Below are 72,089 nucleotides of genomic sequence, written 5' to 3'. Positions count from 1 at the left end.
GCCGCCTTGTCACTATAATACCATATTATCAATACGAGTACCGTGGGTTGTATGTAGCAAAGTTCAGCGCAATTTTTATAAAAATGCTGTTTACATTCTTTGCAGCCAAAGTGTCGCATTACCGCCACATTTGTGCGCTTGGAAACAAACACTTCCTCCGTGGACAAGCCCAACAGCAGCCAACTGGCCGACCGCCTTTCTCTTGCCGGCGCTCAGCCAGACGAACGCCAACTATGAGCCAAGCCATACAGCCGATAGTTGGGTTCACTGGCATTACTCGTAAGTCAAACATATGGCATTTGTCGTCTAGGCGGTTTCGATTTACTTCCCATCGCCTGTTCGGGTTCGCCTTTGAATTCCTTTTTTTTGGCATTGTATTACTTTAATTTATTTTGCTCAATATTTGTACATAGGTATTATATTTCGCCTTGCGTGGCGTGCGGCCATTGTCCATCGAGCGACTCATCGCTGCCCGCCAGTGTCTCAAGTGTCAATTGTCACTGTATCACTAACGGTGTTACTAGCAAATAGAGTAACTAACCACTTTTCTAACCTAAAGTAATGCTAGACGGGAACAGTTTAACTGGTTTCGTACAAGTCCCGATTTAAACACAGAGACATCTGGAAAATTCTCTTTTGATGTTTCATTCGCGGTCACTCGGGAAAAATTGTTTTCGGCAACATTCGTTGCTCTTGACGTTTATTTCTTTAAGTTGGGTCATACGAATAAGAAGCACCAGCATGTCGCAAGTACGACTGACAAAATCACTTCTCTCTTCCCCGCCCGTCCTCCTCTCACGAACAAAATACTTCCTGCCAAATGTTTCCCTGTGTAAATCGGGAGAAAATCGATCCCCGATAAGGATAGTATAGTAGATAGTATAGAATTGCATCAGACCTCTCATGATGTGCCCATTCCTGGCATACAGAGTTCTTATAAAGCCAATATGGACTAAATCTGCATAATGAGGAATTAAAGAGTATAAGGGCTTATAAATTCTGTCCTTTGACACCTTACAAACGGTAATATGGCAAAGATTTCGATATTATAATATATATGTAATTAATATGACTAGTAAGAATGGATTTTGCATCAAAAACAACTCCTAAGTCTAAACTCGGACGCCAATTTAAAATAAAATACGATGTCACTGAAAAATTCTTTGCCAAAATCGGCAGTGGCTGCAATTGACTTCCCGTTACCTTAAATGGAAAATTTGAACAAATAAGAACAAAGTTAATTCATAAATACAACATATTTATAAGCACATTAGGCCTCTTATTTTAGTCAAGCGTTAGCAAATAGCGAATAGATGAAGCAACTGGCATAAGGGGTTAGGGGTAGTCAGAATTTTCAAAAAATTAGATTCCGTTTTTGCATCTTCTTAAAGTATCATATCTTAAAAACATTGGGTGAAGATTTGAAGTGAATCCGACAAATACTTTTCGAGTTATTCAACAATTAGCAAAGGGCGCTAGGGCGCTCCGGATCCGTCTGAAGCCTTCTCTCTGTGTAGTCTGTGCCACCTGAACTCCTCTTTCCTATTGAGCTATGTCCAAAGGTTCTACAGTTAATACTCCAGCAGCCACTAACCTCCCCGCGGATTTCGTTGTCAGATTTTCCGCCATAAGGTGCCGAGGTTGTGGTTTTCATTGCTTCTGTTATGCACAGAGCAGCGAGTCGAGTGCTAAATCGTTAGCAAAAATTTAAATTCGTTTCTCACAAAACTATGTTTTTTGAACTGGTGATCACTGTAACTTAAAGACCGCTTGGTAGATTTTAATAAAATTTATACTGCTATTGAAAAACATAAAAAACTCGTGCCTGATCGAAGGATTTTTTTCTTTTCAAAAATTTCAATTTTTTTTTAACAATTATTTGTCGGTTTTTTTCTCGAAAATCCAATAAGCAGCCGCCCTTACGATTGGGTCGATGCGTGACTATCAATCAGAAGCGCCCAAGTTCGAATCTCCCGCCATCATCAGCAGTCGCCTCTCGGAAGGCATATTATGTATATACATATACATATGTACTAGGGTGTTCAATAAGTTTTGCAGTTCAATAAGAAAAATACAATTCTATGGTTTCACATACACTTTATTATTCAGTATAATAAGTAGGTACAAAAAAAAAGGAATTTATTCACGTTCTCGCTCTTAAAAAATAGAAAAATTGATTATAAAATTATAATTCTGCTACCCGCAAAAGCCATAGGTTTACTCAATAACATATTAAAAATTCAAATCAATCGGTTAAGTACTTTTTGAAAAATTACCAATGCCAACTCCGAAGAAATAGTTTCGAGAAAAACACAGTTAACGCGCTATACCTGGGCGTCGTACTCCAAACCGGTCTCGTTTTAAAGGACTGTAACGTCTAAACTACAACAAATTTATATATAAAAAATTGCAAGTTTATTTTATAAAGTATAAACTATGATAGCATGACAAAAAAATCGATTTTTTCGAAATTCTAGACCAGAAAGGTGCCTTAAATGGCTTGTAAACAAAGTATGAATTGACAGATTGAAATGAAACTTCACATACGTTCATATAAAGAGCGAACCAACATAAACAAAAATTGTTGACTAGTTGGAGCGCCTTCTCTTATCGGGCCGCAAAACTTAGTGAACAACCAATAAAAATGCGAGTTATTCAACTGGTTAAGTACGCATGCACTCAATATTGATGCCAATAGTGATTAAAATACTAAATAAATTTTGTGCGATATTATTGACAATTACAATGTATCATAAAATAACAGCCACTATCGATACTATCGGCGATCGTTTGACAGTTCAAATCTGCGAGACTAGTATGCTGACGCTAATAATAAAGTTAGTTTATCAGTGCTAGTGAAATGGCAGACGAGTGGTAATGCAGAGGACATGTTAACGTTAAATTCGCAGTTTGATTACAAGCAAAGTAGATTAGGACTAGTGACGAACTCTGAAGTTTAGTGAAATCGGTAATACATAACTAACTACGTTCACTGCAGGGTAGTTTGCGAAATTTCAATATATATATATATATATGTACATACATATGTATATATTTGAGCATATAGCAGACGTATCACTTATGACATTTAATCGGTTTCAGCTGGTCAAATGTGTATGTATGTACGGGTGCAAGCTGTTGAGCACAAGCCAGTGAACATATTGACCACCAACACCGCGGACAGCGCATGGTCAGACAGTCGGTCGGCCTCACTTTCATTTCTTACCTTTCACTCAAATAGTAATTATTTTGATTTATTTATACACTTTTAACGCTTACCAAAGACCAATAATTATGTAAACATGTATGTACATACATACATACATACAGACGAATGAATAGAATTCATTTTAAAATCATTTTCAGCTGTTGTGCGCTGGTGCAATATGAACTTCTCCGCGGACAGCTGAAAGTCAATAAGTCTTTTTTTTTTGTAATTTCTATTTTATGCTCTTTTTAACGATTTCAAATCGTTGCGGCTGTTTTGGTGGCGCACCTTTTCCTCTCGTTGCAATTACCCCAAGTCGTTGTTTTCAGCTGTTTTGTTTTAGTTGTTAACGCTGCTGACATCATTGCATGATCTTCAGCAGTTGACGTTGCTAGCCCACCGCTACTGACGCACGCCTAAACAAACATTTGCATACACCCAAACACACACACATACATACATATGTATATGCAGATGCATCTGTACTTGTACATCACAGCCTGTATGGCATTGTTGTTGTTGATGCACTGCTTTATTTTCCACACGTTCGCCGACATGTGGTGCAGATCTCGCCTTATGGCGCTGTTCATTTTCCGTTCGTATGTTAATAAATTAAACTGTGCATACATACATACATATCTACAAATGTGCATACGCACTCTCTCACATGTGCTTTGTATGAAAACACTTATCGTTTAATGTGGCATCCGTTTGTTTTCCTAACAGTTTCCTACTGCATTTCCCGTACGCGCACTCCCGCTTTGAATTCGCTATGTAAATACATCAAGTCATCTATGTGTATATGTACATACATATGTGCATAAAATATAAGCAATCAGATGTGTATATGTATGAAAAACAAAATTATATGCACCCCCTCAAATATATGGGCACACACCTAATCAGCAAGCACACATAGTATTATACGTATGTATGTGTGTATTTAATTATCTTCACGGATATTCTCGTATATGAATGCAGTTATGTGACCATAAAAAACTCTGCCATATTCATGGAATTGCTGCTATCTAATTTAAAAGCAAAAAATCAGCTGCACTTCAGAATGAGGATGTCATAGATGGCCCCTCCTAAAACTATCCCCAACATTGTTGCCTGCATTAGCGTACAGCTTCTGTCACTATACCGATCTATTTATTCTCCTCTAAGGAGGTAAAACACATCCACACATACATACATACATGCGCATGCATTCACAAAATAGTTTGTGGCAATAGTGGCATAAGTCAGTTTTCTTAGTTCATCATTATGGTATTCTAATTTTAGACTTCCCATGAAAATGCAGGGCCCTTAACTTGTGTGATACGAGCATCTCCCAACACACCTCTTGACTGCGTGAATACATACATATGTGATGGCTTGGGTGTCTGTTAGTCTGTTAGTTCTATTTACAAAATATAGAATGCACAGAAGGCATGATATGTGTTAGTGCAGTTTGAATAAATAACATTTTTTTATTACATAGGAGGGTTGAGGCACTGAAATACAGATCACGCCACCACACTGAATAGGTCTTATTCTATTTTCGGATGTCACAGTTAGATTAGTGACTACGGAAATATGTACAATACTTGCATTTTTTTATTGGGAGTTCAGCACAAATTTTGCAGCTAAACTAAATTTAAACGTCCAACTGTACATAGCAAAATAGGTGCATAATCATAGTCTAGGGTTAAAGCCAGATTAAGTTGGATACTGAATCTATCACACTCTAATAACATCAGACAGTTCTAGGTTTATATGCTTCCATTCAAATATCTATTTTGGGTTAAGTGTTTACTTTGAAAATTCGGAATTGCACAAGAGCAATAGGTGCACTTTTGGATCAAGTTAGTATGTTCACATTCTGTCAAAAAAGTAGCGGGAATTGTTTAATAAAACGCTAAATAATTGTTTAATCATCAAAATATATTTTGTCGCCTGCAAAATCGGATCCATTCGAAGCAATACACATATGCCAACGATTAGTCTAGTCATCCAAGCACCTTTTAAACGCATTTGAAGAGATCTTCTTCAGCTCCGCGGAGTGACAATTTAAATTTTGGGAAAAGGAAAAAGTCACAGGGGGCTAAATCCGGTGAATACGGTGGTTGTTCGATTATATTTAACAGCTATGGTATATTAGCAATATAGAGGTAAACATTAAAGCAAATCCCAAAATCTTCTGGAAATACATAAAATCTAGAAGGAGTAGTGCCAGTCTTCCCACTGGTATGTTTTTCGATAATAGCCAAGCGCGAAGCCCAACTGAAACGGCAAACTTGTTTGCTGAATTTTTTAAATCTAATTTTGTTGACGATGAACTTGATCGCCCATCCGACTTTTCTTCTGACTTAAATTATGCCCTGAACTTTGGAGGTCTTTGCCTCTCTTCTGAGGATATTAGTAACGCTTTAATTAAATTGAAATCATCCTCTCAAACTGATGCTGATGGACTTTCAGCAGTTTTGATAAAAAATTGTCCAGCCTTCGTCTATCCCCTGAAAATTATTTTCAACAAATCTTTATCGTCGGGGTGTTTCATTGACGCATGGAAACTCTCTTTCATTACGCCCTTCTTTAAGAGTGGCAATAAAAATGACGTTAGAAATTATAGGCCTATCTCTAAGCTGTCAACTATTTCCAAAATTTTTGAGCGCGCGGTCTATGCAAAGCTGAGTTTTGCCGTTAAATCTTTAATTTGCCCTAATCAGCATGGGTTTATTGCTAACAGATCTACAGTATCTAATCTGGATGTTTTTAGTGAATACTGCATTGATTCTTTCTCCGCTGGCTTCCAAGTCGACTGTATTTACATCGACTTTTCGAAAGCCTTCGACAAAGTTTCTCATAGAATCTTAGTTAAAAAGAAGAGGTTGTCTGTAAAGTCGGTTTACTGACGATAGTTTAACGTGACAACGTCGTAAGAAAATATTGATGGAATGGTTGCAATTTTCAAAACAAAATTTTAATTTTATTTGTTTGATAGATATTTTGTATGGATATAGAGGAGGAGGTACATGGAATTGCAATGGAATAGGTCAAGTTACATTTACACAAACGTGAAAAATGACGAAACACTTATCAAATTCATGAAAGATATCTTCAATTTCGATTGTGCATCAGACGTTAATAAGTCAACAACACTAAGAGGCACCATCATCGATTTGCCTTTTTCAAGACACTTTAAACTCGAAACACTCCCTTTCATTTCCTACTTTTTCTATCATCGTCCTATTCTCAATAGAGAAATGGTTCATTACTATGCACAAAGGAAGAAGGCATATGCAAATACAAGTATGTGAATTTATATACCTACATATGCGCATATACATACATATATATGCTCACTCAAGTAGGACAGAGCCAGATGTCGAACGTTGCCGAACGCGGGGGCCGATTGTGCTCTTTGTCGTTCGTTCCGCGCTCTCGCTTGCAGTTCAAGCACATTAGCTTACATTTGCTTGCGTACGAAATAGATTCGTATATTTGATATATCCATATGATTTGTATGCATCTTTACATATAGATTTGTTCTTTTTGAAAATTGCGCGAAATTGTATACATATGTATATGCATGTTTATATACATATATTAGTATACAACATATCTTATAAGGTATATGGTAAATATTACCATACATTTTTTCCTTCATATATAATAAAAAAATTAATAATAATAACATTAAAACAACAGGTATTATTAACAAACTTGGTTTTATTTTAAATTCTTCAAGTAAATCAAATTAATAATAATCAATAAGAAGGCATATGCAAGTACAAATACGTGAATTTATATATGTACATATGCGCATATACATACATATATACGCTCACTTAAGTAGGAGAGAGCAAGATGTCGAACGTTGCCGTTCGTTTGCTTTGTTCGTTCCGCGCTTTCGCTTGCAGTCCATTCAAGGTAACGGCAATGAGCAAGGTAACGACAAATGAGCAAGGTAACTACAAATAAGCAAGGTAACGACAAATGAGCAAGGTAACACTAATGAGCAAGGTAACGACACATTTTTTCGTGCGTGCAGCCGGCTAAATCGAATTATAAGACGTTATCACGTCAAAAATTAGCTAGTCTTGGCTTTCATTCTACATTTCTAGATTGGATAAAATCTTATTTGAGCAATAGACGTTGTGTTGTAACAATTGATGGTACATATTTCATCTACCTCCTTTGCTGCCACCTCAGGTGTTCCGCAAGGAAGTATCTTGGGACCGCTTTTATTTGTGTTATTTATTAATGACATCAAAAGTTTTTTCACATTTGCTAAATTTTTGCTTTATGCTGATGACCTTAAGATCTTCTCAGCGATCAAGACTCAAGAGGATGCCATTAAACTTCAAGCCGATATGAATAGGCTTTACTTGTGGTGCTAGAGTTCACGACTTTCGCTGAACTTATCTAAGTGCTTCCAAATATCTTACTCGAAAACATCTAACCTTTTGTGCACTAAGTACAGGATCTCGGCATGTGTCCTGCAGTGTCTTAGCGAGTTTAAGGACCTTGGCGTCATCTTCGATAACAAATTCTCTTTTAATAGCCATATAAATTATATTACTTCTAAATCTTTTTCGATGTTGGGCTTCGTCAGACGGAACGCCACTAAGTTCTCTGATCCGTATACCATTAAGTTACTCTATACATCTTTTGTTAAATCTCATTTAGAATATGCTGCTTTTATTTGGAGACCTTGTAGTCAGCAAGCTATCAATAGAATCGAACGTGTGCAAAAAATATTTCTCAAATATGCCCTTCGGTCCTTGAATTTTATTGACACAGTATAGACCTACGAATCTCTAAGGACTTATTACTTATAAGCATGAGACGAGCAGAATATGATGGCATGATATTCTGCTCGTCTCATGCTTATAAGTCATAAGTCCTTAGAGATTCGTAGGTCTATACTGTGTCTGTATTTTACTCATAATATTATTACTGGAGTAATCGATTGTCCCTACTTGTTGGAAAGGATTCGATTTAATGTTCCCCAACGATCTCTTAGGAACTTCTACCCTTATTATGGGGGAAACTTTAAAACTACGTATGCCAGTAATGCTCCCATTACTCGTGCTTTACAGGAATTAAATGCCGTTCATAATGATGATCTTCTCGCTTTCAAGAACAGCATTTTTAAATATTTTGAATTCTATATTATAGTTAGTTAGTAGCTAGTAAAGTTTTTAAATACATGTAATATATTTGTAGTTTAATCTAAGCAACTTTTGTATCATAGTCTGTAAGGATTGTAATTCATAGACTTAAATAAATAAATAAATAAATATTTGTCGAGTTTTTGGTCAAAAATGTGTTCACAATATGAGCCTTGTGAGACGGTGCGTTATCATGATGCAAAATCAATGGGTTTTCTTTCCACAAATTGGGCCCTTTCTTACGCATATTCTCTCTCAAACTTCTAATATTCTTTATTTACCGTAGAACCATTTAGAACGAATTCCGAGTGCACAACACCATGATAATCAAAGAAAAAAGAAATAGCAGGACTTTCACTTTTGACCGACTTCGACGTGGTTTTTTGGGTTTCGGCTCATGTGAATAGCTCCGTTTAGCCGCCTGTTGACTGTTAACTGGGTTGCATGTCAAACTCATATAACCACGTCTCATCACCTGTTATAATGCGCTGTATAAACGTTGGGTCCGAATTCACTTGCTCAGCCATGTCTTCAGGCACTTTCTTCCGATGAATTTTTTGAAAGAAATTCAACTCTCTTAAAATGAGTCGAGCAGCCACGCGTCTCATGCCCAATTGATGGTGTAAAATGTTGCAAATTGATTCGTGAGACACGCTAAGGTCACGAGCCACCTCCCTCAAACTTGAATGATGCTTTTTCAGTACCATTTCCTTGACTTTGTCGACGTTTTCATCCATTGAAGACGTTGATGGGCGACCAGATCGGGGCAAATCTTTCACGACTTCTCCGACCTCTGCAAAAGCCTTATACCACACGTAGAACCGTGTTTTTGATAAAGCACACTCACCTTAGGCTTTCTGCAACATTTTAACAATTCAATTTAGGACAAATTCTTTGTTCGATATTTTTATCCATAGTGAAAATCGCAGAGCACATATAATTAAATGCCAAAAACAGGCTAATTGACAGATCACGCTCAAACTCTGCGACAGTTGTACCAGCATTCCAACAAAAAAAAAATTAGACATATGTATGTGTAACGCGCGCTTTTTAAATGAACAATACCCGATACCTTTTACACAGAATGTATTTACATGCTTTATTAATTCTGTCATCCTCGAAATTACGAAATTGGTTCCTTCTTACTATAATTTTGGTTTGATCGTCCGATAAAACCTATATGTAATTTGCCAATCTAAATACAATAAAAACTAGTAAGAGGGTTATCTTTTGTGTCTTGCGTCCCATAATGAAAAGACAATAAAAAAATTATGAAAATAACTTTATTGTTTTTTCAAAATATTCTCCTTGGAAGTCCATACACTTCTGCATTCGCTTGAGCGAATTTTCAAAGCACTTTTACCACTCAGAAGTGGATACTTCTAAAATAAGTTGTTAAAAGGCTTCAAAAGCTAACTCAAGCATTGTCGCACCCATACTCTCGATTACTGTTTTCTTTCCAGTTCACATGTCCAGTTCACATGTCACGAAATGAGTCCAAGTACTCTTTTGAGCAATTGTCAAATTATGCGGTATCCAACGAAAACCATTATTCTTGAAGACCAACTGTTCATGCAATATTGAATGCATGTTGGTTCCTCTCTATCATCTCGCGATATGTCACGTGACGATCTTGACACATAGTTAATTCCTAATTCACTAGTTAATTCCTTCTTCTAGGTGAGAATAATTTTTCAACTCAGCAAGCTAAACTTTTTGATAAAAATATCGAATTACAGCTCATTCCACGTAGTGTTGCAAAGAGGCCAAATATAAAAGACAGCCCAGACAGACAAAGCGCAGAAGAATCCCACAAAGGAAGTTTTCAAACAAATCAGGTGTTCTGCACTGCATGTTGCCTACATAGCTGATGTACCGGACTTGCCGTATGACAAAAGTAGAGAGTTGGCTGACCTTTGTTTGTTGCAGTGAGACATGCGGCATGAATGTGACACCACCAATACATAGGTATACGATCTACGCGATCTATGTACGTTAGAATATGCTGCCTTTACTGTATTAATAGACTTGAACGAATTCAAAAGTATTTTCTTCATTTCGTTCCCAGATCGCTTAATTTTGTTGATCCAATTTCATTGCATGTACTTAATAAAATTAAAGTCGTCAAAAAATAGAAATGAAATGAATTATACAGACAAGTATGAACTTTTATCGTTAAGTTTTTTATTGTAGTCTGTAAGAAATTATGTATTTCTAGATTTAAAAAAATTTACGTGCATACAATCAACTCGGCTTTCAGTCAAATGAGGTGCCGCAAAGAACGCAACGGTCTCATTCTGACAAGGCTATTAGGCCACGTTTGACGCTCATTGAAGGATGTATGACTTGAAATATTCCAACAAATGGAGTTCCCTACAACATATGTAGGAATACATGTATACATGTATGTGTTGTTTATAAAATGTCACTAAAATCTTATGAAGGCGGCGAAGAGATGTTGAAAAATACTTAAGGAGTTAGAGGCCCGAAAAAAAGATGATTTTCAATCATTTTTTTTTGCTAGTCAATTAATTGCTTTATTTTACAAAAATAAAAACATAGCATTAAGACATCATGTTTCGACTTGACTTTAGCAAAATTAAAAAAAAAATTTATAATTATAAAAAAATTTATAAATATAATTATGTGGAGCCCGTTTCTCCAGAAGTCCCTTGCGGCGATCATTACAAGTCCTTGAAGACTCATCTAAAATCAAACGCACAAGAGAAATTAGTATTAATAGATAATCTTTTTTCCAAAATTAACAATATGGCGGTCTCTGGAAATATTTTTCAGATTTTCGAGAAAAAAAATGAAATTTTTGGAAAAAAATCCTTCAGTCAGGCCGGAGTTTTTTATATTTTTCAAAACCAGTATAAATTTTATTGAAATCTATCAAGCGAGTTTTAAGTAATGACCAGTTCAAAAAACATAGTTTTGAGAAAAACGCATTCAAAGTCTTGCCGTCGAGCGCCCGAGCGCCCTTTGTTAATTGTTGAATAACTCGAAAAGTATTTGTCGGATTCACTTCAAATTTTCACACAATATTTTTAAGATATTATACTTTAAGAAAATGTAAAAAATTAAATTTTTTGAAAATTCTGACTACCCCTAACCCCTTAAGAATGGTGCGTTGGCAACCAAATATGCACATATTTCATCGAGTACGGTGTCGTAACGGCACTTTTTGCGCTTCCGTATGTTTGCTGTGATTCTATTGTTTGAAATGCGTTCATTTATCTATTTCTCTTAAAGGGTTCGCATGCATTATTTATGTTTCACTAGAAGCACTGATATTTGTGTGATAAATATAAATTTGTGAATTATTTTCAGTTTTATATTAGAACTTGAAAGTAAATAAAAAATTAAGTATCTGGAGTATTTCTAAAGTATTCCTATTTCACTAATGTCGGAAGACAATAATTGCACCTCAGTTCTTCGAAAAGCAATCATAGAGTTGGTAAATAACGGATCATCCTTCAGTGATTTTTCAACACAATTAATCGTTTGAAAAACGATGGGGTTTAAAATAAAACAGTAAAAAACGTTCCCAGAAAAACGAAAGCGCGAAAGGCCTACTAGCCAGTTTGATACGATAATCGTTAGATTGTCGAAATGGGATCCCAGGAATAGTACTACTGACATCCATAGATACATTTTTGTTCAACCCGAAAGCCCAATAACGAAGAAAACAGTTGCGCTTCGATTGATAAAAGGAGGATTTCACGGTCGACTGGCACAAAAGAAGCCAATGGTAACATCATCGTAACGACCACTCCGAAATGTGTTTGCTCGAGAGCATATAGGTTGGGCTCAAAATCAGTGGCGTTATATTTCATACAGTGATGAACCGAAAATAAATAGAGTCGGCTCAGAGAGTAGGAAGTGCGTGCGATGTCCAAATCGTGCAGCATTCGACCCCAAGTTCGTGTCACCAATCATAAAGCACGGATGAGACTCAATAATAGTGTGGGACTAGTTTTCGTGGACTTCGCCAATTCAGCGTATTGGAGGTAATATGGATGCGGCCAAGTACGTCCGATACTTCAAAATGTAATTCTACCTTATGCGGAAGAGAATTTAGAGATGACTTGGAAATTTCAACTATTTGTGCTAGAATCCACAAGGTGCTCGCAAGGTTGGTCGTCCAAAAATATCTTGGAGGAGAACTGCCCAGAAGGAAGTTGAAACGTCAGGAAAAACTTGGAACGAAATCAAGCTTCCTGCAAGAAATAGAACCAGATGGAGGTGTTTTACTGAAGCCCCACGCTCCTGTGGCAGAAACGGGAACGGGTGATGATGATGGAAATTTCAACACGTCAATGATCCGAAGCACACGTCGCGTGTTGCAAAAAGGGTTTTGGAGGACAATTCGATCACTGTTCTGGATTGAGCGACTTCGAGTGCCGACTTAGACCCAATACGCACTCAGTACGCAGAATATCACAAATGTGGATCAGTTATTGGAAAAGGCCAAGGCAGCATGGGAATCCATTATTGTTGAATGTTGTAGAGGTTTAATAATGTCAATGCAAAGGCACGTGCGGCAACAATAAAGCAAAACGAATTTTCAACAAAATATTAATGTAAAATTTTTTTTTCTCCTGCATTTTTCGTTATTTGACTATTATTTTGCTCCGTTCTTAAGTATTTATTTCAAAAAATTTTCGAATTTTATTAACTTTTGTACATGAATTGAAAAAATGTCTATCTTTCTTAGATAAAAAGACTTATATCGATTGAAAACATTTTAAATTTATAAAATAAAAACTTATTTACAAATTTTAATTTATCAAAATATGCAAGTGATTTTATGGAAAAAACTCTCAAGTTGAGGGACCTGGGAATTGTCTTTAAGTATTTTTCAACGGCTACAGCTGATGGGAATAAAGAGGTTCGTTCCCGTGACACTCGCCGTTTCTTCTTCAGCAGGTTGAACTTGTTTCTGTGAAATGTAGCCGTATATGTTATTATTGTTATTGTAGCGGTAACTGTCGGCAAATGTCATATTTTATATGCGCAAACATGCAAAGTAAAATTTTTCGAGCATTTATTCTGCGCATTTTTGGGCAATAAAATATAAACACATACATACACATACAATGTATTTTGTATTATAAATATTTTTGATCAATTGGCTTGCCATATGGCACACGAGAATAGGTAGCAAACTCGTGAATACTAAAAAAAAATAAAATAAAAAAAAACGTTTACGCCGCCGCTTCCAGCACAAGCATTCATACCCCGTACTTGCATATAGCATCCAGTCACGTAAAACGGCTAAAATGTTAGAGCGCCGCTAACGAAGTTATATCAACGCCAGCGGCGGCATCTGTGCGCGCCGTCAGCAGCGTGAATCATTAGTGAAAACATTTCAATTAACGAAATGCTTCCGAAATGTAAATAAATAAAATAATTACAACACATAAACACGCCGCGAACAAAACGTGCAGACTGATAAGGAGCCACCAACAATACGAGTGATAAATGTTTATAAACAGAAGCGCTCACGCGTAGATAGCAACATATGGGCGGCATGCAAACAATTCTATTCATACACATACATATGAACGTATGTATGTATGTTCACATGCAAGTATATGTGTATTGTGCATCAGTCAATAAATATTTTGTATCTATGGTCTCACTTACATTTTTTTCTATATATATAATATATATATGGGTATGTATGTATAAATGTGTATACATATGTATGTGGCTGCACTACCCAAACGTAGCCTAATGCCATATGCTGTGAATGCGTTACTGTGAACAATTAACCATAACGCACGCAGCCGCAGAATCCATCAGCAGTTGAAAAGAACCTACGCTGGTTAAAATGCGCAGCAACGAAGATTCGAATATGCGTTGCATTTTGTGTTAGAAACTGTCTTTGTGTTTACAAACGCGCCAAATGTTTACTTAGAGCTTTGATTGTTGATATGAAAATTGACGCCTTTTCGAAGGTCAGTCACTTCTCATATCACTTCATAGATAAAAATCAATTGAGTTAGTTGTTTGTGGTTAATGCGATTTAATGAGTGAACGAATACAAATTTATACGCATACATACATAGCTAGGTATATTTAGGCGTACGTATGTGTGGATGTGCAAGGTGACGCAAAAATAACCCTTTGGGGACGGAGCCGCTCGACGGGCAAGTGTCGCTGAGGACGAGAGGTATTGGAGTACTCAGTAAAGAAAATAAATAAGTTGAACGTTATAAAAACTAAGACTTTATTTAGCACAAGAAAAATTTTTCATAAAATCAAAAAATAATTATAAACAAGCTGTAAGCTATCAGTGCTAATGTTGAAATGCCTGAGTGGATTCCGTATTGTACGGATTTCACTTGAAATACAGGGTGAACGATATGAAGTGTTACCTATTCAAAACACCATAACTTTTTTATGTGAAATTAGTTTTTATTGATTTTAAAGACAAAATTGTTCAAAAATGATTACAATTTTAACAATTGATTTTTTTTGACTATAGCCTTCAAACGGTCAAAAAATGAGTTGCACGCTGCACGAATGTGATCTTAAGGTATTTTGGCCCATTCTCGTATAATCGCGCATTCAGCGCATCCATACTGGCATATTTTTTAATTCTGATCTTGCTCTACAAAATGGACCAGATGGAATAGTTCATCGGATTTGCGTCTGGCGAATTCGAAAGCCATTGTGTGGACGAAATGAAGTGTAGAACATGATTCTTGGTTCACACGAGCTTTATGAGACTGTGCCGAGTCCTGTTGGAACGTCCATGGTCTACGATCGAAATGTTCGCGTGTCCACGGCTCTAAAGCAGCTTCTAAAACATTTTCCCGATAATAAATCGCATTATCTTTGACACCAGGCTCGATAAAAACGAGCCTTCACTTTCCGAACCATTTCTGGCGTTGTAGCATTGTAACGTTTTATAGTGCGATACAAAAACATTTTATTCACTTTGAGGTGACTGAGCTCACGAACAATGGCTGGTTGAGATTTTCCAGCCAAATATAACGCAACCACACTATTACGTTTGAATTCCATCACAGAAAAAAAAAAATTCAACAAAACTGAGACGCAAATGCTTGTGATTGCGTATAAACAATATATTGAATTTGACGTTGATGCCATGAGCTGTTTTGCAGATACAGGGTTTGATTGAAAAGTAATGAGCCTTCCCGCGCGGAGCGTCTGCTAAGCGATCAACCGAATCAGCTGGTGGGGGAAAATGATCGTTGGACCTTCCCCTTCCACTAGAAACCGGTCCCAGTTCGCTGGCAACAGTGGTGTAGTCAACATCGCTCCGCGCGTGAAAGCTGTTTTAAAAGTGTGTTAGGATTTTGAAGTGGCGAAAATGCAGCTGATCATCTTTTTCGACTCTCGAGGCATCGTCCACAAGGTGTTTGTACCTCCAGGAAGCACTGTAAACGCGGCATTTTACAAAGAAGTGCTCCTTCGGCTGAAAAATCGCGTCACCCGGGTTCGCCGGCGCACACCGCCTTCCTCTGCAACTCTGCATTGGCCAAGATGGGGGCTCCGGTGCTTCCCCACCCTCCCTACAGCCCAGACCTGTCCCCTCCGGAGTTATTTTTGTTCCCGCGCCTGAAAAGAAAGCTGAAGGGGAGGCGTTTCGACTCCATCAAGGCGATCCAAAAAACTGTGACAGCCGAATTGAACGCGATTGCGGCGGATGAGTCTAAAAATGTTTCCTGCAGTGGAAGGACCGCTACCAGCGGTGTATTGACGCTCAAGGGTTCTATTTTTAAGAATATTAGTTGTATAAGCCAAAAGGGTTAATAAAACTGCTTCAAAAAAGTAAGGCTCATTACTTTTCAATCAAACCCTGTACAAGCAACATGTATATAAAAAGCCTGCTGGTTCCTCTGGCAGTGCCACTAAGAGACTGAATCGAAGAACTGAAATTCGTTCTGATTCTGCTGTCGTCTCACATTGTAAGTTTACATTATAAGGAGGAGAAGACTTCATTGCTAATGGCCCTTATCGCTCAGATCGACAGACGTCGTGAGCCTTACAGATACGAAATAATTTGGGCGGCTAAATGCCGACACGCATCCGGAACGGTAAAACGGCTTGGGCGGCTATATGTCGACACTCGTTACAAAGAGTTCAGGGGCTTTAACAAAGTTTAAAAATGAAGGCCTTCTGAATTCGATGAAGAACAGGTAAAATCAGTCGTCGCAAAACCAGTCGTGAATTAGTGGAAAAAATGAACTGCGATTATAAAACGATTCTCTGAAAAATTGGGAGCCTGAGTGCCTCAAGAGCTCAATGAAAAAAAAAAGAAATTGTTTCTCAGCATCTCGCCCGCCATCAAGCAACACGCAGTGAGATGAGAAATTGTACCTATACATAAATATAAAGTAAAGAAAGGAGTGCGTGGCTCCAGGAGACATGCCAAAGCCGAGAGTAAACCTGGATCTTCATCCATCATCATGTCTTTGATGGGACTGTGAGGGCATGGTGCACTGGGAAATGTTCGAAAGGAATGCCACGGTCAACAAGGAGCTCTACATTACCCAGCTACACCGCATGAATGCGGCTATTCGACTGAAAAGACCTGATCGACATACTCCTTCACGACAACACAAGCCTCCACGTTGCACAAGTCGTCAAAGTCGCATTCCAAGAGCCGAATGGGAAGTCCTTCAGCATCCGCCGTATTTTCTAGATCCTGCACCGACCGATTACCAACTTTTCCGCTCAAAGCATACCTTCGATAATAAAGAGATCCTTAAAAACTGGCTCAACAACTCCTTTGACACCAGACCAGTGGATTTTTGGCAGAACAGTAACAACAAATTGGTCGAGAGGTGGGGAAAGGTTGCAAACAGCAACGGTAAATATATAATTGATTAATTTATTGATATAATTATTGGACTTATTCCCGAACTCAATACATAATTGCAAGCACGGGAGTTTCCGTGTGTGAACATGACGGGCAACACGAAAATAGAACTGCATGAACGCGATCTTACTAATGCTTATTAAGCGATTCATTTGATTTCCGTTATACTCTACCACGACCATTCGATGAACTTTATGACTTTGTGTGGTAGAAGTATTCAAATGTAAAAGTCCCCTTCCCTTAAGTACAAATTTAAATTTTCTTATATAATACATGTAATAAGTAGACGATTTTCTTTCTTGAAATACGTATTCTAATTGATAAGTAGCGGAGATGGTCCCGAGAAGAAGTTACCGTTCAGAAATATATATGTTACATATACATATGTACGAGTATATGTAAGTACATCTTCGCTAATTATCCACGGTAATATCGCAGGGGTACCGAATGCGGCTTGCATTGAGTACGGTGAGAATGCGGCTATCGGCCAACCCAACCAATTTAAGCGCTGCTGGAATCACTTTTCGATCATTTTCTTAAACAAGGAATTCAACAGTGCTTTTTGATAGTCAATGCTTGCAATATATCCAAGAGTGACTAGGTGGTTGAAATGGTAGATATTGAAAAGTAACAATTTGTTTGTTCTAATAGATGTCCTAATCAACTTTAATTAATTTTAATTTATAATCAGGTCTGATTGTAAGAAGGGAAATATATATGTATGTGCATATGTACATACCTCTACATATATACATATCTGCAGTAAGACAGACACCGAGGAGTGTATAGGGATGCTCAAATCAAAAATTCGGGTCAGTAGCTTAAAAGCATGCACGTACATATATGTAGATGTTCATGTGCTAATATTTGTGTATATCTATTTAGACCATATTTTAGATCTTAACATTTAATTGTTCAGATTTGATTGTAACTAAACCTCCAGTTTCGTTTATATTTACTTATTCATGCATTTACACATGCATTAATTACCAATAAATCCACAAAATTAATCTACCCGTTCACATATGGCAGATTACCTGCAAAATTGACAATCAGTTCTCAATACTGCTTTGAGAGGTTTTTCTGCATAGAAATTGCTTTGGTGGAATATTTTGGAGTTTTTGGTTTGTTTAATTATTATTAACGACATGAAGAAAAGACAAGGAGAAGGAATAGCTAATTTAATTGCGTAATTGGCTGCTAATAATAAACAGTTCGAGGAATCCCGTAAACAACGTTTACTGAGGTTGCAAAAAATTATGGCAGCAATACTCATTCGAAATTCGATATTACATTTAATAATAAGTGATAAGAGGACACACGCTGCCGCTATATGAATGCATAGTTAATAATACCTAACAAGCATTTTATTAGAATTATGTCTACAAACCTGTTTTCTTTGCCGACATCCATTTTATTTATGTAGTTCTTATTTTGACGTTTTTCTTTTCACGCGTAAAAATAATGATCTATTACACAAGAAACACAAAAAGTATGGTTATTATCTTGGAATTTTTTTATAATCTCAGATTTGGGAGAGAAATTTTGTATGGGAAATCTCGCTTTTTAATTACGGATTGGGAGTTAAGCACGAAAAAGTAGATCATCAAGTTATATGTGAACGTATTATAAATCTAGAAATACAACGCTTCTCACAGACTACATAGAACTAACAGTATTTAGAAGAATAATATACTCATATACATATGTACATAGATATTTCGCAACTATTTAAAAAAATTCACTGAGTGATAAATCAAAAGCCAAAGAACTTGAAATATGGTTAAACTCATTCAATGTCTAATCAAAAGTGCTTCCGAGACATAAACAGTTCTAGGAAGAATAAATCATTACTCCGAAAATTTTTTCGAGGGATCTGAAAATTAATGCGCTCTAAGAGTAAATATATATATAAGGTCCTCTAACTCTTAGTTGGAGCATAGGGCGTCAACAATTCCTCTTCGGCATCGATCGCGGTTTTGTGCAAGGGCTCTCAGTTCGTTCCAGGTCTTATTTAGAGACCTCATTTCCGCCGCCATTGAGCGGCGCCAGGTGGTTCATGATCTGCCTGCACTTCGTCTTGTCCGTTAGAAGGGGTTCCATCGCAGCACCTGTTTGGCGATGTTGTCGTCACTCTACATCAGGGTGTGGGGCCGATCGATTGCCATTTTCTTCTGCGGATTTCAGTCGCCACATTAGATTGATTAACTTTCCTCCGTAAATCGTTGTTGGATAAAGTTCAAGGCCGGGAAATTCGCATTATGCGGCGCAAGCAGCGGTGACCTTCCACATTGTACAGCCATATAGCAGAACGCACTTGACGCATGCGTTGAAAATTCGCAGGGTGGTGCAGGAGTGCCGAACGCCGCTTTGGCTTTGGTAAATCTGCTTTCAACGTCAGACTCACTTCCTCCATCTGCGGCGGTTATACATCCCAAGTAACAGAAATTGTCAGCGCTTTCAAGTACCTGCGCACCCTTTTTTAAAGAATCTGATGGGGGGCAAAACAAAACAGAGTGAAAGTATACAGTGAGTCAAAAAAGTATTGGCACACTCAAAAATCAAAGTTCTCAGTGCTGTAACTTTTCTTCTAATGAAAGTATAAAAAAATAGAAAACGGCATTTTCTAAATATATTTATTTATTACGTATCTGAACAAAAAAAAATTAATATCGACAAACTCGTCCTTGAAAGGTAAAATAAGGCAGAAATTCAAATCAAAAAAGTATTGGTATATTCTTGATGGAGATCTTTATTTTGACTTTTACGCCCTCCATTGTTTGTATGTTTCTATACTGCAGCTGTCTAATTCACAAGTGTCAAATATGATTAACATAGGACGCCATTTGCAAAAGCTATAGATCTGTAGGGGATACGAAAAAAATCAACGCAGCCACTACCCCAGTTACTCCGTTGCTGTCTGAACAGGGACTGATTAGAACAGGTTATGAATACAAAGATGATAGAATACAAGATTTGGTCATCTGAAGCAAAACTGTGACAGTAACCTTGGAAGTTACGTCACGGGGATTTTGTCAACAGGATTTTCCCGCTCAAACACCCAATGGCCACAAAGTACCCTTGATGTAGCAGTCAAAATTACAGTTGGCCCAATTTTGTAATTTGTAGTTATTGGCATTTTCCACTTAACTCATGCAAGTGCTCCCAATTATTCTCAAAAATCCTCTCTGATGGCGCAATCTTGTATTCTGTCATTCCTGCTTATAAAGCTGAACAATAAGAATTGTTTGTATATACTTGTATAGCCAGTAAGAACTGTTTCGATTCGAATGCGTGCCTCATAGCGAACACGCGCCTTATTGATTTCACTGCCACCTAAGTAATATATTTTAACATCAAAGATAGCATTAAGTCTAAAAATGGCTGATGAATTTTACTACACTCAGAAACTCAAACAACTTTGTTGTGATTCGTGTATGTATGTAGTATACACACAAAGTTTTTTATCATATTTTTATTTCATTTAGAAGATAATTCAATGTTATTAATGGGCTGTTTTATGATTTTTAAGATTGATAGAAGTTAAATGGCCTGCACGCTGAGACGCGTGTGTGGCATCTGAACACAAAACTGTTTATTACTACTTGCAGAGTTGAAGTGGAAATTGCTTCAATTATTGATAGAATTGATTGTTTGATGGTTTCGCTTTGTAAACGTCCTATCAGAAGTAATCAGACAAGAAAAGTGCAGATGCAGTCAAACTGGAAGCCGGGTGGGCCGACTTAAAACTACACAGATTTGAAAGAGACCATATATGTATACATTTACTATATTCTGGAAAAAAGTAATTTAATATAGTTATGATACAGTGCGACCATTTTCTTCAAGAAAGTATGACCCGACAATACAGTTTTATAAAATTGTATAGCATACAATAAATCGAGTTGGATAGAACTCTCATGGATAATTTCGTGGATAGGCTGGTTTACTATATTAGATGGATTTATTATATTATATTTGATAATTAAGTTTGGCATAAAAATGACAAAATTCTAACGGATCAGTACTTCTTTCGTCGAAACGATTAGCAGTAACTTTGAATTTAAATAAGGAACAACGGCAACGATCGTCAGTGAAGGTTTCAGATGGCTTAAGGCAGTGGTCGCCAACCCGTCGATCGCGAGCTACCGGTAGCTCGCAAAGGCAATTCTGGTAGCTCGCGCTGCTCACGTTGCAAAAAATCCAAAAGTCTGAAAATCATACCAGTATTAGCAAATTTCAGAAATATTCATAATAAATAGATAAACAGCGGCAACACTGCGGTAAGCGATTTCGCGTCGACAAACACGACGCGAAGTCGCGTCTCCGTTCTAGGATCGGCTGGAACCGATTAGCGTGTTCGAGAATTTTTTGGCTTTATATATACGCAATGCACGTCGACATTGCGCTCAGTTTAATACTGAACGGTATTATCAACGTTCTGCGTGCAGCGGTTGGGTTAGAGCTCGAAACATTATGGCAAGCAGTAGTAAGAAGGCGAAGACATACCATTTCCATTCGGAATGGGAAGGACAATACTTCTTCACAGAAGTTAAAGGCAAAAGTGTTTGTTTGTTATGTAATACATCTGTGTCAGTCCCTAAAAAAGAGATATTGAGAGGCATCATAAAACTGTACATTCGAATTTTGAGAAGGCATTACCGTTAAATTCTGCCACCAGAAAAGAAAAACTGAAACATTTAAAAATCCAGTTAATTGGACAACAGTCAATATTTTTGATAACAATCGACAAAAATAAGGCTGCAACTGAAGCATCTTATCGTGTTTCCCAGATAATTGCACAAAAGAAAAAACCTTATGAAGACGGGGAAATCATAAAACAAGCATTTTTGGAAGCTGCAGATTCTTTATTCGCCAACTTTAGAAATAAAGACGAAATAGTGTCTGCTATAAAATCTATGCAACTTTCTGCTAATACAGTGATGAGGCGAGTAAAAGTAATGAGCAATGATATTTTTTTACAGTTAAGAAGTGACTTAGATAACTGTATTTATTTTTCACTGCAACTGGATGAATCAACAGATGTAGTTGACTCCTCACAGATGGCCATATTTGTCAAGATGGCTTTTAGTGATTTTACAATTAAAGGAGATCTTTTGAAGTTTATTCCACTCAAAGGACATACTACTGGGCTAGAGCTGTTTTCTCATTTAAAAAATCTCATCTCTTCCATTTTCCTCGCAAACGACATTTTCTTTTAGTGCTGAGATGGTCACTTCGTTTGTTGCTTAGACTTCACTTTTGAGGTACCCCCTCAGAAAAAAACCCCATTTGGCTAAGGGGAAGTTTAGCGCACTAGACAGGGCTGGTTTACTGGGGCGGCAGTCCTTTTCCTTGGTCGGAAAAAACCTAAGTCATTCCGGTACATAAAGCTGGCTGACATGGGAACGATAGGGGTAGGGTCAGGCGGTCTGGGTAGCCAGGATATGTCACCGAAAGGGCTTATCAATTCGTTAGGGAAGAAATCACGCAGTATCGCCATGGTCTCTCTGGCCGCGTGCGGCGTGACGCCATCTTCCTGAAACCATGTGTGTGAACTGGAGGAGCGATATTCTCACATTGTTGCTTGCATCCGAAGAATTTCAAACTGTCACTTTGGGACTGTAAAGTGGCTGTTGATGTTTTAATAGTTGGTTCTGTATTTTAGATGATGAAAGTTTTGCTTATTAACACTTCCGTTTAAATGAAAACGGGCTTTATAACTCGCCCCAACATTGTCCCGCAGAAACTTTTACGCAAACTGTAATCATTAGGCTTAAGCGCTTGCACGATTTGATTTTTCAAGAGTCAAGTCTAAGATTATTCGCCAATATTTCATGCTCTCTTGTACACGGATTGACGCGGATTATCGTGAAAACTTGTAGTGACGAGTTTAATATTTTCATGTATTCTTGATGCCCCGGCTGGAGCCAAACTTGTGGTCGCAACATTCGCATCCATGAACGAATTACATTTTCACGTAAGCGTCCACTATTGTTCCGTGGATAAAATTTGCGCCGAGCAGTTGCACAGGAATTATTGGGCTTGAAAGACGTGTTCACTGTGAACGCACGACCACTGCGACACCGTTAGAATTTTTACAGTTGGAATTTTCAAAAAATTGATTTTTTTTAATTTTATTTTCTTAATGGACATATACATATTTAAGAATACACCCAGAAAATTTAATATAGTTCCGGTGAATATTTTCGAAGTTACACGCAAATTTGAAAATAAAATTTTATCCTATGTAAAGAGCTTTTCAACTTTAAACGCGTTTTTCTCAAAATGGTGTTTTCAAACTCGGGGACCAACATTACTCGAAAACGGTTAAGCCGGTTAGTCTCAAATTTTAACAGGAGCTTCTTAAATTTTTTTAGTAATTAATCGAAGATTGTTCCTCAACGAAACATATTTTTTTTATAATCAATTTAAGGCCGAAATTTTGGTAAAAAATCGATTTTTTTTGGAAACCGATATTTTGTCAAAAAATCTATTTTGCTTATTCCTTCGATTAATTGCTAGATTTAACATTGCTTTAACGAAATCTGTTTCGTTTTTAATTTCAGAGGATCCTGTTCAGAGTGGTCACCGCAAAACGTCTTTTTTGAAAGGAGTGCCCTTCTTTCCAAATAAATATTTTTACTACTAAAAAAAATAAATAATTGACGCGTACACTTCTGTTAGGTGTTTGGCCGAGCTCCTCCTCCTATTTGTGGTGTGCGTCTTGGTGTTGTTCCACAAATGACAGTTTCAAGCCGACTCCGAACGGCAGATATTTTTATGAGGAGCTTTTTCATGGCAGAAATACACTCGGAGGTTTGCCATTGCCTGCCGAGGGGCGACCGCTATTAGAAAAATGTTTTTATTATTGTAATTTTGCTTTCACCGAGATTCGAACCAACGACCTCTCAGTGAATTCCGAATGGTGATCACGCACCAACCCATTCGGCTACGGCGGTCGGCCTACTACTACTTAGTCTTAAAATACAGTTTAAAAATAACATAATATGTGTACAACTTTAAATTTAAAAGTTTTCTCAGAAAAAATTCTGGAAAATTCGCTTTTTTCGGCCTTCTAACTGTATATAACCCCCAAAGCAGGGAGGGTCGATCATCCACTCAGCGCTTATTGATTAACTTTAAATTTAAAACCTAATTATGCCACCGGTCACCCTGCACAAAGACCACACGACGACAAAATACTTACAAAAAGTGGCGCAAAATTAATCATCCTATCGAAAGATGTATAATATTTGCAATTGGTATCCCACTTCAATCATATTTGACGCTTGTCAACTAAACAGCTGCAGTCTTCAAAAAGCAAACAAGCAATGGAGCGCGTAAAGGTCGAAACAAAGATTTCCAATACTCAAAATCTTTTTTTCTTTAGTAAAAAAGTTATTCAAAAACCAATCTGGATGATTAATTTTGTGCCACTATTATATGTCTTTTATGCATTCACAAGGTTCAAGAAATGAGCTGCAGGCTGCGTACAAAAAGCTGGAGGAAAGCATACAGCTGGACTGATAATCAATGCAGAAAAAACTAAATATATGTATGGTCCGTTCAAGATCAAACATTGTATCCAATGATCTGGAGTGTGGGGCATACACATTCCAATGTGTAAATGAATTCACCTACTTGGGCATTCCATTATCAGCCAACCAACAAAGCATATAATGCTAATCTAAAATTGCTCAGATCTAAAATAGTATCTCGTGAGCAAAAATTAAGAATGTATAAAGCACTGATACGACCTGTGCTTACATATGTATAACTGTGTACTATGGACGCTAATATGCATTGAAAGATCTATGGTCCGCTTAGACTGACAGATGGGTCTTATCACAATAGGCACAATGCCGAACTGGAAGACATAGTTAAGAAAGAAGCTATAATAAGTTTTATTAAGTCTCAACGACTTAGATGGCTGGGACATGTGGCTAGAATGTCACGATGTTGTAGGGAAGTGGCTGTAAATCGAAATCGATGGCAAGAAGCTGTAAAGGAAGCAATGGTTCACCAAGAACTGTGACGCTAAGAGGAAAAAGAAGGCCAGGTTCAAGTAGCACCCACTTGGACAATGTATTGTAAATATTTATAAGTACATACTAAGAACTAAAAACTGAAAGCTTTAAATGCTGTTTGATCTCATCAATCCATTTCTATTAGAATGCCCGTCACAAGGAAAATACCTCGACAACTTTCAGTAGAACGTCTGCTTAACTGCTAATGCGCAAATTAATAGCAAACAAAGTTGTTTCACGAAAATACTTCCATCAGCACTACTTCACATGTAATTATTTTTCATTATCAGCTCCATTTAATTAAAATTTATTTCACGCCACTTTGTCATAGTTCGTGGCTACGTATCGTGATTTAACCATTCACGCTTTTCCACCATTTAACGCATGAACAATAGCATTTCGCTTTCAATTGTGATGTAATAAATACTTTTATTGTGGTTTTTGGCTGCAAATGATTCGCTTCAAGTCGGCGACGGTTTGCTTCGCGTAATGACATTTAATCGTCGAATACACGTCGGACTGCATTTTCCCTTGGTATAATGAACAGCTAAACAGAAACGTAGGCAATTTATGCGCACATACACACATGCATGTACACGAGTGCATACCCACATAATTCCCTACGAAATCAACTTTAAGCGAAAAGATCACCGATGAGCGATCACAGTGACAGCCAGTCAAACGGACGTTTGACGACAGATATTTTTTACGCTTCACGATCGTAAAAATTTGTTTGCAGCTTCAGCCATCCGTTGCAGTCAATTGAACATGGAAATCGCCTTAATGGGTGATGATTACTCAATGTTTCGGCATTGGCACATTGCCATGCACTTAAGTGAATATTCATACTCAAGCACTCATATGTATGTACGTACGCACTTATGCACTTCTACATGCATTGCTCACAAATGACGGATGGTGGATGGGGGATATATGGCAACTGATGGCACATTCGAATAGTTTTCGTAAATTCTTGCAATTGACGCATTTTCATACGAATGAGTTTTTGATGAGTGCATATGGGCGCATTGACGGACAGACAGATAGATGGCAAAGCAGTAAAACATTTAACCACCATTTCAATGCTCAAATATTCTCGTACTCGCAAGTTTGTTTGCCTGATTATTTATCTGTCATATTGCGCAGTGTTTGAGCGTAAATAATTTTCAAAATATCAGCATAATGATCATTTCAATCAAGTTAATCGATATTTTGATGTGAACGATTGTTAATGGAAAAAATTAGTGCCTATTCAAATAACGGGTGTTCTATCCACCCTAGTAAGTATGTATGTATATCAAAATGAGCTGAGTGTTTCGGCACAAACATGGCCGTCTATCTGGTTGCGTGTGACTTAACAGTTCTTTGTATTTAAACTTCCGAGTTATGTTGTTTGAAAGTAGGCGTTATTTATTGACTTGAAGTTGTGCATTTACTGAAATCAATAGTAACGTACAATTATATTTATGTACCTACATATGTATGTATGTACATATATACGTACAAAATTTGAATGCTTTAACGGCTTTTTCATTACCTGAGTCACTATATCTGAAGCAACGTAACTTATATCTCCGAAACACTCTAACTTGTAGTAGAATTTATCGATTTGGAAAGTTCGATTTGCTACCGATTCAGATGAGATTTTACTTTGACAAAAATATTATATTTGCTAGGATTGTATGTTGTGTTTTTCCAGTACTATTTGGAACAAACTTCAGAAAGTTCAACGAATGGTGTTTATATTTATCAGCAGCGCTCTTAGAACCACACTCTCTGCTTCCTACCTCTCCTAGACTTGGTTGGTAAACAGAATGCGGGTAACACTGCTGCTCGGCTTGACACAACTAACCAATACCAATACACAACTAAGCAATTTACGTGTTGTACACTCAGCCAGAACACTCGGTCTGGTCCAACCAATTCTGTTGACCACTGTTGTTTAGTAATAGAATTCCAGCTAGACGAGAAAGGGTACATACCTGGTCAAAAAATCTGCTTACGGTTCTTTACTCATGGCTCAAAGCTTGACGATAAAGTTGGCTTTAGCTTGTAAGAAACCACAAGTGAGTGTTTCTGCTTGTCTACCTAATCACTGTAGTGTATTTCAGACTGAAATTCTAGCGATTAATGGGGCGACTATCTGGTGAGGCAAAAACGAAAGCTAGTCACGTTATAAAAAGGTCTGTAAAAGTCTATATTTACTCCGATAGTCAAGCGGCAATCGAATTTTGGTAGGGCTGCCACTAATTCCATCATACGCGTCACGGCATAGTGACATTACCAGGTAATTGTAAAGTAGGCAAATTAGGAAGAGAGGACACTACCACTCGCCTCCCTCTTGGTATGGAGATTGTAAGTTTACCCCTTTCAACCTAAAAACTTCATGGTACAAGTGATATTGTTACTTTAGCCAACACACGATGGTTTGGTATCACTGATGACCTTAGGGATATAAGTGTCATCCAGATCAATGGTTTTGCACTTAAAACAAAATGGTTTAGCGAGGAGTAGCAGGTAAACTGCTACTGCTACTGGAGTTTCACAATGAACCAGCAACGGGCTAAGTGAGTTGGTTTACCTACATACATATGGCGATCTCCATTCGATTATTCGATGCCAGTTTTGTCAGACAAAATATTCCCATAAAAGCCGGCATACAACACATTTAAGTTCCTTTATTTGTAGCTCAGAGTTATTTCTTTCCCACGCTTGTATCTTCAGCCAAATTCAGTCAGCAAAATTATACCAGTACTGACAAAATTAAGGAATTGTTTCTTATAGTCATAAAGCTAAGTCTTAACAAATTACCGCAGTTGAGAAACCCTTTTTAATTCTGTTGTGATAAATCGCATCTTAAAATTATAAGAAATTTTAGCATAGCACAGCTCAGAAGCAAATTTCAAGTAGCCAGAAATCAGCAGAGCAGTCACTTTTTTTAACTTTAAATCTGAATATTTCAAAAATTCTTCGGGTATGCAGTACCGCAATAACTCATACAATTTATAGTTTTATGCGATTAAAAATCGCGGTTATTTTATATAGTTTTTTTTTTTGTTTTGCTCTTCGACTTTTACGGTATTTTTGATATATTAAGTTCAATTTATAAAAACTGCCCCTACTTTTGAATTTTTTTTTGTAAACGGTTCTAGGTGCTTTCTTTCATAAGAAGTTAATTATTACCAATTATATTACCAATTATTATATGGCGTATAAAGCAAAAATCCAGCAGCAAAAAACAAAAATAGTCAGCTTAAAATGTGTACTTAGTTTCATCAAATTTCATGACCCATTTAACTGCACAAATACCCATCAATTTTTTCAAGACTCAAATTAAAAAATTTTAAATTTAGATGCAAATTCGTTGAATTTTTTTAACTTTTTTTTAAAGGTTGAAAGTTAGATTTATGCTGTTTTGATTAAGGAATGAACACTATACAACAAAACAAAAAAAAAACATAGCAAAAAAATTTAAATAGATTTAATTTCAAAACATTGTAGTTATTAAAAAAATTTGCATGCATTCAGTAGTTTAAAAATTTAAAATTATTAAGGAAACCAATAATTTTTTAATACTAATAGCCGCGATTTCAAAATTACAGCTATACAACATGGTTTTAGCTAGCCCTGCCAGCTGCTCCTATTTTCCGGGGTCTCGAGCTCAAGCACTACTAAATGGTAACATGCATCAACCCATCCCGCTACGGCGACCGCTTCCAGATTTATATTATAGATTATATTATTATATTTCTTAGAAAGAGAAATCATAGCAGTAAGGAAAGCAGCACAGCTTATACTAAAAAGGAACCGACTTAGAATCAACATTCAATATTTCAAAGAATAGCCAAGCTTGCTTACGATGAGGACACACTCTCAATGGAGGGATACAGTAGAGTTATAAACTTTGTCAACTGTCTGTTGAAGAGAGAAATCAAAGTTTCTAGCAGGACTACTTACGTGGGACAGTTGCTTGACAATACGACAATAAAGAAATCAAAAGTGGCTTCGTAAAACAAAAAGTGGTAGCAATGGGCACATATTTACTACTCAGCGGACTCCAACTCAGTGTACTCCTTGAAGGTCAGCTACAAGATTGAAGTCAGAGAACAATAAATGACTGAAAAAACTTCCCAAGACGGCAATAATGTTCGATAAAACAAAAATTGGTAATAGGTAATCCTAGTTTTTGGAAGAAGGTATTCATTAACGCCAAAAAATTATCCATCACTCAAAAATTGAGAGAGCAAAGTAACAGTTCGATGCAAGAGACACATTTGAGCCAGCAAAAATTGTCCAATAAGAAAGCATTTGGCTAAACTTTTGGTAAATAAAAAAATAAAATTTTGCAGAATCTGGTAATTTGTGTACTCTTGCTCTTGGTCCAGTTTGAAATTGCAGTTTATAGTCGGAAACGATAAAATGGAAAATTCAACAACAAAAAGCGTGAGTATATATATTAAAGTATAGTTATAATATATATTTATGGTATTTTTTTTTTTGTACAGCACAAACTGTTTTAAACAATCTCAGCTGATATGTCTTCTAGCAATTTTTGCAAGTGATGACAATTTTTCCGTTCGTTAAGCTTTTTGGATTTTCTGCTCTTTGGGAAAAATTTCCGCTTACGCTCTTAATTAGTTGATAGCTGGTGAATGCTTTTTTTTTTATCGAACATGACTAATGTTTCCGATTAATGAAAATTCGGTTCCGCAAACGTTACTGCTTCTGGTAACACCACAAATATATCCAGTCTATATCTTTGGCCTATGAGCTCAACTCAACCTAAACTTGAGAAACAATTTTAATAAAGCCAACAATAAAAATGTTCATCGCAGGCGATGGCAGTGATGGCCCTCGTCCACACGGCAGTCGATTCTACGTTACCGGAACGACTCGAATTTATGTATATTCGGCCAAGGACTATCACTCCAGCAGCATTCTCTGTAATTGTATGGGGAATGTTTATGCTGCTACAAACTCAGTGACAAGAACAGAAGTATGTATATATAAACGATATAATATTATCAACGGCCGGTGTTGATTTTGAATAAAATATAATTGTTTTAGGCAACTATTGTCATTTCTCTTTATTATGATAATATTCGTATGGCTCAATTACGTATGGTGCAAAATATTGGCCAAATGGCCGCCGCGGCCTCGGCGGCACACCTCCATCCGATAGTCCAAAATTCGACGACGCTGAGGCATAATTGAGGGTCTATGTCGTTAATGTGCCGAATTATCTCATCCTTTAGCTCTTAAATTGTTGCTGGATTATCGACGTACACCTTTTCTTTCAAATAACCCCAAAGAAAGAAGTCCAACGGTGTCGTTGACGTTTAGGTGTTCACATTCAACATAGGCCCTTGAAATTTAACCACCCTTTATAAAAAATAATAGCAACACCAACAACGACAAAAAAACGACAAAAAAGATTAAAACAAAAGTAATAGTGTCAACAAAGAGAACAACAACAAACACAAAATAATCAAAACAACAACAAAAATAATGACTATAAAAATATCAACATCAACGAAACCAACAACAAGAACAAAATGACAACAACAACAGCAACGACCACAGTTGTGACATAAAACCAAGATATTTTATAAGTTTCGTTTTTATTTACTAAGCACTGAAAAAGATTAATTTAAATTTACAAAACTAAGATTGACTAATAAAGTTTTCATATTATAATTTAATACTTAATGCAAGTAAGCTTATGTATGCACTGATTATTTGCATGAGTTCTCGAATTACGCAGAAGAATTTGAAAATTTAGCAAAATCGATTTACGCATTTATTCGGCTTTAAGTCAGTTCCAACATTTTACAATACTTTTTCGCTTCTTTGTTATATTTTCGTGATCGATTAGTTAACTTTTCGTAAATTAAAACAATGAAAATTACTAAATGCAAAAAATCCAATGGAGAAAAGGTGTCAAAAATATGGCAACATAATCGTGAATAATACAAACTACATAAATACAAAATAATATTCCTATTAAAAATTTAAATTACAGTCTGTTTTTCGATTTCATACCAACTAAATAAACTAAGCACTTGCACCGATGCGCCAAATACCAGCGTATACATATTGTATGTATGCATGTAAATACAAGTGACTATGTGTGCATATACGCGTACATACATCTACATATAGTATGTTTTTAGTTATCGATAATCTCAGCATCAATTTATTTACAATGTGTGCAGCAGTCTAACGCTAAATGTACTATTCGAAATTCCTCTCCTACAAACACTCCTCCATTTCCTCGCATGGCACAGTTACGATCGATGATTTTGGCAATTCGATTTCTAGCAACTTCGTGCATGTGCCAGCTTCCTCATCCTCTTCATCGAGATTATCTTTGCCACAACGTTGCTCTTGCATCTCAATATCCAATGTGCCATGCTGCCGTTGGAATGAGATGAGGAATGCGGTCACTGAGATGAGCAGAAACATTAATGCAATGCTGGAGCAAATCACAATGATTAGACCGGAGCGACTGAGTAGTGAGGCGGATGTTGCTTCAGTAACGCTACGTGAGGGCAACGGCTTACCAATGCCACTACTACTTTCTGCAGCCAAATGATCATTGAACGTCTGTCCGGCGTCATGGGGTGGGAAAGTTTCAAATAGCGTTGCTGCCATTGTATCGTCCATACGTGTCAGCAGCATTGAGTGATGTGTCTGTGTGTTAATGGAGCGTGAACCTTTCGTTGAGGCGGTGATATCACCCTGTGCGGCGCTTACACCCACCAAAATGGGCACTATGTCCAGACCATCGGTATTTTTGCTTTCATCTTCATATGATTCGAATTCCCTTAGCGTGGTTGCTTGTGCCTCAGTTGTACTGACAGCTGTTTCATGAGATTCGATGTTTGGTGTGTGTGTGGTGCCAATAAGTGTAATGTGCATTCGTTCCACTTGCTCTGTAGTTTCGATACTCTGCTTGTCTATGCTGTTGTTCTCTGCTTCTTGCGTAATGACTGGCTCTTCTGTTGGCGTTGTTTGGCTGGTGCTTGCAATATCTTGAGTTGTGCTTGTATTCTCCGAGTAGTGTTGAAGCTCATTGCTTAGCCTTATGAAATATTGATTTTCATTGAGAGCGTCTTCTTTTTCCTCAAATGAAGAATCTAATTCATTGGTGGTTAAATCCGTATCTATATTGGCATCATCATTTTTCTCCTCTTCTTGCTCGCTTCGTTCGTTGTGGTTTGCGTCAGTTTGATTGATTTCTTTCTCAGCACTAATTTGTTCATTTCTTTCATCACTGCGATCCTCTATGTTCTCTGTTGGCTCAGAAATTGTCACATCCGCGCTCGCTTCTAAGTCCTGTGTTATTTCTTTTATGGCAACATCATTTTGTATGTTTTGCACCTTCTCTACACTTTCTTCTTCTACCAAAGGTTCCAATGTCGTTTCGGTGGTTTCTAACTCATCGTGCCCGTCTTTTGCTACTGACGTTTCCTTCACTAACCCTGTACTGATTGTTGTTTCCTCCACAACTTCGGTTAGTGCGATCGGCGAATCAATTTTTTCTTCGTCCAATTCAACGCCCTGTTTTTTGATCACAACGTGCACGTTCTTCACAGTTTCGGGCTTAACCGTTGTATAGATTTCACCGCTTGCCAATGATTCAATTTCCTCTAGGCGCATAAGCTCTTCCAGTTGATCATTTTCTAATGCTGCCACAGGTTCGGTAGCCGTAAGATTTTCATTCAATACTATGGATAACGATGTGTCATCCGCTTGAACAGGAATTACTTCCGATGCATTGCCCTCAATTGGGGTTTCTTCTGACGAAGAAGCTTTTTCCTCAGTTTGCACGTCAACACTTTCATATTCTGGAGTTGAATGATCTTCTTGAGTTGTGTTTGAGTTCCCGATCACAGCGGCAGTTAGTAATGCTTCCTTATCTTCAGTAGGTATTACCTTCGTTTCATTTTGATCGATTATGGGATCGTCTTCTGAATTTACTTTGTCTTCAGTTTCAACAATAGCATTTTCATGACCCTCATTTGACTTGTCTTTCTTATCGCTAGTGTACTGAGGGTGATTGACCTCTGCTTGCAGTCTCGGACTAGCTTCTTGAATTTCATTAGACTCGTGTGAGTAGAGCGCAGCTTCAGACATAGGGTTAGAATAAGCAGGTGCTGTGTGTTTATCTTCGCCAACTAACTCGTTGTGATTTTCATTTTTCTCTTCTTCAATATTTTGCATTTCAACGTCTGCAGTGATGTAATTTTCTGAATCGGCATTTTGTTTTAAAATTTCCGAATTTTCGTTCACACTAATATTGAGGTTTCTGGCATCTCTTTGAATGCCTACATTCAAGTTTTCTATTGATGGTCGCTCCTCTGCCTGTACGGGAAAATATATGGAAAGGTCGGTTTCCGCAGTCGAGGAATATCCAACTGAAGAGCTTTCTGTTGTAACTGGTTGATAACGAACGGTAACTGGGGTGATGGATGTAACTGGAATAATGCAATTTAAAAGTTATAGCTTAAACAAATTGAAAACATTGATAAACAGTAGTCAGCTTACATTCAGCTGATACACCAAATGCCTCTCTGGGCTCGGTATTACCCCGTAGTTGCGTATTTTGTATGGCCGAAATCTCGTCTAACTTTTCTTGCCGTTCCTCTTGATTTGTAGTTTCTAAACGATGTTCGATAGCTGCATTTCCAATATCGTGTTCAAACTCAATTTCATTTTTAATTGAGTTCCGTATGGACTCCTCTAGGTCTTCAGTAAGCTGAGTTTCCGTATATTCGAATTTTGGATCAACAAACTCCGGCGTTACTCTCACCTCTGTTGCAATGCTTTCGTTGCCAACTTGAGAGATTTCATTATTGATATCTTGCGGCACATTTAACGGTAACGTTTGATTGAAGTTCTGCGTAGTAGTTGTACCGACTAAAGTCGTTTCTGCATCATTCACAATAGCGGCATCCGCATCCCCAGTATGTCCACGCTGTTCATTTTCATTCACACTAACTGTGGTTTGGATATCAGCTAAAAGTGGTGTAATAGTTGGGGTGAAATCAATTTCGTCGACTACGTCTGATGGTGTAGTGCTGGTGGTAACTTCAAAGCTGGTGATTGTCTCTGCTACAGATCGCTTGACTGCGGCAGCGTCGATCAATGGCACTGTAATAAAGTAAAAAGAGCATACGAAATTTTGTGTTAAAATAGTGTTTGTTAACAGAAAGCATGTAAGGCGCAGATCACTGTAAAAATGTCTGTTAAGCTCTATGTTAATGTTAGCAGAGAATGTTCCATTAACATTCTCTGGTGTTAGTAAGCTGTAAAATAACAGAGCATCCATGGAGCTCATAGTTGTCTCTGCTACAGATCACTTGACTGCAGCAGCGTCGATCCACGGCACTGTAGTGAGATTAAAAAAAAAAACAAAATTTTGTATGCTCAAATAGTGTTTGTTAACAGAAAGCATGACAGGGGAAGTATGTAAGACGCAGATCACTGTAAAAATGTATGTTAAGCTGTATGTTAATGTTAGTAAGCTGTAAAACAACATGACATACATTGAGTACATTTTTTACCATATTTTATAACTGAAAGAGTTTAAGACTTCTGAGAAAATTAAATTTTATGAAGGCCCGCGCATGGAAAATGATTTAAAAAATTGAAGCTATACAGAATTCGAAGAAAAATATGAAGTTAAAAAAAAATAGCTAAACACACTTTTTCAGTCATTTTTAAATATAGTCACCATCAAAATAAAAAGTACACCACATATTGATAAGTTTTGGCTATTTATTTATTATTGTATTTTGTAATTTGAACTATTTTTTTTTATAAAAATATCGTTCTTACTACAACATATAGAGCAAAGTTTCGAATTTTGTAAACAATTTGTAAAAATTAGGCAAACTTTCATTAATTTTTTTACCAAGAATTTTTAGAAAAATTTCAGGCATACAGTTTTATAGATCATTGGATTTTGGTATAATACAAGGCAAGTTTCAATTAGATCAAAAATCACACAAATTTTTGAGAATTGTTGTGCACGGTCTTGTGCATTTTCTCTATTTAACGCCTACTGCAAATTTTTTTTTATTGACGAAAACACCCAACACCGTCAGCAGAAAAAATTGTGACAAACCAACGCAATTTTTGGTTTTTCTTGTAGTACCTATACACTAGACCGGAGTGAAATACGTAAATTTTTTCAAATCATATCGTAATAGCAGGGAAAAGTTGCTACATATCAATACAAATTCAGGAAAAAAAAAGAAATTTCAAATCGGTTAATATCTTCCGTTCGCGCATTGCATTTAAAATTTACAAATTTTATCCCAAATCTAGCTGATTTACGAAAACTTGTAGAAGTGGTAAATGATTAAAGATCGAGCTCCCTTTTTATACATAGCACTTTCAGCATTGAGTAGTAGATTTTTAATTTACTAATCTATCCATTTCTGTGGTTCTGAGCGATTAACTTTTACCAATTTTACACCAAATCTACTAAGGAAGCCTATGCCAAATGAGGCTTGCGTGAAAGCGGCATACCGATAAACGAAGTGCACGGAAGAGCTAGTACTCTCTGGTCATTACCAGTTCTGCTTTCACTCTTGTCGAACAGCGCTGTTTGGTCAAAAAAAATTCTATTCGATGTTCTTTTGAATTACATAGTTTACACAATTACTTAACATTAAATCTCTTGAAACATTTTATTCATGTCTCTTACTCGTAAGGACATACACTGCCCATTTTTTGATGCACCTAAACCACTGCTGTCATCGGTCCTTCCCATTAATACCGACATTATACAATGTTGGCAAGAAGTGAGGTACAAAATGTCAGTAGAATCTTCTGCTGCCAGTTCTGGTCAGAAGTTAAGCTTCACAGTTGTAGCAGATACTGTAGCTCATCAGACTGAGTCCCTTTATTCCAAGGCTTCGATTCCAATAGTTTCCCACACAAGAGTTGTACAAAAGATTAAACATGTACATGATCGATACTACACTCTTCGTAAATCTTATTCAAGGGACAAAGACACACCTGAGAAACAAAAGAAGTACAATGATTTTATTGAACAATCTTCAAGTACATTATTTGACATTTCGTCCTGCAAGTGCGAGATGACACTCAATTGCTTTTGTCAAAGAAGCTTTGACAAGTGTATTTGTCCCAGGCCGGTAACTATCAACTGCACATGCCCTAAAGATAGAAAGATACCGCCATTAGAAATCAAATTTCTATATGCTCAAAGATATCTCGGACAAGGAAAGATTGGGACAGTAGATACCAAAGAAACTCAAAAGCTTACATTAAAATTGCAGAGAAAAGCTCGTCACTTAAGTCAGACCAACTTACCTGGACCTTCTTGTAGTAGTATGGATTCTGAAACAGAGATAACTCCTGAAGTTGACAATGATAAGAATGATCCCGATTTTCAGACCCCACGCTCTATTTCCTCTCAGTCAGCAAGTTCCAAAAATGCACAGATGCGCTTATCACTTCCAGCAACGGCCTTAACAAGTGATCGTTTTGGAGTATCTGATAGAGCAGCAGCAGCTATTGTGTCTAGTGCATTTAAAGACGTTGGTCTTATAACGGACAAAGATACTTCTTTTGTTGTTGATCGAAGCAAAATGAGAAGAGAAAAAGAAAAATGTAGACTAAAACTTATCGAATCGGGGAATGCAATAGAGCAATTAAACGATCCGATGTGTGTGTATTTTGATGGCAGGATGGATGACACTTTAGTTTTAGTTGAAAAAGGAAACAAACGTTATCAATCTATAAAAAAAGAAGAGCACATTTCAGTAATAGCAGAACCAGGCTCAAAGTACCTTTGTCATTTAGTATCTACTTCAAAAAGTGGAAAGGACACAGCATACAGCATTGTAAATTATTTTGAAGAAAATGGTATAAATAAATCTAATGTTGTAGTGATTGGATGTGATGGTACGTCAACAAATACTGGGTGGAAGAATGGTGCAATAAAATTCATTGAAACGCGTTTAAAAAGACCAGTACAATGGGCTATCTGTCTCCTCCATTTTAATGAATTACCTATGAGGCATCTTCTGAAGATATCTTGCAATTAATTTCTGATAAAGAAAAACCTAAATTAACCATAGATTTAACAAATATTCCATGCCATACGCAAGCTGTGGAGAGTTGCGTAAAACTAGTAACTCAAGCGTCCTCAAAAGTGTATGGGAACGAGAGACGTGATGGGTTTATAAGAGCAGCACTCACTTCTCGTACAGTTATGCCTCAATTTGACACTAAAGCAGACTTTGCCACTCCCGAATAAATAATTTTTCATCTTTGGTTGGTTGGTTGGTTGGGAAGGGAGTGGGTGGAACTCGTCGTACAGTAACCTTCACGCGGTGAGTTCTGAGTCGTCCAAAAAGGGCAGGCCAAGAGCTGTACAAAACTTCTTTAAGATAGTGTGGTCAGTGGGCGCGCTAAGAGGGGAATAATTTATTCTACTTACATATATACTCAAGAAGACTTATACAAAAATTAAAATAGAGAAACTAACCACCCGCAATTACGTAAATTTATACAAAAAATGACATTTTCCACTTCTTTTCAGGGGCTGTAGGGGCTTTGATAGAGCGGTAGACGTTTTTCTTTTCAAACTATACCTGATGTTGTAATAGTCTACAAAAAATGAACTTTATCTAACATCATTTCCACCTCTTACAATTTTTCGAATATTTGTTCAATTTATTATAAAATTTGTAAATTTTAAATGCAATGCGCGAACGGAAGATATTAACCGATTTGAAATTTCTTTTTTTTCCTGAATTTGTATTGATATGTAGCAACTTTTCCCTGCTATTACGATATGATTTGAAAAAATTTACGTATTTCACTCCGGTCTACTATACACGATATTTTTATATAAAAAAAAAATGTATATTAGAAAATAAATAGTCAAAACGTATCAATACTTGGTGTACACTTGATTTTGACGCTGACGGTATGTACATACAATCATATGTATGTTATACCTATGCATTCGTATGCATTCATGAAGTTAGTATTCCAGAAAAACGCACTATGCAGTTCTAATACCGTTTGGCCTAAGCTCATAAGTATATAAGTACATAAACAAAGATAAAAATATTTATAAATATTTGTGCCTAAAAGTGTACTTAGTACACATATGTATCCACATATATTACACTCTTGTGCACATTATTCATCAGCAGACAAATGCCACTGTCAACTTAAGTAAATACGAGCATTCATCAGCCACATAAATATGTATAGACGATAAGTAAATGTAACTACAAACATACATAAATATGTATGCCTGCACTACAAAATAGGTCTAAAAATATAAAGGACTTATGAGTTGTTTCTTCTGCCTTTTAAACTGTTTACTCTATGCTTAAACAGCAGATCGTGTTGCATTGTGGTGCGATATTCCCCCCATTTTCTACACTAAAAATATCATTAAAAATTTGTCGAGAGCATAAATAATAAATCACAGCCCCTCTTTTAGGGGCAAGTACTACTACTATGAATATAAATATCTACTTACATACATACATATATATGATGGCAGAATATAGGTATGAAGGTTTTTTGCGCACTTTCTATTTCTTTCACAAAACCTGGGTTGGGAACGTTACGTCATCATTCCCTACTTCGAAGCGAACGTTCGCTTTGAGTCAGAGTCGTATCATTCGTATGTTTGTATTCCGCAGACGTAAAGCCACGTAAGAAAATAACTTTCGCTATTAGGAATAGTAGGCAAAACAACGAACTGTTGTGTGTAGACTACAAAGGCTGGTGTGCGTCAGCATAACAGGGGCTATGAGAACTGCCCCAACTGCTGGCACGCAAATGCTTTAAAATCTACCACCGCTACACTTAGCAATACAAGAGGTAATTGCTATGCAAGCACTGTCCTTTCATATGAAACAAAAATTTAAGCCAGGAGATCTTACTGAACACCTCAAAATCCTAAACAGTGAAAGAACATTCAGCTTGCATGAACCAGGGAATGACACAAATCTTTAACACTGAGTGAAGATACCGCAATTTTCCATGCGGAGCTTTTCGCCATAATGGAAACAGTAAAAAATGTATTCAAAAGAGGGTTCGAAAAACAGTCAATCAGTCCTCAAACCCTTAAATACCTTTAATTCAAAAGTCCTTATAGAGTGTAACAATGCTCGAACAAACTGGCGACTCTTAATCAGGTCCCTCTGATTTGGGTACCAGGACATGAGGGACACGAAGGAAACGAGAAGGCAGACTTTTATGCCAAAAAAAAACCCTTTATTGGACCGACCCCATTTTTCGGTTTTAACAAAAAGAGCCTAAAACAGGAAACCAAAAAAAAATGGATCCAAATAAAAACCAGGGAATACTGGAACGGCACAAACGGCCTTAATCTCTCCAAAAAGCTCCTGAACTCTAGTACCAACGGAGCAAAATCTGCTCTAATCCTAGATAAAAAGGACCCTAGACTACTCAGTGAAGCACTTACAGGCCACTTTACTTGCAATAAACATGTCAATGCAATATGACTATCTAACACTAGTTTATGCAGGTTCTGCTGTGACGAAGAGGAGCCCTTGGAACACTTAATCACCAATTCTGAAGCATTATGTCACAGGAGACACAGAATCCTGGGCCTGTTCTTACTAGAGGTTGAAGACTTACAAATGTTCCCTCCGAAGGAGCTGGTTCGATTCCTCGCAATACTAAATAATTAAAATTAAGCATATTGGTCGCCGAATACATCAATCTGGTCACGGTGCATAACTGTCTCGGCCTATCCCGTACAACCATTACCATTTTCCAATGCCGAATTCAAACGAAAAAAAATGTTTCTATAGTTTTCAAAAAACGATAATATAAAAATATTTCACGAAATATTTGTCTTGTGGTCATAAATTGTTTTTCTTTTAATGTTAAAAAAACGACTAGCACATAGTTGGAGATCTAGTTAGAGAATTTGAGGTTAAGCCAAGCCTGGTAAGCCTGAAAAACTCTTATCTGATACTCTATTCGACGAATGGGGTTAATAAATTAAACGCGCTTGGACCACCGCAAAGAAGTGGGGTTGAATGGAAAAAGGTAAGTACATATGAGCCCCGTAAGAGCTCAGTTACGAATTCATCATTTATTATTACACACGAATACCTATGTACATAGAAATAGAAATGTGAAATTCTTTGTGCGATTTTATTCATGGATTTGTGCTGACCTTAAAAATCGGATTAAACGGAAGATAGCAGCCAATCAAAGAAATTTCAGGGCTGCCGGCGAAGGTCCATTTCGTTACACAACATTTACAGAAGTAGAGGAGTCCAGCGGCCCCAAGTGGAGCTTTACTTCGCTACGCTTAGCTACACCACAACAACATCTACATATAACAGCAACACCAACATCTACACTATCAACAATAACTTCTATAGGCCTAAAAACACCAATAACGAAAGCAACCAAACGCGTATGTTGTTTAGTATATAAAAAAACGGTATAAAGAAATATAGGTATGTAAGCAATGCAGAAGAGCAGTGCCAGATATTCATAAGTTAGCTTAAAAGAGACAAAAACTATGAAAAAAATACTCTTTTAATATGATACAGAACATTTTTGTCTACTTTAAAGCTATCGCCCTCATGAGGAACAGCCAGACCATCAAAGTTTGTCATAAAAACCATGTGCCATTCAAAGCGGCAACATTAAAAGACGGAAAAGTTAATTAAAAATCCAATTTTTATATTTTACAATTCGTTAATATATTTTATTTATTTTTAATGAAAACTACGCCCACACATATTTTCTGTTAAGAAACTATGTAATCCCCATAGGGCACAAAAGAACATGAAGTCGAAGGGCAAACCTCATAATGAATCTAATCTAATGTAATCTCCATGACATTTTTGTCTTATCGAGTAAATCACGAAACTGTATTCAAAAATGGTGTAAAACCGTAAAATTGTCTACTTAATCTTAAATAACCGTCTCTAATGGGCTTCGTGAACGAAGTAAATAATTATTAGCCCATTTATTTTTTCATCCAATTTCAAAAGATAAAGACGTTAATGTTGTTGTGGTTGTAGCAGCATAAGCATTCCCCAAATTTTCCACACAAGTAATTATACCTACGGGGAATGCTGCTGAGGTGACAGTCCGCGGGCGAATATAAATCCGGGGCGTTCCGTTTGTGTACAACAAACTGTTATAGAAGCGATGAAAAACTGAGAAGTGGCAAAGATTTATGCCGATTTGTGTTTTTGCGATGTTTTTCTAATACATTTTTTACAAATATATATATAATAAATATTGTGGTATTTGTATTAAAAAACAAAGCTAACTATCTATCAGATTGGATTAAATATTTTGGAATTATTCTTTTTTTAAGAAATAAGTTTAAGTATATTAAGTTCGGTATTATCTTTAAGGGCCCTGTCGAAATACTTTTAACCTCAATACTAACATTTACATAAAAAAGTTTTAATTTCTAGACAGAATAAAATTCTATTCAATTCAAAATATCTTCAGAAAATAATTAAATGCCAAAAAGGTGCAGAACTTCAAGGCACTATATCATAAAGTGGAGCTAACAGTTGTCCACAATGGCGCCACAAACACTCCATTTAGAATAACGTCCGGTATAAAACAGGGATGCCCACTGTCGCCACTTCAATTCGCAGTTACACTTGATAAAGTAATGGAAGAAAGTGGAAAAAAGGAGACATGGCATCATTTGGACGCTATCGCGGACATGACCTGGACTACGCGGACGATATTTGCCTACTTTCACACAGACATTCCGACATGCAGGCCAAAATCGATCTTCTAGTCAATGCTGCACGAAGTGTTGGGCTGGAAATAAACAGCAAGAAAACGGTAGCAATGCGGCTCAATAATACATATTCCAACAATAATGTAATCGCGGGAGAGTTGAAAGTTTATACTATCTCGGTAGCACAGCATCGGCTAACGAAGGAGCTGAAGAAGACGCAGAAAATCGTCTGCTGGAAGCTAGGATAGTCCTATGTTCCCAAGAGGAATAATAAAGGAATAAAAAAAAAAAAATCTTCAGAGAATATTTAAATGCCAAAATTTGCGCCTAACGGAAAGTTAGATGATGAAATGAATGCTCTTGAGAACAGATGTAATCTGATAAGCGGGATTTATGCCTTCTTAACAAAATTTTTTTACAGCAGATATTAAAAACAAAAAAACGTCCGGTCAAAAAGTCATAATTCAATATTGAACAACGCAGTAGGAACAACGGAAAAGCAGTTTCATAAAGTTAACAAGTAAGGAATAATTCGTTACATGCATAGTATTACAGGTACAGTGCAGTCATTTTCTTTTTAATTTTGTATATTTATTTCGCGTCTAATGCTGAAACTGCAGTAAAAGCATAATTTATGTAACTTTATTGTTCTTCAAAGTCAAAGTTGTGTTGGAAGTCAATACACTTCTGCATTTGCTTGAACCAAATTTCAAAGCACTTTTGGCACTCAGAAATGAATACCTCCAAAACGAGTTGCTTAAAGGCTTCGACAGCTTCTTCAGGCGTTGAAAAACATATTTTATTTTTGATGGTCGGGAACAAAATAAATCATTAGGTGCCGAATAAAGGCTGTAGGGCGCATGACCCATTAATTCGATCTTTTGAGTGCTCAAAAACTCTCTTCTGTGAGCCGATACCTGAGAGCTCGCATTGCCTTAGTGAAGGATATGTCGTATTTGGCAGTTGATTTTCCTTAGTTTTCTGAAAACCTCTGACACACAAACGGTTTTTTACCACTCATAATCGACTGCTTTAAGGTTATCCAAGTGGTACAGTTGCGATAGTCTGGTCTTAGACTCTTCGAAAAAACAGGACATCATTTGTTTTGAGGTGCTTCTCCGCGAACCAGTTTTGTTGTATCCTATTAAGCTCGTTTTGGAACACCCACATTTTCTTCAACATTTCTTTACACCAACCGACACGAGTCCTTTTTTGAGCAGTTTTCAAATTATATGGCATTCTAAGAGAACAAATCTTCCTGCTAACTCATTCATGCAATATGACCAAGATGCCTCCATTTCGCGATATGTCACGTGACGATCTTGGGTTATCAATTGTTGCACATCATCTATTTTTTCTGGCGCAACAACCGTTTTTGGACGGTCTTCCCGAAATTCATGCAGAAAGAATAGAAGGGTGCTTCAACGCAAACATTCCAAGTTAGTTGATCAATGCACTACTATCTTGATAATCCACGACGAAAATCGTAATAAATTGTCGAATGATAATGTTCACGAGTTGATTCCCTCTTTTGGGCAAGGTAAATTTTTCATCTCGCTGAAAACAGAGCAAATGAAGCTCTTAAGTAAAAACGTGTATGCTAAAAATACCAAACTTTGCCATAAATACATCGAATTACAACTCATCACACGTAGTGTTACCGAGACGCAAAATATACAAGCAACCCTCGTATTTGACATCTTCGAAATAAAGCGGAGAAAGGATCAACATTTTTCTACTTGACCTTGATATGTATGTACGAGGGTGGTTCAATAAGTACCCGTATTTATTGACAGAGGGCGTTCCTGAGGGAAGTTGGTGTTAGACGTCAAACGACGGCAAAACGAATTTCATAATGACTGATAGGTTAGTTTGGATTTGGCAGCTATTCAAGTAAGACGTATTTCGTGATTTTCGCAAAGATGGAAAGAGTATCGTTCGGTAATTTGCTTTTTGTTTTTCATGGGGAAAAATGCGAGGAGATAAAAGCAAACTTGGATGCTATCTATGGGGATGCTTCGCGATTTAGGACCGCAGTTAGATATTGGTTCAACGAATTCAAACGTGGGCGATCATGCGTTTTTCTTGAAGAGCGACCAGGATGCCCAGCAGACGTGGTTACCAAGAAATCATTCAAAAAGTCCACGACATAATTCTCGCTGATCGTGTGTCGACCGGAACGGCAATTAATATTTTACATGATGAGTTGGCGATGAAAAAATTGTCGGTCTGATGGGTGCCGCAATCGCTCACAAATAACAACAAGCGGATGCGGCTGTTAACTTTGAAGTAGTGTTTGGAGCAATTTAAGTGAGATCCGAAGGAATTTTTGCGTCGAGTTGTCACCGTCGATGAAACCTGGATTCATCATTACGAGTACACACCAGAAACTAAGCAACAATCAAAACAATGGATTTCTTCCGGTGAATCTGCTCCAAAGAAGGCGAAGATAGTCCCATCGGCCGGAATGGCCATGACAACGATTTTTTGGGATGAGAACGAACTCACCCTCCTCTATTTTTTGGAAAAAGGAAGAACGATCACTGAACAATAATACAGTGAATTATTGGACCTCTTTCACAAAAAATTGAAGGAGACACGGCCGCGTTTTGCTGTTTCACCTCGATAACGCACCCGCACATTCGTCCGGAGTTGTCACCGCCAAACTGCATGATTTGCGTTATGAATTGGTTCCTTGCGACTTTTTCTTGTTCCCTAACATGAAGAAATGGCTCGCGGGAAAAAAATTTAGTTCAAACGAGGAAATCATCGGCAAGACAGAGGCGTATTTTGGAATTTTGGAGAGTTCGATAAATCCTATTTTTTTGGAGGAGTTAAAAAATGGTCGTAGCGTTGGGCAAAGTGTATCTTTCTAAAAGGGGGTTATTTTGAAAAAAAAAAGTTTTTTGAAAAAACGGGGTCTTCATTTCTAACACGGATACTTGTTGAGCCCCCCACGTATGTATGTATAATTTAATTTAAAATAGTTTTTTTATCTCATGCTTCAGTGGCCTATAAAGTAACCAGTTCATTACTCGTTCGTAGTAAATATTTCATAAATATTATTAATTTCCCATGAACATAATTTTATTAACTTATCACTACGTTTCTCCCACTGTGGCGCGATACAATGAACCCGAAGACCGATGCATGTTTCATTTGTTATCACCAGTGATAATAAGGCTTACATAAACACTCACACACATTCAAAGATCGATATTTACATAACTGGATCAGAAGTCAACAACTTATTCATATGCAGGTACATACATACATACGAGTACATATGTTCTAAACCACAACAGCATAAGCGCCTTGACAACGGCCACGGTATACAAAAGAAATTAGGCTGGTAGGTAGCAACTCGTAAACAGCTGGCGGTGCTGTAACAACGGCAATATTAGCATTTGTCAAAAAAAAAAAAAATATGCAGCAAACATAATCAGTTTCAGTACCACTTTGAGCCACACATATATGTACATAAATATACAAACTCGTTTAAGCATAATTTATTATGCATTTCCAATATCTTAAATTATCACACAATAAAAGTGGGGACGGCGAACGACAGATTGCGCAGCAGCAGCCCAAGATGCCAATGGAACAACAAGTAAATGCATGCCCACGAATATGTATGTAGGTATGCTTCGTTTTGTAGATACATTCATAGATATTTAGATTTGTGTGCTCGACATGCTCCCATGGGGCACCTTCTGACGCTGTGCCGATGTCAATGGTTTATGGTTGAAATAAGCGTGGCGTGTCAAGAATTTTCAAAATGTCGAAATTAAAAATGCAAGTACTGGCATGTCATCATGCTTCTATGCAGACACACATATTTTTCAACGCATGGAGAAAGAAGAAAGGCAACATTTGAATAAATCAATATGCGGAACGGACCGTCTGCTATTGCATCCCAATAAACATTTTGGTTTGAGATCAAATGAAGCGAAGTTGAGAACTAAGGCATTTCTCAAATCATCACAGTTTATTCAAAATAGCACCTTAATTTCTGAATCACAACATTCTCAACATTTGGTAATTCTCTACCTCTCTACAGTCCCATTATATTAAGTTGGCGGCGCTTTTCGTATATTTTCAGAACTAATCTCTCTTTGTTAATCTAAGTAACTCTCTAAATCAAGTAACAAAAATAACATATCCTTATTCTAGTGGTGTCGTTACTCCTAAAAAATTATTTAAATATTCACAAAATAAATTTGTATTAATATAACAAAGTTCATGAATCGACATAAAAAGACAGTGATAATTTGTGTAACCAACTTCAGACCGCTCGCGCAGCTGATGCACGGGCACCAGTTCTCTGGCTAAATGATGTTTTCAAGCGTGTGCAAGCATTTTGCCGAGAGTAAACGCGAAAAAAGAAAATTAGTACTAGATTTCAAAAGTAATAGTGTGATTGCATTATATTTGGCTGGAAATTCACAACCAGCGATTGTTCGTGAGCTCGAGCACCTTAAAGTAAATAAAGTTTTTGTTTATCGCATCATACCGCCGCATACTGAAAAATGATCTCAAAGTCAAACCTTACAAGATCCAAAAGGCGCATGATCTCACACCAAAGCGTCACACTTGAAAGAGCAAAGGGGTTGCTTCGCTTGACGGTCAAATTCCGAACATTTTGTTTTCTGACGAGAACATTTTTCGAATTAAACAATTCGTATATTCCTAAAACGATAGAGTTTATTTGACCGACCGTTCATACGAGAATTTGAGCCATCGATTGGCCACCAGGAGACAGCACCCGCCACAGGTGACAGTTTGGGCCACTGTAACCGCAGGTGAGCGCTCTTCAATCGTTTTCATCGAGCTTGGCGTCAAGGTAAATGCGAAATATTATCGGGAAAGTATTCTGGAGGTTGCTTTGAAGCAGTGCGCAGACAAACATTTCGGTGTCAGACCATGGACGTTTTAACAGAACTGGGCACCGTCTCACAAAGCTCGAGTGAACCAAGAATGGCTAAAAAACAACGTTCCGAACTTCATAACGTCCATACAATGGCTCTTAAATTCACCATACGCGAATCCCATTATTATTCTCTTTGGACCATTTTGGAGATCAAGATCCCAACTAAAATATTCACCAGTCTCGAGGCGCTGAATAAAGTCATTGTCCGCAAGTGGGCCAAAATACCTTCAAGTCACATTCGTGCAGCTTGCGACTCGTTTCTGGACCGTTCAAGGTCATAGTCAAGGGAAAAGGTGGTCATATCGGGCAAAAGTAAATATATTCTTAATTTTATATTACTTTCACACATTTTTTACTTTTAATAAAAGTAATTTTCCAAAATAAATGTATGGCCGAGTGCCGGTCCCTGTAGTATAAAAAGGACATAATTAAATGAAAATGAAAAAAAGGTCTCAACATAATAAATCGTAATGCTATAAATGAAGAGATGAGAAGTTAATTAAACTCGTTTTTAAATTCAGTCATTACTCATATAATAAAAGTGCCATTCCCACTAAACAAAATGCGTTTGCTGTTTTTGTCTGTTCCATTCAGTTATGAGTTACAGGATGTTAGGAATGGAAGTCAACAAATAGACGATTCGGTACATTTTACAGTTTTCTTTTGATAAAGGCGAAAATGCAAGCCAGTCCGCTGAAATTGTGAATAGTGTTTATGGTGCCGATACTATAACGTCAAATTACGCACAATTTTGGTTTCATCGATGCCGTTCAGGCATTTTTGATGTTAAACAAAATGTGGGTAAAGTCGTAAATATCGATAAAATCACAGAAATAATCGAAGTTGATCGGAATGTTAGTTGCCGTAACATCGTCCAGGAGCTAAATAACGACCATAAAACATTTTTAAACCTTTTGGGCAAAAATTGTACGCAAAAATAATGGATTTCTTCTTCCCTAAATTAATATTTGACTGACTCTCATTTTACTTGCTATACTCTCTTACCTACATATTTACTGCCAATTTCTCCACACTTACTGACTGTGCAACGTCCATTTACGCTGATGGCACGCTAATCTTGTCATGTAATGTGCTAGCCAATGATATCAAAAATAATCTCTAAGACACTTTTGAGTCTGCAATAAAATATTTTAAAAATTGGAAAATCCTTGTAAACACCTCAAAAATACCAGCCATCTATTACATAAGTAGAAGTTTCAAAAGCAATTTTTCACCTCAACGAAGTCGCATCTGCAACGGTGACATACAAAGATTGAAATTGCTCGGCTATTTTAGAATTTTCATTTTTGCTCTCGTTACTGCTCTGAACTTGCATAGATGAGTAGTAGAGCAGGTAGCGCAATACGCGCGATCAAATGTTTTGCTACGCCTCAAGCTATGTATGTTTTGTTACTGCTTGTAGCTCGAAGCAAGAGTCAAAAAAATTTTAAGTGCTATCTGTAATTGGAGTAGTAGCAAAGAACATGGAGTCGGCTGAAGCGCTACTTGTGATATTATTCATATGTGCTCTCACCCCGCTATTACTCCCATTGCTGCTATTTAGGCCTGTTCGTTTTTGTTTGCATTTTAGGGACGTTTTTACAGGGCTAATATAACCGACAAATTATGTAGTGAAGGTTGTAGGTATGATTGAATACAACGATCCGGCCGACTCTTTGCTACTACTCCAACTACAGAGAACACTCAAAAGTTTTTTGACCTTTGCTCTGAGTTACTAGCAGTCATGAAACGCACATAGCTTGAAACGGCGTAAAACATTTGATCGCTCATTTTGCGGTACCTGCTCTACTAGTCATCTATCCAAGTTCAGTGCAGTAGCGAGCAGAGCAATTTATTCGTTGATATTGTTGCTATGAAGTAGTTAATGCAAACACTAGTGACATAGTTGAATGGGAACAAAAGGTTAAATACCTTGGAACTATCCTTGACCTCAAAGAATTGACATTTCTCGCAGTTCAAAAGAGAGGAATCACTTTCACCTTGTTGAATGTGCCTTAGTAAATACATGAAATTTCATGAGCTCAGGGAATATCATATCATTGCAAAATGTACGGGTTTGACTTACAAATTGCAAGTTCACACGTATTTAACTCATATGAATTAATTCGTTCGCACTTAGTTCGGATACAGGATGGCTTGAATTTTGATATGGGTTTTAAAAAGATTTTGCCGTTAAGAGTAGGGAAAAAAGAAATTGTCAACCAATATGAACACAATCAGACGCCTAATGTAGAGAGAAAGCCTTGTTTTAATCGATGAACTGGAAAAAGGAACAGAAAAAACGACTGCTTCTCGTGTATGTAAGTAAGAATTTTGGTTTAAAATTATAAGTGAAAAAAAGGCAAATCACCACCACGACCACGCTTACAGAGCAATATCCTTTTCATGAAATTTTCCATAACCGAATTACAAAGTGCCTATTGCAATTATTCATTTTAAAGTGGGAAGTTACATTTATGAAACAAAATTTTATGATTTTTATGGCCGGAATTGGATGGTATTGATCTGGTCAACGTTTAATTTCAACAAGACGGCGCTACGTGCCACTCAAGCAACGAAACCATTGATATTTTACGGAAAAAGTTTCCGGACCGTGTTATCGCTCGAAGAGGTGATCACAATTGGCCACCGAGATCTTATGATTTAACATCTTCTGACTTTTTTCTTTGAGGCCATGTGAAAGAGAAGGTCTACGCCAACAGCCCAGGGTCGATTCAAAACCTCAAAGGGGGAATTCGTGAGGCTATCGAGGACATAGGGCAGGCACAGAAAACTTTTCTAAGACATGCTCTTTCTTCTTTAAGATTTACGTTCGATGATAGAGGATCTATTCTGTCTTGATCGTGCGTTAGATGCATCGTATACAGATCAATTGATTGCTCTGCTCTCTTAGTTTTTTCTCAGCTCCATGGTAACTCTTGCTTCTAAGAGGGTTGATAATCTTATGCACCAATAGTTATTTTACGTAAGGTTTTTATAATTATATTTCCACATTCATTTCATTTTTTTTCACATTCATTAAGTTTTTGTAATCAGTAACGTAACAAATAAATAAATAAAATGGGAATATTTTCTCCAAAATCGCAAATGTTAACTCGCATGGTTATTATTTATTCACATTATCGAGCGTACACTGTACTTCACTTAAAACCTAGCTACAAATTTTACAAGACACCTCAACTAACCTTGAAATGTGTACATACAGCTGTTGACAGCTAATTAGAAACGACACTTATTTCAAAATAAGTTTTCCATTTTCCTTTTAAACACGTATTTTCATAACTTTTTGCCAATTTTATTTAAACATATGATAAACTTAAAGCTAGTGGAAAACAATTTAATCGCAATTCTTTATTAAATATATATATTTTTTTAAAGCATGTGAAATGCACGATTTGGATAGGGCAACTAATTAGAAACAGTAATGTATTATCAGATCAACATAAAGATTATGTTAGTATTTGGTTCCATAACCCTTTTGCTTCAACACTGCTTCACATCGATTGCGCATTGATGTAATGAGATTCTGACAGCGCGCCACAGGTATTGCTTGCCATGCCGTTTTTACTTCGGCAAAAAGGACATCCATATTTGGGATATTTTTGGAACTCACGGCTTTTTTAACGTCACCCCAGAGATGCTCTATTGGGTTAAAGTCCGGACTGGATGATGGCCATTCCAAAACATTGATGGAATTTTCGTCGAAAAACTGTTTCGTCAACTTTGCCGTATGCTTTGGATCATTATCCTGTTGAAACTTCCATATAACAGGCAAATTTTCCTCAGCCCACAGCAACATTAAATTTTTAATTTTTTAATTTTTTTTTTTTAATTTAATTTAAAATTTCATCAATCCTATGGATTGGGTCAACACCATTCCACCAGAAACATCCCCACACCATGATTGATCCTCCACAATGCTTCACTACCCGTGAAACGTAGCGAGGATTGAATTCTTGGTTGATTGGCCATCGTACATACCTTCTACCATCTGGGCCTTTGCGATTTATCTTGGTCTCGTCGCTCCAAACGATATATTTCCATTGATTTGGAGTCCATGACCAATGGGATCTCGCAAAGACTACTCGCCGTCTCCTTAGTATCTTGGTTAGAAGGTGCTTCTTGCGTGCTGCTCTGCCATGCAGTCCAGATTCGACCAGACGGCGAGCAATTGTCCTCTTGGATATTTCGAAATTATATTGATCCTGAATTTCCCGTTGGATGTCAGTGGAAGTCTTTTTTGGGTCTCTTTTGGAGATGATTGCTATCTTGCGGTCAATTTCTGCTGAAGTTTTCCGGGGCCTTTTCTTACGTGGAACATTGTCAGCAGTCTTAAAAAGTTGGATATGCTTTAAGGCGTTAAACACCATTTTTTTTGAGCATTTGACTTGCTTAGAAATTTCACTGTACGACTTTCCAGCTTTACGAAGGTCAAAAATGGAGCGTTTATCAAAAGAGAGCGTTTCTAATTAGCTGACAACAGCTGTATATATTTATGCATGTATCTGTATAGCGTACATTCTTTTTAAGATGAGGTCGGCTACTCCCCCGATATGTGGCCTTGATGTTGTTCCACAAGTGGAGGAACCTACAGTTTTATGCCGCCTACTCTCAGAGGTTTGCCATTGCCTGTTAACACAGGGTTTCGAGCCCCCGAAAATAGTAACGCACAAAACCATTCGCGACCGCCACAAAAGGGAGGAAGAGCTCGGCCAAACACCCAGAAAGGGTGTACGCGCCAATTATATATATTATATATAATCGAGGAAATATGCGGAAATCAACAATCGCTTAATAGTAAATTCAGTTGTATTACCAGGCGATCTATTGACCGATTATGAAGGGCTGACCTTGTTATAGATATTTTTTCCATCGCTTCGATCAAATTAAGGTTAACACTCGATCTTAAGGACGCCAGAGATACTTGGAATCACATTCCCAAGACAGTTGATTCTACGTGACCCGGATTTATATTCGGCCAATAACTTGCCACCCCGGCAGCATTTCCAGTACATGTAAGGCGCTCGAAGAATACTCGAGTAAGGAGTAAAAATCTTTTGAAATATGTCTAAAATTGTAAGTTTCTTCAAAGCCCTTTTCACACACTCGTTCGATGCTTTTCTAGAATTTTAATGACCGTACCTTTGCTCATACAACATAAATATAACAACTATGGGATGCCTTCTGTATTAATCAACCGTTGGGCAGCCAGGTATACTTTGGACGTGAATTTAAAATGTTTCTACAATATTATAGCTAACGACTGGAGCTTCCAGGCAGTTTCCTAAAATTTAATTTTCTTTCGATTTATGGATATAACCTTTTAAAAAGAATCCACGAACAGGACGAAAAAGGCCAGTCTCGGGTGGCCAGCTAAAGGTTTTAAAAAAAAGTGTCCATCGGAGGGTTAGAAAAATATATATTATATTTTGAAGACTTACTTATACTGTTGTGTAGAATTAGTAAAAAAAAACCCATAAGACTTTAAACCAAATTCCCACGTTAGCTCAGCCGGATGCATCGATCATAACTTTCTGGCCGATTTTGATTGTTAGTACAGCTTTGATAGCCCTGAAATTCTAGTTTTATTTTTGCAATTGTTCTGAATACCTCAAACCAATTTAATGAGGTAATATATGTATATGACCAGAGAGAATTATAAATTTCTTACAGTTTAAGGAAAGACTCTTTTGCTGTTTGTTGGGGTACCGCGGCACACAATAGCCGCAATGCATCGAAATAGCCAAGAATGCAAGCTGTCAGTCATGAAATGTGGGATTAGCGACAAGTTCGTTTTTATTTTCGGAAAATGTGATTGAAATGTTTTAGATGATTTTCCCCCACACTAAGCCAACAAATTGGAAAATTGGGTAGCCAACGCAGTTTTGTTTGGCGCGTTCAGATATGGAGATGTGAAAGAGAAGCAGCCTGCAAAGAAAGGATTATGTGCAGTGGCTGGCGATAAGCTTTTCCCACGCTTCCATTTGCTTTATTATTTACCATAGTTATCAATTTCATTGCTTTTGTTTTTTTTTTTCTTTTTGTTAATACCACTTATCTATATGTTTTATGACCCCAACTACCGCGAATGGTGTGCATATGGAGCTTCATTTTTATATGTATACTTGTAGATATGTAAAGTGTAATAAGATTATGTGTATACATATATACATACATATATTTATGTTATATGTAATATGTAGGCACATTTCTTAGCTTTTACACTGTGGCATTCTTATCGGCTCACTCAGCTGTCATTCATTTATTTTCTGTCTATGTACGCGTATTTACTACACTTATCATCATTAATTTTTACTGCTTGATTTCTGTAGTATGAGCATAAAATAAATTGAAGACCAATAATTCTCATGCACTGCAAGACAGTTTGTGCCACTGAGTATTATAAAGAACTTAACGATAACTTCACAACTTCCTTGAATAGGCCTTCCTGTCCCTTTTTCTGCGGCATCATAAAACTCTACTTTCTTATTTATGCATTTCCCATTATCTACGCCGTGACTGCATAATTTCTTATAAACAAAAAATTATGATCATGAAATAAAAGAAGCAAAGTGACGAATACCGCTTGCGTATTTGTTTTCCAGCAATATGACCCATTGGAAATACACTTTTGCGTACATGTGCATATGTATGTGTGCAAGGCGGAAGATCTGGCTAGGCGAATGCGTTGCTGTGCGTGAACTATGCGTGCATTTACTTCCTATATTTTCTTCAAATTTGATCCGACGAAAAAGTAATTAAATTTTTATGTTCCGCAGGCATCTTGCACATCGATTTCCACAATTCATGCAGCACGTGGCCACGCATTATGTGACCGTGTCATTTTGCCGCATAATGCCCATATGAAAGACGCCTCAAATATTGATAATAAAAATAAAAAAAATACAAACAACAAATCAATATTTGTAAGGAAAAGAGTAAAATTAAGGCTGCATGTTAAAGTGGCGTAGGAAATTGTTAACAGTTAATGAACGACATGGAGATGCCATCAATTTGGGCTTTGCCCAAATATGGAATGCGTGCATGAAAATTTCTTATAAGTACCTACTACTTGTATATTTATAACCACCCTACATTTCCCTCTACTCATACAACATAAATTGAAAACCTTTGGTGATGCTTATCCCAATGAACTACAAAATAGTTTTCCCGTTAGTCATGCTTTGCTAACATTAATTTTATTGAAGCTGCATAGCTCTTTTCCCGATCTCATCATAAAAACGCCTTGCTTATGCAATTATCTCTTTTCCCACTTTGCTTGAGCAAGCGGAGGGAGGATAAGTTGCTGTTGTTGTCGTAGTAATACAAGCCCTGTCAGTGTAGTGTATATCACCGATCGTTTTCGTCTAACTCATCTAAAGGTAGGCCCAGGAAACATGCGATTTCGACAGGTTGAGTCCAGAGGGAGAGGGATGTTAGATAAGTGGGATTTGAGGGGCATGTGAAAAGGTGGTTAGTGTCGTGCAGGGTGCCTTCATGCGACATGCGTCTGGTATGTTGGAGTCAATTCTGGATAAGTAGGAGTTTAACCTGATACAATATCCAGAACGTAATTTTGCCAGTGTCACGCGGGTCTCACGGGGAAGCTGGAGCTCTTCATTTGCTGTAGGTTGTGGTTGGACTCCGATTACGACATTCGGTGGTCGGGAGCTTAAGAAGGAGGGGATGTCAGATGTCAATGAATGTCGTTTATTACCTGCCTAAACTCTGTCTAGTCCAGTAGATGTCTGTTCGTTTTGTCCTGGATGTCGTCGGCGTAATTAAGGAGGTGTCTCCTCTCTCTCTCTCTCTGGCTCAAGCAGATGTCTGCAAGGTTGAAACCTGCGGTAGCACCCTCGCAGGAACTGCTTGCTAAACAGTTTATTATGCTCCTCTACAGCGTCTGTTGTTGTTGTTATAGAAGCATAAACATTCCCCATGCATATACGAGGAATGCTGCTGAAGTAACAGTCCTTGGCCGGATATACATAAATCCGGGCCGTTCCGGTTACGTAGAACCGACTGTCGTGGGAACGAGGGAGCATCTGTCCCTCTTTGTGAAGGTGTTGGAGAGGGGACATCCTCTTTATCCCCTGCGTGTTATTGGTTCCAGGCGACCAGACAGGCGTAGTTTAGCTTAGAACCGGCCAGAGAGCAACATGTCGAAGGTTACACCCAAAATTTTGAGATTGTTAACAGCCGGAACTCGTGTGTCATCTTTGTCCAGGTGGTAAAGAGAGTCGCCATCGAGGAGGATAAGTTACACCCTGCTGGTGAAATTGAAAATGTAGTTATTGAATGGTAGTGGGTAGTACGAGTTAGTTCGTGTTGAGTTTATATAAATCAGCTCGGTTTTCATAGAAGATCTTTTAAAATTTACCCAACTTTTTCCTCAAACGCCTTATTCCTAGAAGCATTTTTTTCTTAGCAGCTCTAATCTTGGCAGTTTTGGTTTCGAGAACGGTAGCAATATCTTAAGTTTTCCTCATACGAGTTAATCGCCAATTGGCCCAACAATTGGAAGCAAAATTAGGTCCCTCAGATTGCGTTTTATAGCACTTGACCGCCTACCTTCATTGGATATTATGTTCTCTGAGAAGAATCGCTTTCGTATTGCCAGTTATGTGTGTTAAGAAATAATATTTTGACATCTGGGTATCGGAAGCCCGGAACATCTAAATATTTATGCACCTGCAGAGTGACAATTTTGTGTAGGTTGTAAGAATCATTATTGACATATTTACTATTTCCCACTTCTAATCTATTTACTTCTGTGGTATGACGAGACGTTAAGGGGGTATTCTAGTCTAGAAATTTGAAAAAATCGAACTTTGTTTTCAAAACTCGATAGTTGAGGTATTCAAAAATATCTCCCTAAAAAGATTTTTCAAAATTAGAATTATTTTCGAAGTTAAAACTATTTTAGTGATGCGACAGCTAGACCGGTTTGAGCGGACGGCGAACTTTAAACGTGTTTTTCACGAAACTACTTCTTCCGATATGGCACGATATCCCAAGTTCTAATCAACTGATTTGCTTGAAGTTTATCATGAATATTCTTTAAATATATCTTTATCGGATGAAACACGAAAAACTGGAAATTTAAATTTTTAATATGTGTAAACAATTCTAGAAAGCTTAAAAATTAGGGAAAAATTAATTTTTGAGTAGCCGCCATTTTATAAAAAAAAATTGTTTCCCTTTTTTTCTGCGTCATACGATAATGACATTCATATTAATTAAGAATTTGTCATCATTTTTTTTTAAGACGACCACAAGGGTAGAAATCGTGACGACGAGGACGCTGCCTTTTGTTTTCCCCTTCCACTTCAAGGACGCATAATTCCATGAATTTTTTTAATTTATTTTGTGTGCTCTTAATATATAAATGATAAAAAAATGGATAGTAAAAATATCAATAGCCGTCAAAAAATGCTCCAAGTTCGGGCCTTTAAACTAGAATACCCCCTTGAGGGTTATGAATGAAGAGCGATGTAAATATGATTTTTGTACAAGCAGAACAAGGGTATATCCTTTTTCGTTTGACGTCCTCTTTCGTTTGATTTCGGATCAAAGAGTTAGCATAAATTAAGGGTCTTTCAAAAGACTCGCCTAGATGTTGTTTTAAAAAAACGTTAAAATGTAAACCATTTCAGGTTTCACTACTTTTATTCAAAATACGACTCTTGGCAATTATATGTGAAAAACTACATCATTTAAATGTCCACCATGAGCACGTCTGCAGGAAAAACCCGCCAAACAGTCGAACAGCCGATTCATGAATTTCTAATTATTTAGAACCGATGATGTCGAGACATCCATGTTGAAGGTTGTTCAGCAACACTTTGGGTTACAGTAGCAATATTCTCTCAGTAGCGATATTTTCAACAGAGCGCCCAGTTTGTGGTCTGCAAGTCTTTCGTCTATCCTCGACAGCACCAGTTTCTTGAAATTTTTGCACCAACCTTTGTATTGTCGACTAATTCGGAGGTTATTTGCACCAAAAAAATTACGAATTGGTTGATATTTTGTTCTTAAAGATCGACAATTTTCATATTGAGTTTCAATAACTTTAACGCGTTGTTTTGTCGAGTAAAACAGAACATCTTTCTACTTGAAAAATGTCAAAGACGATGAAATCAGACAAAAAGGTACCATTATTATTTACTACTACACATCTAGGTGTCACTTTTGAAAGACCCTTTATAAGAGTCTCGATCAGGTAGTCATATCGACATAATGGTAAATTGCTTCTGAAAAAAAAATTTTCTGTCTTCTGAGATCAGCGTTGTACAATAAACTAATTGAAATTAACCTTGACTTGCTCTATAAATGTATTGCAAGTTGCGCCCTCGTTTTGGAACTAAATATCGTCAATGTTTAGCTGATTAATTTTTGAAAACAAAAATTCCATCAGCACGGCACGTTAGCGCTCACCATTCACCGTAACAGCAGCCCCTTTCTCATTTCGATAGAAATGTCAACACAGTTTGCTATTCTCAGCTGTCGAGCCAGAGTTATCGGAATCGATCCCATGCAGCTAAAAAAAACCCGATATAAGCTCGAGATATATCAAAGCTGGATTAGTGCTAATACCTGTGAAATTGCTAGGCAAACATGGCCAAAGCGAAATCTAGGTGTGTGCAAGAATGTTATAAAATTGAGTAGACTTCAAATTAGGACCTTAGTAGGGGCCATCACAGGACATTGTCTCATATCAAATCATGCAAGGAGATTAGGCGTTTACATGCATGTTTTCTGTCGTAGCCGCAGGAATGAGGAGGAGTTGGAAACAATCCAACACCTTTTTTGCACATGCCCGGGTCTAGCCAGAAGCAGGAATCGATATTTAAGATCCTACTTCTTAATGAATATAAGTATATAATCTATACACTTTAGGTATCAACAACCTCTTACGCTTTGTCAAAAGCTCGAGATGGTTCAATATGGAAAGGGAAAAGTAGCCCAGCCCCTGCGGCTCAGAACGGACACTTTTCGTGGTCTAAGTGACTTCGCTGTCCCTATGTGCTATGCGGCTGCCAAGCCTAACCTAACCTAAGCTCGAGGCTGAATAAACTAGCATACCATAGAGCCTCTCTGGAAGAGATATCGCCCAAAATAGCTAGATGAACTTGATGAAGATTTAGCACAGCGGAACAATGTTCTTATGTAAATGCCCATTTATGCTTATAACTTCTAGCATCCCAAAACTTTCAGATCACAAGGATATAGCTGTGGTAAAAAATGTACCATTCATTTTAATGAAAGATATAAAAATAGCGATAAATAACAGCAACGTAGAAAATCAAGATGAAAAACCGAACGATTCTTATTTAAGTGATAGCATCCAAATCGAACTGCTGCGCCAACAGGGAAAATCAGATCTTAGCGAACCGGCAAGTGATTATTCTCATTCCTTCAAAATTTGCAACAAGTGTACGGGAGGGACGAAAGGAACTAAAAACAAATCGAAGTAAGTGGCCCACGCGAAGTTGTTACTCCGAGTGGATAAGTGAAAGAGAAGCAAGGAAAACGGCAGCTGTTGGCAGTGTAGGCCAATTGAGATGAATTTGCAAGTGGAAGCATTACTCCTGGCACAACCATGTTGCGTTGTTGTTGTTCTTGTTATGGTTATAGCCGTCCACGCTGACGCTGCTAATGCCCATAGCTATTTTATTGGTTCGAGTGTGTTCTCGTTACTACTTTTGTTGTTGCTTTTGCTACATATTTTGCTGAAAGAGATGATGACTACTTACTTGCTAACATCAGGATGGTCAATGTGATGAACAGTGGCACAGCTTCGCGATTGCTGCTGCCGATGACGGTGCTATTCCGATAACAGGTTAACCTGTTGCAACGTCTTTGTTTCGGGCAGCTGCATTTGCCGTTGCTGCCATTCATGTCTGCGCTGTCGTAGTTGCTACAATCGTCAGTGCATTGTTGCCGTACAACTTCACGGCGCACTTGTTGCCACCATAACATGTTACCGTCGATGTTTGTGTTGCTCTTGTTGTGGCAGCTGAATTTCTTGTTTGCTTTCTGTTTTATCTTTGTTGTTTTTCCTGCGGTTATTACTGGCGGTAGTTGATTGTATTTTGTGTTTTGACAGCGCCCCTTAGTCAATAAAGTCTTGTTTCTTTTCAGCCACTCGAAATAATTTAACGCGTTCGATCGTCAAGCAAAAGAAGTATCAATGAGTGAAGATGAAACTGTGACCGGTGCAAATAAAGAAAAACGTAATTGGTCAGGTTAAATGTTGAATGCGCGATCGGGATGAGAAACGGATCAATGGCAGGCCAGACTCGAGGCCAGTAAAATTTCACAAGTGTCTTTAAGCAAATAAAACCGCAATTGAGTTCAGCTGACGATTACTTTTACTAATCACTCTTAATGCATTCGTTGTTGGTAGTTGGTTTGCGATCGCTTCGGCACGTTTTTAATCGAACTACACAATTTCCGCGAAAGTGAAAGACTCCATTACACATAAGGCATTCGTACCATATGTGGCGACTACAAAAACACCTTGGACATGCCAACTTTACGCACTTTATTTTCGATTAAATCGATTCTAGCAATTTTTTTTTTATAGTTTTTGTTGCTTTCCGTTGTGTCTTCTTTTACTGAGTTATTGGCTAAATAACTGACAGAGATTTTGCCTCAACAAAAACTCGAACCGTTCGCGCCCAATACACGTGAAGAACTGAAACCGAAACTGATTTTGAGAACTCAAATCCACTTTTCCCCAACATTGAGAACCAATACATACATATGTACACACTCACACTCAACAACGTCGGTTAACATAAAACTCATCAGCAGTAACAACAGCATACTCGTCTTCCCGCCATTCCTCAGCAATCTTCAGGCGGAGACCGGCCATATACATTGTATACGTACAGATATGTATGTGTGCGTACGCCTATGCATATGTATTTGCTGGCCTTGTCTTCTCTGTTTTTTTTGTCCTCGATCTCCAACGATCGCTGTCGCCGCCACCGCTTATGCCCAAGTCGGCATTGCGGGTAGCCAGGGTCGTGCGCCGTGTGCTGTGAGCTGTGCGAGTATCGTTTGCTTTCATCCCGATGCCGCAGCATAAAGCGACGTGCTCATGGTCTCGCTCCTTCTGTTTTTAGCCGATTGTTGTGGATATATGTATGTGTGTATGTGTGTGTAGAGTCAATATATTAATATGTTGTTGTTTGTATAGTTATGTACATGCATTTGTACATACATAGTTGCAATGTGCATTGTATCAGTATGTGTGTATGTGCAATACATTAGGCTGCGTCTTATTTAATTGCCGTCCAATTGTGGGACATAAAACTAGTAGGCAGGTCATTCATGAAGACATCCGTTAAAGATAAATTGAAGGCTATGCATTTTTGCAATTACAAAGTATTCTCAAAAGTGAGCAATCATACTAATTCCAGAGTGACTAATTTAACAAGATAAAACAGTCTACTCAAAAAAAGCATTTCTTATGATACAATTTTTTTTATTTTACTTCTTTCGAAATAAGATTTAACCGAAAGAAGCAAAGCATAGCCTCATTATTTATATTAGAAACTGTGGTACAGCATATTTTCTCAAGAACTTCAAATACTCAATCGACAATAAGTCGTCGGACCGCAAGAAAATTATCATTGGCATTTAAGTTATGACTCTTGCGAAAACTGATTTAAATTAAAAATAATATTCATAAATTAAATTATTTATAATGTTATTAAATGAAATAAAAAATAAGATGAAATAATTTAAGAATTAAAGTAAAAATTCTGAGTTGATAGTTGCGACTTTGGCAGCGCTTACTTCGCTCATACGGGCTGGGTATCTCTCAGTCCACACTCCACATCGTAATGAATTTTGTTGTAGTAAATACCTAGATAAAATAAATAAATAAATAAATAAATATTAGAAGCGTACACTTTCGTTAGGTATTTGGCCGAGCTCCTGAATAATGGAACAGTGATGAAAAATTGATTTAAGGGGTTACAAACGTACACCAGCGGCAAGAATGCGCTAAAAGAAAAACTATTTTTAGAAGGGATAACAATAGAAATGAATATAAAAAAATTGTATGCTTTGTTTATTGGTTACTTAAAATTTATAAAAAAAAAATTATTTTAATTTTTCTTTAGAAAAATTAGTATATAAAATATCACGTGACTCAAAGTACAATGAAAAAAAGTTATTCCGCGGTCTACATCATTTCTCCTTGAAATGTTGATGGCTGTAAAATGTATAAAAACTCTTGTATCTAAAATAAAGTTGTCGTTATAGTGTGTCAAAACGGATTTTTGAGTTTCGAAAAAATTTTCAATTTACGGCATTTTAAAACAAAGTATGCGTTTTACGTCATAAATGTCACATTTAAGTTATGTTTATAAAATTTTTTGATAATAATATCAAAAATCCGGCTCGACAGACTATTAGCGAAAACACTTTCGAGTATTTACAAAAAAAACCGCATCAAAAAATATAAAAACTCTATGAGTTATCAGGCAGATCGTGCCGGAAAAAGTAGTTTCGAGAAAAACGAGTTTAAACTTTCAAGTGCATTTTCGCTGCCTCAAACGAGGGACAGCTACCTGTGCGCATCAAACTCGGGCCGTTACATTTTCTACCATAACTTTGTGTCTATGAGGAATTTTTACAATCGACTTCCACGGAAATACGCTTAAAACAATGAAGAATAATAATCTGAAAAAATCGATTTTTAGAAAATTCTGGACGTACATATGTAACCCCTAAGAAAAGTTTAACCTTTTTCATGGTGTCATACGAGCGATCTGGAATTTCTACTGCAACTGGTATACATTTCAGCCCCGATATCTGAATTATTCCTTATTTGAAAATAAATTCTTCCAATTTATGTCGCTCATTTACTTCATAATGTCATAATCTAAAAAATATTTTAGCTCTTCCTTTATGATGAGTAACAAATGTATGGCGATTATCTTTTGGCAGTAACCTATTAGATGAAAGAGTTAACTTGCTTTTAGTTCGGGATGCATGCTAGGTAGGTAGGCCATTGATCTGGCTGGCACTTATATCCCAAGGGTCGGGATGCATAGTTACTTTAAAACATTGAAGTCACTTTTCTCAACATTTAGTTTTTCTAGATTATGACACTATTGAAGGCAATAGCTCGAAAAATAAATGGAATGTTTGACTTGCTTAAGCAGTTTATGCCAATATAAACAACAAAAAATCACGCATTTTTATTATTTCGAATACTTTTTCGAATTTTCAGAGCCCTTTATTTTTAAAAGAACATATCTAAAAGAAAGTTTTCTGGAAAATAGTTTTTAAAAAAAGAACAATAGCACGAAAATCAAATGGCATGTTTACTGTTACCAGGCACTTAAATAAAAGTGAGAAACAATTTTTTTCTAACACCAATACTTCACGACATTTTCATTTGCCAATTGAAACTGACACAAAACTGCATAAATATGTGTAAGTATGTATATGTGAGTCCTTCCAGTTGCAAAAACAAAATCATTCCCTTAAACCGGTTTGTGCACTTTTTCTCATGCAATTATTTCTACCGTACAAATCGACTCGCCCTAATGGAGTTGCATGTGTGTATGTATGTAATTCTATTGAATACACATCCATCATTGCTCTGGGTCTGGAGCTACTTAAATGGGAGAGTTGCTACTTTCTAGTTTTCAAATAAATGCAGCGGCACTTACACAAGACAATAAATGTTGGTTACAAAACATTTTACTAAATATGGATATATGATTTTATATATACATATATACAAAATAAGTTTTAACTGGATATATATATGTATGAGAACATGCCCTACTGCTGCGCTCAACGTTATTCTGCACTTACTTCCTGTGGATATGCAGGTTAAATCCATTGCTGCTCAGAGCGCTATCAGGTTGAAGGAACTTGACCTCTGGAGACAATTTCCTGTAGGACATAGTAGCATCTTGAAGCAGATCTCCCCTTCCTTCTCTGTTCTTCGCACTGATCTCTCAATCCGCAAACTGTGTTTTGAGGATTGTGCTAGGGCTATCTTTCAGGCAAGACTGGATGGAGGGGACAGTCGGCACGGATATAGGTCACTGACGGATATAGATCACTGACGGATCCAAAATGGAACCTGGAGTGGGAGCGGGGGTTTTTTCTAAATCAGCCAGCATTTCGGTCTCCTTTAAACTGCCGGAAACGAGCAGCGTTTTTCAAGCAGAGGTCTTCGCGATCCTGCAGGCATATAAAATACTTCAAGATCGCTGTTGGGAGGGAGACATTAACATTTTTTCCGATAGCCAAGCTGCGATCAAGGCTCTGTCGTCGCCGTATTGCAGCTCTCTTCTGGTGAACTGCTGTAAGGAGGAACTCAAACATCTCGATCGAGCAGGAAACATCTCCCTTATCTGGGTTCTTGGGCACAGGACTATAGAAGGAAATGAAATTGCCGACGAGCTTGCCAGGAAGTGGTCGACAGAACCGGTTTCAGCTGTCTCCCTCGCAGACATCGGTGTCCCTTTGTCCGTTGTTAAAGGGAAACTACACAATTTCTTTCTATGAAGAGCGCAAGACAGATGGAGGTCTGTCTCACCGTGCGCTATTTCGAAAACACTATGGCCTCAGTACGACAGAAATAGAACGCTTAAGGTGATGGGAATCCCCCGCCATTCAATTTCCAAACTCATTGCGGTGTTCACTGGTCACTGGGTGATCGGTACTCATGCGGAGAAGCTTAGAATTCCGTACAACCCCTATTGCAGAAGCTGAGGGAATCCTACAGAGAAGCAGACTGTTGAACATTTTCTCTGCAAATGTCCGGCTCTGGCGGCTAGGCGCTTGAGATTCCTTAGCGTGCCCTTTGGGGATGACTTGAAGAAATTCTCCAGCCTAGATCCCTTTTCTCTCCTCCGCTACATCAACAGCACTGGATGGCTGGTTTCGAGTAAGGGGTAAAATTTGCAACTCACCATAATGTATGCAGTATCATAACAAGCATAAGTTCCGTTATGCAACATTTGTATTTTGCAAAAACCTCAAAGCAGTTGAGCGCTGTGCTCAAAACGCATCTCATAAACTACTTTCAATTCCTTTCAAACTCTGTATAATTTACATATATACCATACACACCAAACTCTCTTTTTACACGGTCTTTCTTTTAAACGATTTCTAAATAACATGGTTCACTAATAAATTTTATTACAAGAAATTTTGGTTCTTGCACAAATTGCAAAGGAAAAAACATTTTTCTAAACAAAACACAGCTCCTAAAATAATGCCTTATTAAGTAAAGATTTTTGGTGGAAGATTAAGTAATATGTTCCTTCAAAAACAATGTAATAAGTACATTTTGCTTCCATTCATAATCTCCAGATCGCAAAACTAATAATCCAATCTTATTTTTGAATAATTTTTTGATTGAATAAAAAAACTAATTTTGATTGATGGAAATCTTAATTTTAACCCCTCACAAGTGTCAAATATGATTGAAGTACGACGCCACATGCAAAGATTATAAATTTTATAATAGGGTGATTAATTTTGCATCATCTTGTATAAACAGCTCGAGAAAGCAAAAACACAATCACTTTGATACAACGGAAAAACCAACAAAAGCCGTTAATAATTTGAATAAAACCCGACTGTTGGGCAACATATCTGACATACCCTATGAACAAAAAGTACCGGGAAGGTGATGTTGTCTGTTTTCTTTCGTGCGCCATGAGTACCAGACAGTCAATAAAGAATATTATTTATGCGCTTTGAAGCGTTTAGGAGATGATGTACGTCGCAAACGGCGACAAACAATTCTTAGATTTTCCATGATGATAACGCGCCATCGCACCGAGCCCAAATTGTGCTGGATTATTTGACCAAACACCAAGTAAATACCATCCTATTCACCTGATATGGCCCCGGGCGACTTCTTTTTGTTTCCCTAGTTGAAGTTACCACTCCGTGGAGGGAGATTTCAGTTGATACAGGAGATCAAAGAGAATGCGACGAAGGAAGGCCATGGTGCATGGAGGACTGGGTTAAACTTTGAAACATGTGTGTTGCTTCAGACAGGTCATATCTATTTTGAAGGAGATAAAATAAATTTGTCTGAAATTTAACTCTTTTTTGTTTTATTTAAACATTCCCGGTCCGATCATAGGGTATCTACTGATGATAGCATTTTTGGTGCAGTCAGTAATAAACGCGCACGCTGGTTATTAAGTAGTGATGAATAGTTGCAAAATTGTTTTTTTTTCTAATTTCGATTTGAATTCTTATATGTTGTCTACTTATGGATTGAATTTTCACTGTACACTAATTCTATGTTTTTGTAATATAATAAAAATGAATTGTTTTTGTTTTATACATAAATACTTTCATTATGACTTGTTTTGCACAGTTATTTGAGAATATGTTTTTGTCTTAGACGGCTTTTTAAAGTTATGGAACATATCCCCAAATTTACCATATACCGCGTAAAAACATGCGTTTATTTTGTTTTTGCACGCTTTTCTAAGGAATGTATCCACCGTGTTAAAGAAGAGAATTGGGTGTATATAATTATTTTAATAGAATTATCGAAGACTACCCACGCCCTAAGCTTAAGAAAAGCGTTAAAAAACAAATTAAATAAAATGCACATTAACATTTTTATTTTTTTATTGCAGAAACATATAGACGCATAATCATAATCGGAAAGAAGTCGGATCTACATTTGTTAAGCAAAGGTTTAAGAAAAATCATAGTTTATTTTAATCATAGTCGAATTAGTACACGGTTTTTAGCTTAGAAACGGGCTTAAATTCAAACCCACAACAACCTATTACTAAAGGTGGTTTTAAATGAAATTTACGAATGGCTATGTACCAATTTAAAATACCTAATTTTCAAGATATTGAAATATTTTGTGCTCTTCCTTACTCTGCCTTTTTAATGCTTCGTAGCAAGGACAGGTAAAGGGTTTTTCAATTGGCGCGCGTCGATTTTGGCGCCCTCTGGCAGCCATTTTGTTTTGGTTACATCTGTCAAATCTTTTGTTTATTATTCAGTTGTTTATGCGAAATCATCATGGCAAGTTACACGATTGAACAGCACGTTCAAATGATAAAACTTTATTATCAAAATGAGTGTTCATTAACGCAAACGTTGCGCGCATTGCGCCCATTTTTCGGTAGACGTGGTGGCCCTTCCAATTTCTTATGGCCCATATTGAACCATATGGACCTAGACGACATGTGGTTCCAGCAGGACGGCGCTACGTGCCACACAGCAAACGCCATTTTATTTCATTTCAACATCTATCCGCCCTTATTGAAAAACCCTTTATAATGTCTGAGCACCTTATTTTATTGGCGTTGTATGATTTCGATGTTTTAACCAGCGGTACATCCCTCAATTGATGTCCATACCGGCTTTAGAACTTGATTTTACTTGTAAATAAGTAATTTGTTTTGCATTGACAGTTTAGAGTTTCAGTCAATCAATCCATTTACATTAGCTTTTTCGATTTTATGTTAGATGAAAAATATTTTAGTTGGATGAAAATACTTTTTATCAGCAAAAAAAATTATCAAAAATCAAACCAAGTTTTGAGCCACTTTGAACACGCGTTTTATTACACCACACTTGAGTAGGTTACAAAGCTGCATACCCGAATTTTGCTAGACTGCAAAGTTTAAAATTTTGACGAAAAGATTTTGAATTCTTTTTTTATTTTTTTAAGAGTGTGAAACTTTGTGTTATATGGTTTTTGTTGTAGTATGCACGATATTTTTATAAAATGATAACGAAAATTAAATAAAAAATACATAAATAATCAGCACTTTGCAATATGCCCCGCTGCTATTATTGTGAACATAGGTGTATATAAATAAATTAGCTTGGGGAAAAGAAATCCATTATTTTTGGATAACGTTTTTGAGCAAATAGTTTTAAATTGTTTTATCGTCGATCTTTAGCTCCTGGGCGATGCTACGACTACTAACAATCAACTTCAATTATTTCTGTGAGATCGGCATTATCGACATTTTCTTCAACCTCAAAAAATGCCTGAAAAGAATCGACGAAACCAAAATTTCGCGTAATTTGCTGTTACAGTATCGGCCTGGCTTGCATTTTCACCTTTCGCAAAAGAAATACTGTAAAATGTACCAAACTTCCTCTTTGTTGACTTCTATTGTTAACACCCTGTAACTCACAACTGAATGGAACAAACAAAAAACAGCAAAACTTTAAAAAATCTTGGCAAATTAACATTTCAGTAAAATTAGTCACTTGCACAACTTCCAAGCCATCTGCCTCTATTTACTCTTTTCTCTACCTATGCTAACTTTTTTCCTTGGTTGTGCCGCTGTGGCCTAAAGCCAAATGCTTGCACATTTTCAGAGTGTCAATGTTACATTTGCTACTAACATAGAATTCTTCGGACGCCGATCGTTGATATCTTTTTGTTGTTTTCCTAGGTAGATAATTTGCTCGAGGCTCCCTCCTTTGCAAAGAGAGAATGAAAATTTGAAGTCGTTATTTTCTTTTTCTTTAGGAGTTCTTCGTTCTGCTGCTTATTGCTGTGTTTGTGTGTTACTAACGCGAGGGTTCTAGCTTCTATGGAAATTTGTGCGACTATGGTTGGACTCTAGTGTTGGGCATGTTTTTATTATTGTTTGTTTAATATTATGAATTGAAATGCTGTTTGTTGGTTTCTCGGCTTGCCGGTTTACTCATCGGTTGCTATAGTAGATATGTATGTATGTATTTGCGTACCATATGTAGGCAGTAGGTGGCTGTATGTATGTAATTTCTATTTAAATTGTCATTGGTGTGATTATGGATGTTAAATTTTTCCTTGTTTTTTCTTGCGCTGCTAGTTTGTTATTTGTATGTGTTTAGTTAGGTGTTATGGGTGTTTATTGTTGGTATCGCAGAACAAATTACAGTATCGCGAGTTTCTCTATGAGGGGAGCTGGCTGGATTAAGGGGCATATATTTGTTTGAAAGTATGTGAGCATACATAACTTACACATGTGTGTGTATGTAAATTTCTAAGTGTCGAGAGTTATTTGTGGCATGCGTTTGCGGATGTGTGTGCACAGACAAAGAGTCTAAGAAAATTGACTATCACGGATTTCAGTACATTTTTTGAAGTACATGAAATATTAACGTGGAGGCATTGTCGGTCATGAAAGGATTTTTTTTTCAAACTGGCTGACAGCGCATGACTAACCAGGATATAATAACAAAGATAAGCTTAACTGTATGGAACTTTCTTCACTCATATTAAAAATTAAAATTAAAAGTGTCAACAAGGTCTAATGCCTCTTCATGAAACTGACTTTCACAGAGGCCTACCGAATCTTATGACTTCACTATTGCATTTACATATATACAAGCACATACATATGTACTTACATACATATATACATGTTTATTATACTGGCATAATTTATTATGGTGAGTTCTCTTTTAAGAGATAAATTCATAGGTGCTCAATAAACCACTAACATTACAGTTCACTTTATAAGGCCGAAAAACACATTTTGATTATTTCAAAAGCTTGTTAAACTCTGAGGCGGAATTATTTTATGCAACGTTAAGTTAGGTTAGGTTGAAGCGGTTGTCCACTGTGGGACACACACACAGGCTCATCGCCCATTGTGATGCCACGTAGGGAGCTAGCCCTTATCCCTTCTAAAACCAATGCGTATTTTTCAAAAATTTGGATAGAGCAGGACAGTGACACAGAAGGTGTCGTCTAGACCACTTCTGCAGAAGTCATGTGTTTGCACACCCATTCTCTGGGCGTGCCTACCGATTAGGTAGTGCCCCGTAATAACTGAAATCAGTGTGTTAAGACTCTTCTTAGTAGAAGTTCCGTGCCTTTAGCATTTAGAGTCGACCACAGTTGTTGAGCGATTTTGCAAGTGGCTTCATTCCGCCAAGTTTCATTCGCTATTCTTACAATTTCTTCGAGGATACGTAATTTACACGTTTGCAAGGGTATACCTATATCATTGTCTATGTACTCATCAGCCAATTTGGAACGGATTTTCGCTAGTTCATCGGCTCTGCAGTTCCCCTCAATGTCGCAATGGCCAGGAACCCATGCTATCATTAGGTGAAATGACTATTAAATGACTCGTTAAGAGATGCGCGGCATTTCATGGCTATCTTGGAGGTTGTCGACTGTTTTGTGAGGGATTTTATCGCCGCCCGGCTATCAGTGAAAATTTAGATATCATCTCCAGGTATCGCATCGCACTGTACCAGTATCATGGCTTTCATTATTGCCATCAGTTCAGCCTGAAAGATACTACAGTAGTCGGGAAGCCGACAACTGAAGGAGATCCTCAGAAACGTTAGCTTTGAAAGAGGTCACAAAAATCAAGGTACAAAAAAGCATCGCTCTCCAATTCTTTCATAGGAGATGTCCGCATGGGATTTTTTACCGCACAGTATTTATGGCTTTTCATAATTCATAATTATAAATGATCATTCTGTTGAATGATCCACAATTTATAAGCAAAAACATTTCCCTTCGGTCATTGTTTTCAATGAACTATACCTAATTACTTACCTATACCGAGAACCATTGACGGTAACGTTTCCTTCTCTCTCATCTCGAGAGAAATAAGGTTCGATGATGCGGCCATGCCATCAACCGCACCAAACCGTTAATCTTTAAGGATGCATTAAAGCTATATTATCAGCTGGACGTCATTGGCGATTTTGACGGCTGCAAAAGCATAACAATTGGAAAAACTGTAATTGCTATCTGGTCTTCCTTTACTTCCCCCGTGGAGAGCAGTACATTTATACATACAATGAAGGAATTAAGCCTACATACAGCAGCATATTTTCTTATTTCCCAGAAGGGATAAAATAAGTGAAAAAACTGTTGATGTGGTTTTTTTCGAAATTCATATTTATTCAAAAATTAAGTAGTTTCACTTGCATTGTATGAAAAAAATTAACAAAAAAGCAGTATGGCAAATGTCTGCATACAAAAGGTAATCGCTTTGGTTCTCTCAAGCAAAGCAAACATTCACTGCAAAGTACCGTTATTCGAAAATTTCTTTCATACATAAATATCATCGCCACCAGTGTGAGAGGAAAATTAATTTACTAAATCCAAGTTTAATTTAAAAAACAACGGTGCCGTCAAGCCTTGCGCAATGACAGATTGAAACTAAAACTGGCGACCTTCGACAGACTGCAGGCAAATATAAACTTCGGGATGCATATAAAAGGGGCTGGAAACATAATTAAAAAGGCAATAAATATTTGCAGTCCATGTAAAGCTAAAAGCGCAAACCATAATGACCTTAGTAAATATGCAAATATTTATTTTCAAAAAAACAAAAACTGTTAAACGAATTATATAAGCGCGCAGGCCCAAGTATTGACTTTAACCAAATAACTTTCTGGTCACTTGCATAACTCCACTTGGCTAGTGCAAATCTAAATGCATACATGTATACATATGCACATATTCATATACATGCACATATACATATACGCACACATCCATACACACTCATCTCATTCAAATTTACGAACTCTCTGCCTTCGGACGATTCACTTGTCGGCGCCGTTACGGTGGTCATTAACATTCGTGATAAGAGGTTGCGCCTGTGCTGAGTGATTGACTGCGCAACAAATGGCCACCGCAAACTCGGCAAAACAAAACCAAAAGTCAATGCCTTTCAGGAGAAAAAATATACTAATGCATAATGTCAAAATGTACTTGATGCGTCGCTCAACATACCCTCTAGCGAGAAGTTGATAAAGGTGTAACCTTCTTAGAAGGTTACCTATTCTATCTTCAGCCTCCTCTTTTAGCAAATTCGGTCACCTAGTAGAAAGAATTCATACCTGCACCGTCCACACAGTCCCAATATTAATTAGGGTATTTACGTAGAAACCATTGAATAGAGTCTACATTTATCGCTGCCTTTAAATCGTACAGAAATCAGTGGTTTAGTTGTTTTCTAGTATTCCCGTAATAGCAATATTTTCGTTCTTCAAAAATTTACTATGTAATTTCGTCGAGTACGACCAAAAATGTAATTATTCCTGCCTTTCCCCAGTTTTTTAGGACAGTTTTTAAGGACTTTCTTGGCGCTTTGATCTGTTTCCTCGATTTGGAGTGATTTTGAGATTCTATACAAATTTCTATTGAAAAATGTAATGACCTTCGAACTAATCTAAATCTTTTAATAGCATTTCTACAATCAGCAGTTCTGTTCATATCTAAACCTACCAAGTTTTGAAAAATCTACTTCGCGTATGAAAAACTCCAACAAAGTAGGGGAAATTGAGAGAATAAAGGGGCATGTCATTTTGAGGGGAAGCTGATAATTTTTTTTAAATATGGCAGAAAGACAGAATTTCACCGCTGGATAATATTTACTGAAAAAGTAGCTGAACAAACCAAAAACAAATCAACTGATCTGCAAATCAGAAACGATATACAGAATGTAAAATGTGGCCACCATCAAACTGCTAAGAGGTTCTCAGCGAAGTTAAAAGAATCAGCTGGTTTGCTGACGTAACAGGGGGTGTAACAGCAGTTTATTTGCATCATAAATTAGCAAAAACTCAGATTGTGTTGGTGGCATAAGAAAAAGCAACGCAGACATTGCTCAATTTACTACATTTCCATATGGACAACGACTGGGTTGAAGAGGGTAAAAATACGTGTGAAGCATGATGAAAATATTTTTAGAGGTGTGCTACGTAGGAAACCGTTATTCTGCTCTGAACGAATTTGACAGTCGTCTGACGTTACTTAGGTCACGAAGCGGTTTGTTTATGAAACTATGCTTGCGTTCGTGATATACGAAACAAATCAACCAATGACAACACTTCGCTACTATCTGAATAACGACTGATTGGACGAGTGTGTGAATACATGTGAAATAATCCTACAGAATTCGGCTGCAGAATCTCCCAAGTGATGTGGGAAGTGAGCGGGCACAATTGTGCTGTCATGTCTCCTATGACGTAGCGCCAAAGTTATGCTCACAATTTTGCTCCGGATGGCCAAATCTTAAAAATTTAGTATTAATATGAAGTATTTGATGCATTTGATTAATCCTATGTGATAGTAAATATTTCAAAGTTTTATAGCAAAACCAGTGC

General features: G+C 37.2%; 1 protein-coding gene across 1 annotated transcript; it reads right to left on the bottom strand.

The window, feature by feature from the left end:
- Positions 1–31,026: 31,026 nt before the first annotated feature.
- Positions 31,027–59,372, bottom strand: LOC129235931 (uncharacterized). The gene is made up of 3 exons (XM_054870017.1): positions 58,727–59,372; positions 33,808–34,413; positions 31,027–33,737 (listed from the first exon to the last, which is right to left on the bottom strand). The coding sequence occupies exons 1-3, from the start codon at positions 58,950–58,952 to the stop codon at positions 31,510–31,512; spliced, it is 3,060 nt and encodes a 1,019-aa protein (XP_054725992.1). The 5' UTR covers positions 58,953–59,372; the 3' UTR covers positions 31,027–31,509.
- Positions 59,373–72,089: the final 12,717 nt, after the last annotated feature.

The sequence above is a fragment of the Anastrepha obliqua genome, chromosome 1 (assembly GCF_027943255.1).
Source record: "Anastrepha obliqua isolate idAnaObli1 chromosome 1, idAnaObli1_1.0, whole genome shotgun sequence".
In the NCBI taxonomy this organism is placed as follows: domain Eukaryota; kingdom Metazoa; phylum Arthropoda; class Insecta; order Diptera; family Tephritidae; genus Anastrepha; species Anastrepha obliqua.
Note: the sequence above shows the minus strand (reverse complement) of the source record. Positions and strands in the feature narration are given on the sequence as shown.

Excerpts from the sequence above, each read along its gene's own strand:
- LOC129235931 (XM_054870017.1), bottom strand. The coding sequence starts at position 58,952 with ATGTTATGGTGGCAACAAGTGCGCCGTGAAGTTGTACGGCAACAATGC. Across the intron at positions 34,414-58,726 it reads GACCATCCTGATGTTAGCAA|TGCCATTGATCGACGCTGCC; the intron begins GTAAGTAGTCAT and ends ACTTTATTACAG. Across the intron at positions 33,738-33,807 it reads ATTTGGTGTATCAGCTGAAT|TTACATCCATCACCCCAGTT; the intron begins GTAAGCTGACTA and ends GCATTATTCCAG.